Source organism: Nuphar pumila, chromosome 1 (genome assembly GCF_984573655.1).
Source record: "Nuphar pumila chromosome 1, dmNupPumi1.hap1.1, whole genome shotgun sequence".
In the NCBI taxonomy this organism is placed as follows: Eukaryota; Viridiplantae; Streptophyta; class Magnoliopsida; order Nymphaeales; family Nymphaeaceae; genus Nuphar; species Nuphar pumila.
This window is the reverse complement of record NC_143249.1, coordinates 48977935-49038882: the sequence shown is the minus strand read 5'-3', so window position 1 is coordinate 49038882 and position 60948 is coordinate 48977935. Positions and strand designations below refer to the sequence as shown.

Here is a 60948-nt window from a genome sequence, read left to right as displayed (position 1 = left end):
TGCAACAACTAGGGGTGTCAACAGGTCGGATCTGGTTGGGACTCAGGTGAGTCTGAACCCAGATCTGACTTTGATGTGCAGGTACCGTGTCTGGACTTAGGTCTGATCAGGTTTGGCATAAGAAAAACCATACCCAAATCTTATAAGGATTACATCAACCAGACCCGTCTCATACCCAGTAAAATTATAATTTTTTTATTGAAAAATCATGTGTCTTAATCGAAACTCAGGTCAGACTGGAGACTGGGTATGATATTTTACAAACCACATCCAGCTCCATATACTAAACAGACCCCTCAGATCTGAACCAGTTTCTAATTAGACCTCCTCCCTTATCACCAAACCCTGACCTTTAAAGGTATGGTATGGGCCGAATCCGTGTCAAACTCGACCCATTGACACCCCTAATAACAACCAAATCATTGGGTGCCTTTTTTGCGGTTATACTGATAAGTTAGGTGGCCTTTTGTAAACAACTCAAGAGACTAAGAATTTGGTTGCCATGCCTCCTAAAACCCCCTGTTTATTCGTCTTCTTACCCACATGCTCAGTTTAATATATCCACTATTTCCAAAAGGTCAGTTAACTCTCTCTCTCTCTCTCTCATCCAGAAGAAAGTCTAAAGCTTAGTGATGGATTGGGCTCATTTTAGAAGTTTTTGTTCCATTGCAGATTAGTGGTGAATAGGACGTTCTATCGACCTCCATAATTAGGGAGTTGGTGATGCTTCTCCAAACTTAAGGCAATGATTTTTGATAAATGCAGCAATTGGTGGCCCCCAACAATTAAGTCTTTCGTGGCCTACCTTAAAAGTGGTAGTAGCCTTAGGATCAAGCCCCATCCTTTGACGAATCATTCCGTCGATGCCCCTTAATGCATGGGCGTAACGCACGAGTCCTTACCTATTTAGTGTTGGGTTTGGGTCATGCACACATAACACAAGTACAGCGAACAGCCATCTCTGTCCTGCTCATCAAAAGTTCAATTTAGAATTGCTCTGCTGTTGCATGCTTTGGCTAAACAAGTTCTATAAGTTATTAAACAGAGTAACGAACCCAACCTAACATCCCAAACCTCTCTCTCTCTCTCTCTCTCTCTCTCTCTAACAATGCGGTTGACATATATGTGCCTCCTGACTTGTGTAACTGCACCTTGTTAAGATAATTACTTTTCATTTATCTAATCGCTATTTTTACACCTAAAATTTTGAGTCATGACTTTTTTCATGAGAATCAGGGAAACTACTCTAGGATCAGAGACCTAGCTGAGCTGACTATGCCTGCCATACTCATGGTTGTTGTCTTGACGGTGTAAACCTGTGGTGCACTCCTTGCTCTCGGAGAGTCACCTTGCTTTGGCATAAGCAAAGGGTATGATACACTCTTAATAATGCAAGTGGCAGACACCTGTGAGAATGAAACCCTGACCACCTGCCTAGCAGTCAAGGCCCTCTCCCACTATGTCAAACACCTTGAGTACGAGAACCATGACTGATCAAACCATCTCCGTGCAAAACATGGTCAAAAAGATTTTTTTTTTCGGGGTAGGGCAAGGGAAAAACCCCATCATCCTCAGCACATTGGCTGGCCTCTCTGATTCGTAAAACCCTTGAGGTCCCCCTGCCTATCGGGGAGCACCCCGATCATGCAGCAAAGGACTTGTAGGTTTCGAACTTGTGACATCCCATCAACTTGGTGACATTTACAAGTCGCCCCTACCAGATGAGGAGAGCCCTTGTGGCCATAGTGAAAAAGATCTCATTATGAGTTCTATGGGAAAAAACTGTAAAGCTTTTTTTATAAAAATATTGGGAAAATCTTGGTATCTTAAAAAAGCAAAAAAGTTATTTAAACATAAAAAGATTAAAACATAAAGAAATTTCCAAATGTTTAAATCACAACAAAAATGCAATATATTTGTATATAGGATAAATTGATCTTTGAGATTCTATCCGAATGTTCTAGCTTGTGAACTTCATCCAACAAACAAAGTTACGAGAAGTTAGATTTCTTGTCCACACTTTTGTGGCTATTGCAGAGGCCCATTCCTAAACCAGACGTACAAATTTGCGTACAACACACTGGTCTCAAACCCCAACATTCCCCACAGGCCACAAACCGTGGTCTAGAGAGACATGGAGAGGCTCCACTACAATTCTGTTTCAGTCATCCCCTATGTCATCACTATATTCATACCTATCGTGATTTCATTGATGCAAGTTGTTTTGTTCAAGTTGGATTCCATAGATGTGATCTATATCATTCATTTAGTGAAGATAAACATTTAAGTCCACGAAATCCGACTTGTGTGCGAGATTTTTGAAGGCTCAAAAATCATCGGTTGACTAAACCAAAAATTTTATGATTTAAAAAATTATAATCTTTCATTGAAAAAATACAATTCAAAAGTCGTCCATGTTGAATCCATCTATAAGGTCAGATTTGATCAAAACAACTGGCATCATAACATTAAAGGGGGGTATGAAGATGGGGGATGAGTGAGACCTGACTCGGCTCCTCTTACCTTGCTCGTGTTCAGACCAAATCAACTTGCCCTGCCAAGCCATGGTTGCTCATCCAAGGTGGATTGAGAACCAAGTTAACCCCTAACGACTCATCAGATGGAAGAAAGTGAAGCTCTCAAAAGTCCGATAACACTGTATCCCCCTTTAATCTAAAAAAAAAAAAATCTAAATAGCATCGTTTCCAACAATCCTCCTTAGTCATCACCGATTAAATGCCAACCTTATTTTTAAAGTTTGCAACTAATTTTTTCTATGCCACCAAACAAATTGACCTCCCAACCTCTATCCCACACCATATTCCTTCCAACCCAAACCTCCCAAAACAGGAGGCATTCCATGTAGGACGTGTGACTCAACCACAATGTTGAAGAAAGAGCACCAACCACATGATTTTCATCATTATTATGATCTTGGATTAAAATAGTTAAGCATGACCTTAGCAACCGACCTTAAAAGTTAATTTGTTAGACTAGGATAGTCCTACAACTGCTAGAGAAAGCTTTCCTGCTTGATTTGAAGAAAGTCCAAATCTGAGATGGGTTGAAAAAGCTTAAACTAAAAGAGCCAGGCTGAACTAGTCACCAGCCAAAGGCAGCCCAACGAGAATGTCTTTTCATGATAACTAAGAACCCTTGCCGAGAGGTGGGTCGCATAATGGCCCTGCCTCCCAGCAAGATAAGCCCTGGGTGGGGTCACCAACACCCAACCCCTTACGGAGCCCACCAGTTCAAGGCACCCACACACCCGTTGAGAGTCGAACCTGAGACAAAAAGGTGAGCATCTTCTCCCCAGTCCTGTTGCCACTCGGGGGGCCGGAGGCCAATGTGAGCCCAACGACAACGTCAGAAGGGCCACCTGCTCACAAAAAGTAAACGGCTATCCCTGATGGTCCTATGACCCCCAATCTCTCCCCTCCCCTCCAAACTCCCAAAGTTGAGTTGGTGGTTGTTCCTACTAATCGTCCAACCACACCACCCTCGGTCACCAAACCCAACCTCTTTCCCTTTTCTCTTCAAATACATAAAACGGCCAAGCTCTCTCTCTCTCTCTCTCTCTCTCTCTCTCTCTCTCTCTCTGAAGAAACAGCAAAAGAAAGCTCTGCTAACCTTTTCTAATCCCCATGGAGAGCACCAACATAGTCAGGAGATCGGTCCACCTGTTCCTTCAGCACTACCTGTTCTTTACCTCAGTAGCCACCCTTCTCTTCTTTCCTGCTTCAGCCTCCATCCTCCTCTCAGTCTCCACCTCTTCGTCAACCTTGACACGCAGCCTTCGCTCTCGCTTAGAGAGCCTTTTCGACGCTGGTGGTTTCCCTCATTCCAAATTCACTTTCCTCCTCCATCTAAAGCTCTCTCAGGCCATCGCTTCCTTTATCACCTCTATGCCTTTCACCTTATCCTTCCTCCTACTGGCGAAGGCCTGCATCATCGTCCATACACTTCATGCAGCTCCAACCGGCAAGGCACCCTTGTCTGGGCTGTTCAGCTCCCTACCTTTCCTGTGGAAGAAGCTCTTGATTACATACCTCACTTCCATCGTCTTCATCTTTTCGTCGAATGCCACGGCCTTCTCTTTCCTCTTCCTTGCCTTCAATGCCGTCGACATTCTCAGTCTCCCTTCTCCCATCGATACAGTACTTCTGTCTTCCATTGGCTTTGTTTTCTACTCAATTGTCGTCGCGAACACAGTGATCATCTGTAATCTTGCCATGATTGTTTCAGGGATGGAGAAGTGCAGCGGAATTGTGGCCATTCTCAGAGCATGTATACTGATCAAGGACAGAGCAGCTACTGCATTATCGCTGGTGCTGCCTGTAAATCTTTGCCTGGCTGCCATCGAGTGCCTCTTTCACTACAGAGTGGTGAGGACGTACAAGCTTTCACATGAGATGCCTCTGTCGGTAGTATGGGAGGGGCCATTGCTCGTTTACATGTACTCGATTGTTATTCTGATCGACACGATCATGGGCTGCATCTTTTACAAGAACAGCAAGTCTTTGTATCTATCTGACAGCAAATGCAGGGAAGAGGACGAAGTTAGCATATCAGAGTTCTCTTTACCTGCATCTTTTCCTTGAATCCAGCAAATGTACAAAAGTTTACAAGAAATTTGCGTCTACTTCTCATCATCCCCAAGTTCTTCCAGCTCCAGATTCGCGTAGATAAAACATCAACAGTGTTTTTAGCTGATAAAACTTCAAGTCGGTCTCAAAATTCTCTCCATTGGTTCGCTGAAACACTGAAAACCGCCAAACAGGTTGATCAAGCCAGCAAGAGATTTGTGATGCACATGGGAGAGGGTTTTTATTTTCTTTCTACTCTTTGGAGAAAAACAGTGATGCGCTTCCACTTTTCTCTGCTAACTGCCGGTTTAACGTGGTAATTTTGCCACTGGTGATGTATGTCAGGCCTCCAATTCTCTATTTGTAAATAGTCAATAAAAGCATAAAGCCAAACATTGGCATTGTTATCACACTCAAATTCCTCTCAGCAATTTGAATTAATTGTGTCCAAACAATCGTTCCTACTCCAACAAAAGCTTTGCCAAAAGGTTTCAAACAAATGCACTCAGAAAATAGCGTTCAAGCAAGTCCATACAAAGCCCCATGGGGGTTTGGCATAGTGTGGTGGAGCCTTGTCTGATAGCTCAGCAGTCAAGGTTCGATTCTCATAGGTGTTGCTCCTCTGTGCAAGCCAATGTGTAGCATAGGGGGCAAGGATACGCTGCCAACACGACAACCGTAGGTATGACAGGATCAGCCAGCACGACCAGTTCTTTGTGCCAGGTGTGATTTTTTTGGGTTATAAATAAAATAAAAAAAGCAAGTCCATGCAAGTCATACTTATCCCATTTTGAGCAGGGAAAAAGAAAAATCGCATAACCACTTATGGAGCCTGCAGTGCAGTAAGGAATACAAGAGCAATTCAAAATGTAAAAAGCACATATACCAAACAACTTGCATGTTACAACTTTCACATCTGGGGCAGAAAAATGGCACTAAAAATTGTTTCCTACAAATACATTGCTGTTCAAAACACAGCCATTTCACCTGCCTGCCCAGCTGTGGTCCATTGGACCCAGCCTCTCATCAACTTTTGGCAGCAAGATCAGTACAGGATCCTTAACAGAAACAGCACAGATTAAAGCCCTTGTGCAAGTTGTCAAAGAATCCACTCCTTCCAAACTAGAGAGCTCAAAATACATGCAGCTCCAGCTACAACTCTTGGGAAGCTGCTTTGTGGTTGGCTATGGTGGAAGATAATAGCTAGGATTTAGAAAACATTTCATTCTGATGCAATTCCACTGGTGTTGCTGCACCTGGATTAACATGACCAGATCCAAGGAAGAGGCCACTCCAATTTGATGACCTATGCAATGCTCTCGGCAGGACTTGGTCAGCATCTTCTCCTCCAGATGGCTCATATCCATCGCTCGTGCATCTTAAGGGCTGAACATCTTTCTGTGCATCAGCTTTGGTGAGAGCTGCAAACCCTTGCAGATCTTCAACACCAGATGAAGACACTCGAAATGAATGGAGATCAGGTGAGTCGAGACTACTCTCAGGAGAAGAAGTCATGATACCAACAGATGACATTGCTCGGCTTGTACGAAAAGCACTCCGTGCTTCTAGCTGGAGTGGAGCAAGGCTAGTTGAAGTTTCTGCAACCGAGTCATTGTCATTATTCACGGTCAGAAGGCTGTAATCAGACGTTTTATATGATATGTTTGCTATGGATTCAACTGGAAGCCTGACTCGCTTATTGTTGTGCCTCCTGTTGTCAAGCCTGCAAGCCATACGATAGCTTCCACTACCAAAGCTGCTATCTGTTTCTAATCCTGTTTGCACCTCCGGTCTCATGACAGGCTGCAGGATTTTAGACTTTTTTCTGGCCTGAGCAGCTGCCTTTGAAACCTCCTCAGCATTCAGGCGTGCCAGCATCCAAGGACTGATCTTTACAGATCGATTTTGTCTTTTAGATGGTTCAGCATAAGGCGCTCTCTTGCTTGAAGATGACATGCCAGCATCAGTTGGGACCACATCACACTGGAAGAACATAATCAACTGATCAGTTATCAATCCTAATCTGACATCAACATACAGGATCAATCAAGTACTTTGAATGACATTTTATGGAGTTTGCTGGTATGCATTGAGACACCAATCGGATAAGAAAACAGATTCTCTCATAGATCTTTGTTGAAATTATAGAAACTTATATCAAAATTATTTCCAAACTGGTGAAAAAGAAGTGTTTATTTTCAACTAAGGCTCAGTTTGGGAACATGTATTTGGTGCTGAAATGCCAAATCCTGGATTTGACAACTCCAGGATTTGGAAGCCTTGTGATTTGCCAAATCCCAAGGCTGTTTGGACCATGGTTGCGGGAGCGGGAAGCGATACGGGAAGCGGGAGCGGGAAGCGTGGCACTTTCAAAATTTTAGGAAGCGGGGAAGCGTGGGACCACTTAGGAGCGATTCGGGAAGTGTCTCGGAAGCGACCTAGGAAGCGTCTCGGAAGCGACATAGGAAGCGTCTCGGAAGCGAGGGGGAAGCGCGCTTCCCATTAAAGGGAAGCGCGTCCCCCATTAAAGGGAAGCGCGCTTCCCAAAAAAGGGGGGCGCTTCCCCCACTCTTCGCTTCCCAAGCACGCTTCGGGGAAGCACGCTTCCCCTTTTAGCTAGGCGCTTCCGGTAACCCTGGTTTGGACTCCATGTTAGGGTTTTGGTTGGAGTTGGTATCTTCCTGCCAACTACCATCTCACAGACAGTAATATAATAGGTGAAGCTACAGTATCCACAATTGGGCCTTGTTAGTGTGCTTTCTTGTGCCACATGAACCGAGTGAAATGATTGGTTCTATTGCCCCTAGTGCGACTTTACCCTACCTTAGGGAGTTGCGAGGTGGCGATCGACTCCGAGCATGGGTGATGACGACTTAGGACGTGGGGGCGAGCGTGATGTGTTGCACAAGCTGTGAAAAAGAATAGTTAGCATTTTATAAAAGAAACGAGGGAGGCAAGGCAGGCATCCAGCCCCTACCGAAAAAACCAAGGGGAGTAGAGAGACAGGGCTCCCTACCGAAGAAGCCATCGCAGGACAGGGGTTGAGCCCTCCTGTCGAAAGGAAAAGTTGAGGCAGATCAGGGGCAAGCCCCCTGCTGGAAAACTGCCACAAAGGCAGGGAAACCCAAACAGAGGCAGGGACTTCGCCCCTTGCACGAAGAATGATCTGAGCCAGAGGGTGGAGCCCCCTGCCTACCAGAAAAGACAGAGGCAGGGGCGAAACTCCCTGCCGGGTAACAGACCCGAGGCAGGGGCCACCCCCCTACCAGAAAACAAAACAGAGGCAGCAGTCTGGGCAAGAGGGTGCTACCCTTTGCCGAAAAACCCCAAAGGAGACAGAGCGCGAGAAAGGAGGGGAGGAGGAGAGAGGGGAGGGGCACGACAGAGGCCGTCGTGCCTCTGCCTGCCCGCTGACTACGCATCAGAGAGGGAGGGTGGGGCAGGGCCACTGGCCCACTGTCGCCCCTCCGGCAAACGATTATGAAGGGGGGGAAAGAGACGATAGGGGGTCGTCGGCCCCCTGCTGGCCCTCCAATCAGAACCAGGGGAACCAAGAGAGGGTTCGACAGAGCCAGCCCTCTGTCGGCTCCGACGACCCAAACGAAAGAAAACAGAGGTGGTGGCGGCGGCATCAGAAACGCAAAGGGGAGGGGTTGTGCGAGAAGAGGGGGTGAGGGAGTCAAAGCAGAGGGGGAGCAACAATGGTTGGTCGTGACGTCGGGGCTCCGACGAGCTGCGCAGGACCGAGGGTGAGAACCCAAAGAGAAGGAGGAGGGTGCAAGGAGATCGGCGACGTTGTCGCCAGATAGATCCCAAAGAGAGGGGAGCAAAGCGAGGGAACGAGAGAGGGAGAGAGATCGGGTTACCTGAGGGAGATGGCACAGTCGCGGGCAACAGCTTGTCGGAGGGGCCTCTCTGGAAGGAACCCTGGATCGATTGCGATGTCGTCGGAGCTCGCAAGGAGATGAGAGGAGCAGAGTGGCACGGGGGAAGCCACCGGCGTCGGGCTTCGGCAGGCAAACGAGGGAAGAGGGACCGAGGGGGAGATCGGCAATCGTCGGGAAACACAGCAGGGAGGTGCGTCCATCCTCCCCTCCTGCGATGCTCTTAAAGAGCTCGGAGAGGGCCGAAATTCGAGGAAACCCTCAAGGGTTTCCCCTTATCCTGTCGAGTGGGTGGAGCAGCATGGGTGGGGGGTGGGGGGTGGGGGGTGGGGGTGCGGCTTACAGGGGAGAGGGTTTGTTTTTAAACAAATTCTCCCCCTGCGTCGGGTTTTAAAACCCTAACGAGAACGGGCCCTGGTTGTTTTTTTCACGTGGGTTCTACATCCTACCCCTCTTAAAAGAATTTCGTCTGCGAAATTTCATTTAAGGATTATCCGCAAGGATCCTGTTCTTAGTTAATCGTTGTTAATGAGGATAAACCATATGTGTGAGTGATCCCAAACACGTATGCTTTTAAAGTAATCAAGACAACTCATAATGAGTTCCTGAAAAAGGTTTCAGTTGAACAAACTAAATGTGTGGTTTCCTTACGAAACTTTTGTTTCTAGAATGGGGTCTCTGTACTTTATCATAATCAAGTTGTCGTTCGTTGTCCGGAATAGCCTTAACTTATCTCCATATCTCAAGGCCTTGCACGGCCAGTTGTCCTATCATCGCTTAAGTTATCTTTCTTAGAATGTCCTCAACTTTCATAGAAGACAAAAACATATTCTCGTATCAAGATCTAGAATCAGTAAGGATCTGATTCTGTAATCTAAAACTAGTATATAATCATGCTACAACAGAAAGCCAAATTTAAATATTCATAACTGGCTATAACAATTGCTCTAAGAAGAGCATCATAACACACCATAATTCTCTATGAAATCAAAATCTACAAGTTCCACGCTGGATCACCTGGTCTGAGAAATGTACGACCTCACAAGGAATTACCGCCCTAGATGATTTACCTAGTCTTGGACAATATACTTCCTCACAGGAATTTACCGTCTTTGCAGCTACCCGATCTTGGACAGTGTACTTCCTCACAGAGATTCACCACTCTAGTCGAATTACTTGATCTTGATCATACATACCCTCATAGAAAATCCTTTGCGGACAAGGTCCTCAAAAGGTACCAAAATCAGTGATGCATGCATCAAAACAAACGACCGCTCTCATGGTCGATAGCTACCAATAATGGGCACAAGTATATATATCATCAATAAGCATCACATCACTTCATATAGTATTCATATCATAAAGTCATACCTTTCACCAATAAGGTTCCATGAACCATAGTTCACTATTGAATTAAAACATTTATCGCATGCTTTCAAAATCTCAGATCACGTGGCATTTCAATCATATCATATAAAAGCATATTATCCTATGCATCATATCATTGCCACAGAAAACATAGCATTCTTCAACTAAGACCTCAAAGCATGCGTAAATAAAGCATGAGTTCTATACCCATGAGAACACGCACATTATATAATATGAATCAACTAAACTTCAACATACGTAACTTCTACGCAGTTCGAGTTATGCACACAGGATTCAAGTTATATATGCATCTAAGACATTCAAATCATTGCATCATCTTCATAAGCATTCATAATTTATTTATTTTTTACATCAATTCACATTCGACTATATTCAGCATGAAACACACACACATACCTCCTAAGTAATTTAGTTAGCCATTCATGACTCTTCAATATACTTACTCAGACAATCACCATGCAATCCTCTGCAATACAACTACGTAGGTGTGATGTATCTTTCAAAAATTAATGTTTATAGTCGAAAGGTGTCATTCACCTAAGAATCAGAACTAATCATTTGTAGGCGTGATATGTCGTTCACCTATACGCTAACATACGCATTACAATCATAAGGGTTTAGGTTGGACAAAATTCATACGTAATTTCATTGATAAACTTTTCCTTGACAAGATTCGTACTGGAAAATAAAAAGTCTTACTCAAAATTTATTAAAGTGTCTATTCGCTAATTCTCTACCTAACCCATCGTGATGGAAATAAACACGGTTCGCTACTTTCATTGCTACTAGTGAGGCAGCTTGGGTTGTTGTTGCTGACTTTCTTTCGAGGTTCGCTTCTTCAGATCTGCTTCCTTCTTGCGACAAACTCTGGCGAAATGCCCCATCTTTCCGGAATAGAAACAACCTCTAGTGTCTCGAGGGCAAGGTTGTCCAGGATGACCAAAATTACACTTCGAACATTTTCGACTAGACGATCGATGTAACTTGATTCCTTTGCCTTGCTTTTGTTTCTTAGATGGGGTCCCTGCATTCTATCATTGGCAAGTCAGCATTTGCTAACTTTCTTACTACCCACTGACTTTTGTTCTGAATATCTTTAACTTGCTTCCCTTGCTCCAGGCCTTGTATGGCCAGTTGCCACTTATCGTACTTTCGCTTATGGCGGCATTATTTCCCTGAATGGCCCACCTTTCCGCAAAAAGAGCAAACAATAGAATCTCGGGGGTACAATCGATTCGGGAGAACTTGATAGTTACCTATTTCGCAAGCCACACTATGACTCAGGTTCTGGACCAAAAATTGGAGATGAATAACGGCGCCAGTGAAGACATTTATTGCCTCGCTCATCTCATTATATGATATCTAAATCAAAGCAAAATATTTTAATCAAGTTAAGTACAAAACAATAAAATCAACAGTACTTACTGTGCGATGCAGATTTCGGATGGTCAAGAATCACTATTTTCCCTGTCGTTCTGATACCAAGTTGTAACGCCCCAAAAATCTAAGACTTGTAACTTTTAAAATAGTTTAGAAAGCTTTGAAATCATACGATTATCAGAGTTTAAATAGTACTTCAGCAAAAAATGATATTTTTAAAACAACAAGTCAATGGACCTTGAGCGCATTACAGCGTAAACTTTCCTTTGTCGAATTCCGCACAACTATTGAAATCAAATGGTTTTAAAATGCAATTCCAATGATTGAGAATTTGTTCATGAGATTTTTACAACTCATTATGTTTGTTAAAACCAAAAAGAAGTTTACTAAAACAGTTTTAGTAACTCAAGGTTTAATTAAAAGATAAATTTTGAAATACACTTATACCAAATTTACCAACATGTCCTCAGGAACGAAACGTCAGGGAAATAGCTTTATCTTGATCTCATCACGCCATCATGCCATCGCAGGTTGTATCACCTATACATCACCTGCCCATGATATGGGTCAGTTTCATGAAAAACTGGAAGGTGCACATACAGGACGATATAGAACATGATTAAGCAGAATAATTTAATATATCCAGTAGACAGTCAATTAAATAGCACTTTAATTTCAACATATTCATAGAGCAAACTATCATGAGCACAATGCTAAAATTATTACAAGCATTTTACAGGCACAAGTAGGATGACTATTACAAACAAAGAACTGCATAAGCAATTTAACTAGCAAAATACCATACTACATCAACCACATGCACAATTCCAAAAGTATCGAAACTAGTTGCATGTTGTAACATTCATACGTGAATAACTCAATAAATTGTGTGATCAGATTTAAATTATATTTTGATATTAACTGGCCAAGTGGTTACGCACAAGGCACGACTCTAGAAACAGCCTAGACTGATCCAGGGGTTTATTATACTATGTATTTTATGATAACCCGGATATAGCTCACTGAGTCCGCACCTAAGGGGACAGTCAGTGACCAAGAGAGAAATCTCCAAAGCAGCATAAACAATGGATACATCCTGAATATGGAGGGCTACCACCTAGGATAATTATGGTAGTCCTCTTCCCCTAACTCTAATGACTGGGGAAGCCAAGTCTTTTGCTCGTAACTGTCATTAATGGCTTGTCCATCGAAGTTTTTGTACCTTCCCGTCCTCTCTCCTGACAGGAGTCAGCGGTTCGAATGAGTACACCAGGGGTAGTTAACTGAAGACCCATTCTACATACTCTGGCCTTTCAACCCAACTCGAGTATCTTGCCGGTGAAGGCGAAATTATCACCTATTTAGGTGATCTCAGCATTTTATTATTTGCACTCATCGAGGTTGCCACAACCTACTCATCCAATCATCGCAACGTAAGAAGACGTACTTGTCAAAAAGTACGGTCGTACATGTCATAAGTACGACTACGACGAAAGGGGGATGGTTTCACAAAAGAAACCCCAATAGATATTATCTGCAAAAGAAGTAATTCGACACAATTTCGCAAGATAAGTCTTGAATTCTTTTCAATAATATTTTGCATATTTCATGATATAAGGTCGTCTCGGATCTCTTATCTGATCAACAAAGTACTTAACATGTTGTCCATGTCTAAAAGTATGTTATATTGAAAAAGGGAGTGGTGTGTAGGCTTCTCAACAGGAAACCCCAACACACAACTTTATAACGATCAAAAGAATATAGAAGTGCTCATTTGGAACGATTCAGCCTTAAAAGCCGCAATGCCACGTTGAGTCATTCACACAAGGCACATCACTATCAATCTTGCATCCACAATTTATCTTAGTATCGACATGATTCGCACGACACGCGACACTAGGTTTAATAAATGAAGAATAGGTCCTTTAACAGAACCCCACTCACTCATAGGCTCATGCCCCTAATCGGGGTTATTCGAATTGGGTCGCAACTCGAATCGGGGTTATAAAATATTCCTCCCAAGTGTGTGGACTTGGGATGGCCCAAATGTGACTTCGCAATCCGACAAGACTTAAAACTTAACTTTGCAAAAGTTGTGCTTTTTGAAGAGCATTGGGTTCGAAGAAGGAAACCCTCCTTATATGCACGAGACTGTATTTATGTAGGTACATACTTAAAATGAATAGGAGCATGTGCACATTATACCAGGATGGCAAAACTCAAAGCAACTCTCGATTTGTGAAGCCGCACATCGAACAAAAAGCACATGAGTAATGCACAAAGTAGTAAACCGTACCTCAGAAAAGTAAACCATACCTCAAACAACTATAAACTGTAGGCAATACTCAAAGTACGAGATTACACCATAGCCAAATATACAAGCCAACAAGTAAGGTCATAGGTAATACACGAGGTACAAAAACGTACATCGCCCAAAGGAACGTAGAGGCAAGTATATATATGCAAGCAATTAAGGGCATAAGTATTGCAAAAAGTACGAAACAACGCCTCAACCACAAGTAAATACGCAAATTAATACTCGAAGGGTGAAACCGTACCTCGACTCATAATTATGCAGACAAGAAAATACGCAACGCAGAAGCAATATAAATCTAAGTACATCTAGCATGGACATCTTAATTATTTCAACTTAAATAGGTTCATCTATTGCCCCTAGTGCGACTTTACCCTACCTTAGGGAGTTGCGAGGTGGCGATCGACTCCGAGCGTGGGTGATGACGACTTAGGACGTGGGGGCGAGCGTGATGTGTTGCACAAGCTGTGAAAAAGAATAGTTAGCATTTTATAAAAGAAACGAGGGAGGCAAGGCAGGCATCCAGCCCCTGCCGGAACAACCAAGGGGAGTAGAGAGACAGGGCTCCCTACCGAAGAAGCCATCGCAGGACAGGGGTTGAGCCCTCCTGTCGAAAGGAAAAGTTGAGGCAGATCAGGGGCAAGCCCCCTGCTGGAAAACTGCCACAAAGGCAGGGAAACCCAAACAGAGGCAGGGAGTTCGCCCCTTGCACGAAGAATGATCTGAGCCAGGGGGTGGAGCCCCCTGCCTACCAGAAAAGACAGAGGCAGGGGCGAAACTCCCTGCCGGGTAACAGACCCGAGGCAGGGGCCACCCCCCTACCAGAAAACAAAACAGAGGCAGCAGTCTGGGCAAGAGGGTGCTACCCTTTGCCGAAAAACCCCAAAGGAGACAGAGCGGGAAAAAGGAGGAGAGAGGGGAGGGGCAAGACAGAGGCCGTCGTGCCTCTGCCTGCCCGCTGACTACGCATCAGAGAGGGAGGGTGCGGTAGGGCCACTGGCCCACTGTCGCCCCTCCGGCAAACGATTATGAAGGGGGGGAAAGAGACGATAGGGGGTCATCGGCCCCCTGCTGGCCCTCCAATCAGAACCAGGGGAACCAAGAGAGGGTTCGACAGAGCCAGCCCTCTGTCGGCTCCGACGACCCAAACGAAAGATAACAGAGGTGGTGGCAGCGGCATCAGAAACGCAAAGGGGAGGGGGTGTGCGAGAAGAGGGGGTGAGGGAGTCAAGGCAGAGAGGTAGCAATAATGGTTGGTCGCGACGTCAGGGCTCCGGCGAGCTGCGCATGACCGAGGGTGAGAACCCAAAGAGAAGGAGCAGGGGTCAGGGAGGGTGCAAGGAGATCGGCGACGCTGTCGCCAGATAGATCCCAAAGAGACGGGAGCAAAGCGAGGGAACGAGAGAGGGAGAGAGATCGGATTACCAGAGGGAGATGGCACGGTCGCCGGCAACAGCTTGACGGAGGGGAGCTCGCTGGAAGGAACCATGGATCGACTGCGATGTCGTCGGAGCTCACAAGGAGATGAGAGGAGCGAAGCGGCACGGGGGAAGCCACCGGCGTCGGGCTTCGACAGGCAAACGAGGGAAGAGGGAGCGAGAGGGAGGTCGGTGATCGTCGGGAAACACAACAGGGAGGTGTGTCCATTCTCCCCTCCTGCGATGCTCTTAAAGAGCTCGGAGAGGGCCGAAATTCGGGGAAACCCTCAAGGGTTTCCCCTTATCCTGTTGAGTGGGTGGAGCAGCACGGGTGGGGGGTGCGGCGCACACGGGAGAGGGTTTGTTTTTAAACAAATCCTCCCCCTGCATCGGGTTTTAAAACCCTAACGAGAACAGGCCCGGGTCCGATTTTTTTTTCACGTGGGTTTTACAGGAATGGAGGTAGAATGATGGAAGTAGAAGAGCAGGGGTTGTTAGGAAAATGAATGTATTAAGGAGGTAGGTGGAACAGGTGACAGGAGGGAGTCAGGGAGGGCTTCAAGATGGGTGTTGGAGGCCAGAGTTGCCAACAACATCCTCTCTGGGTAGTAGCCAGTTTTGGTAGATGGGCAGGTCAAATCCCATTCCAATCTCCCCGGATCTGATAGATATGGGACACCAAAGGGTGGTGGGTGTTTCCAATTCAGCAACTCCCATCACAACACCATAAAACACGGACTCCCAAACAGAACCTAAAAGTAAAATACATCATAAAGTGAATTTTGCCTTCAGGAATTCAATTAGACAGAAAGGTTCCCTAGGTCACTTTTGATTTAGTTGAGTAACTCTACCCCAATTAAAATACAAAAGTTAGTTGCATTACTCAGGGATTTGATCTGACAGACAGATTCCAATCAAAATAAACATACTGCGAAATTACACCCAACTCCCTGGATCACTTGCAGTCTGCAAATGCTGATTCAGGCAAACAAAATGCCAGAAAGATTTAAATCTGAAGCCAACTAACAAGTGCCTAAAGTGATATAATTTTAATCTTACACAATCTAATCAATTGATAAGCAGCAAACTAACACCCCTCAAATTGGCACTGCCTGGATCTTCAAGGTGCAGAAGTTGGATAAGGAGCAATCTTTTGCCTTCCAGATACAAGGGCAGAGTCCACAGTGTATATTACATAGCAAAGCACCCATATCTTACAGTATGACATTCATGGCCTTCTTGGCAAAAAGAGATTATCTTATCCAAACTCATAAAACAATATCTTTTGTATATAGCTCTATATCTGCACATCAAGTAAAAGTGCCAAGACATATCACTTATAGAGTTTTAAAGGCTATAAATAGTCACCAATAGTACCTGATCCTCAACAAATAGACGTGGTGGAGTACACCAAGCACTACGATGAAAAGCATTGAAGGAGCTAGTACTGCTCAATCCAGTAAGTGAACTAACTGGAGATGTCTCTGGACTCTGTTGATCCCCCAATCCCAATTGTTCCTGCTCTCTTAAAGCAACGATGTAATCATAGGTGCTGATTCCCTGTCACACATACACATTTTAGTATCAAGTCAGGAATAAAACCTGGCCATGTCATGTGACGACTGACATGAACCCAGCTAAGATGCAGGAATATTAAAAAAATAATAGAAGAATCCAATCAAAAAACATGACCACCAACATGCAAAACAATAAATTGTACAAAAATAGAAAACAGAAGGAATAATCACATTATGAAGAATGATAAGTCAAACTACTTCACCACTAGTCTCAGGACATTGCATTGCTCAGAATTATTAAGCAGGTATATGCAACAACATGGGATTATGATGATGAGAAGTACAAACCTTTTTAATAAGGAGCACATGAAAGCAAAATAGTTGTGTAAGTGGTAAAGTTGCCAGTATAGCCAGGAGAGTGCAAGAGCTCTGTAAAAGAAGACACACACTCCATGATACAGTCATGCATAAACAAGTCTTCAAAAGAAAGCAAGAAAAAAAAAACTCACCACTACAACAACAAAGGGAACCAAAGAGAAACTACTCCCCAACTTTGCAATGATATGCATGTTGAACCGCTTTCGCTCAAGGAAACAGCAAATCAGCACAGAGATCCCGGTCAACCATTGTAGAATAAGCTGCAAGCTCAAGTCCAAGGTGGACAAACAATGGATACCTGTCAATAGTCAATGAAAATGAAAAGGGCCAAGAATCAAATGCTTCCTAGATTGTTTTTTATTGCTGGAGCCGTGGATGCAGTCCTGGTAGTCAGCAAACTTAGATGCTTGGACAATTATTTTACTGTAAAAAATGCATAATGGCTCAATACGGAGTAGGTAAAGGACCGTGCAACAGAAATAGTAGGAGAAGATAGAAAAAGGTATAGATCATGGAAAATGTGCAGACAGCAGGAGTATCTGGTGCCAGTTTGTAATGCAAATGATCCTATCACTCTAAATACGAGATACAGACAGAAGCCTGTAGCTTACCAAGAGAAGAGCCGACATCATCAGTGCAAAAAACCGTTGATAATTTTTTCTGCCTATGCAGTTGTTAAGCCACTGCAACCAAAAATTGGAATGGTATGAGATAGTTTCAGAATGGGTCAGTAGCATTCCAAACAGTGGTGGTCCTTGTTTAGTACCCGGCAGTGATGATCAAAACCATCAACACACTTGTCACACACTCTACAATGCTTACTGTGTTTGAAAACCTGCATTCGATCAAGTTTATCAGAAAATGTGATACCAATACAGACACCTGGAAAAATTCACAATTGAAATCAATTGTTCAGATGTACAATATGAAAACCAAAAAATGTGTGAACTTCATAAATTGGACATGTATCCTTAAAAAAATGCAGGTCAGACAATCAAGCATGCAACAATGAAGAAATGCACATTTAATTGAAAGCAATTCAGTCAATCATTGGAGACCAAAATTGACAGACTTTTTGGATTTGAGTATGTGAATACCTTTTGAACTAGGACAAGATGCTGAGCTAGTTGCTGTTTTTTTATCGAACAATTTGGGCAGGCATATTACTAAAAAGTTTCTTTGCATACATGATAGCTGAACATTTCATAGATTCTCAACTTGAAAACCTTATTTTCTACTTGTATGCAGATCCTAACAGTAGAGAATTGTTGATTCACTTTAATATGTAAAGAGAAGAACATATTGAAATTTTTAGGCATGCTAATGTCCTACATCATAGTGTTGTAGCTCCTCCAGCCATGTGTTCATGTTTCCTTTCAGCCTCTCAATGTGGAAGGTGTTTGGTGATGGGGGTTTTTTTGGTATCTTGGTAGAAGGCTACAAACAGAAATTAGAATAAGGAACAGAATGGTTTCAACATGAGATCTACGAAGTGAATTTAATTATGAGTGATAATTTTTATACCTGTAATATGAGGTTAAAGCAAAAAATTTACTAATGTAAACACTTCACTAATGCAGCAGGAGTTTTCTGCATAATCAGCTGTCAATGTTGCAGTTTGGATTGGGAGGCAGCAACCTATCATGTGGATTTTTCACATTAAAATTTTATGGTTGTGACTAGGGCTGGTAAAAGAACAGAGCAGCTCATGACTCGGCCCGGTTCGGTTCGTCACGAACTCATTTGTGACCTGTTCATATAGTTGGCGAGCCGAGCCATGAGCAACTCGTTTAGCTTAAACGAGTCAAGCCCGAACACAAGGTGTTCAGCTCGGATCAGCTCGATAGTGCTCGTATATATATTATGGGGGGAATGAAAACCTCCCAAATGGAAATTTTTTGGTATTTTTTTTTAAATTCTGACCGTACAGATGTGTTCAACATGATTGATTTACTATAAATCGACACTTGGATCATGAATTTTGGATAGAAAAAATGGTATTTGGAGCCTCAAAAATTTATGAAAATTGTATGCCGTTGATTTTGAAACTTATAAAAATCTATCCATGCATCGGAATCAAATTCTCCAAGAACTGGTTCCTATAAAAACAAGCATATAGATCACATCTGTACGGTCGAAATTTTGAAAAAAGCAACAAAAATCCAATAAAACGTCCATTGGGGAGGTTTGGGAGGGTTTTCCATTGGGGAGGTTTTCATTTCCTTATTTTATGGATAATGTATATTTTGTGTAACATATAAAAGGAAGAATGCATAAAATATTTATAAAAAAGAAGGATGAATGAAAAATATATACATAAAATATGGACTATTAAGTGTAATTTATAAAAAAGTTATATATATTTCAAGTATAATATATAAAAATGTATATACTATGTATAAATAACATGGAATGTTTTTACATGAGCCAGCTCGTGTTCGGCTCGTCTCATTCAGGGCCGACCAAGCTCGGCTCGGCTAAACACACGAACACGAGCCGAGCCATGAGCTCAATCCACTAGTAAACGAGCAGAGCCCGAACAAGTGCAAGATGTGAGGTATAAAGAGTATCATAGAAAACAATCACAAAATTGGAAGAAAATAGCATCAAATGGTGAATCAATGATGTTGCTTGGTGCAAGTGGAGTTAGGACTTTCAACAAGCTACATTAGGGGTTGGGGCTAAGTCACAGGGATTCGGCCAACCAGGTGCCGCACCCGCGTCAACGCGATGCGACACAACGCAGGTGTGCATGCGGGTGCGGCACCCGGTGCGGTCAAACTGACCCTGGGTGCGATCAACACACTCATAGTCATTTTTGTCCAGGTTTTAGACTTAAAAAAAACATTTGCCTGATGAAAAGGGTTGCGAAGAGGAGGATTAGGGCAATTTTTTTTGCCCTAATCCTCCCTTCCTCTCCTCCTGAAGCCGAAGCCGGTCGACCTTCGCCGGACCCCGACGCTGCCACCGACCACTCCACCGGACCTCTCCTCCTCAAGTACTCTCTCTCACTCGACTCCCTCTGCTCTCCTCCTCTCCTCTCTGACTCCCTCTGCTCTCCTCCTCTCCTCTCCGTCATTTGCTAATGCTGTGATTTGATTTTTCTATGACTGATTTATGTGATTTTGTTGTTGGCTATCAGGTTGCTAACATTGATCATTAAGTAGAAAAAAAATTGTGTATATATAATATGTTTAAACGTTTTTCTTGAAATAAAATATTTTTTATTAGATTCCTGTAAGTGTTATCGTTTTCCTAGTACTTGGCATCAAACTGATTATTTGTGGAGTTCAGTTTTGACGTCCTCTAATGTTTGACCGTGATCCTATGTCCTTCCTAGTGAATGGTTTGATTTAAAAAAAAATAGTTTTTTTTGCAAATATGATTATTGTTCTTTCAATCCTGTTGAGATACATATCTAAAATTTTGTTCATCCATCCTCTGTCATCTGAATGCAATATCGAAAGTTTGTTTATTGTGAATATGCTTAGAAAATACTGCAATAGTGCATGTTTCATTCTATGTTTTTATATTATTGTTGCAGACTTGCAGTCTTGAATGTGCATTAAAAATTCAGAATGAATGTGAATTTGTCCAATTGATTCACATTTTTTTATATTAGCCCGTTTGTCCAACTAAAATTTTGGTAATGCCTGTTAAAACTGACTTTTATTGCTTTGAAGTGTGCACTCAATGTGGTTTTTACTCTTTCTCACGTATCTTTGTTTTCAGTTGTCGTATACTGATTCCGGCTTTGCACTCAATATTATAAATCTTGATTGTGTGCATAATTGATTGATTTTAATATAAGTTATAACTTTTTTTGTGTTTTCGGGACAAAAATGATGGATAAAGGTAAAGAACTTGCATCATCATCATCCCCACATATGAGTTCTGCTGCTAGCATTGCTGATAGTTGTAGTGGAAGTGGTTATGCGGGGTCACTATGGGTACATGTAGATAAGCTTGCAAAAACTAGAGGAGGAGGAGGTGGTGGAAACAAGAGATTTCGATGCAAGCTATGTGAAAGAGATTTTGTTGGGTCTTAGACAAGAGGTAATGCACATTTCTTGAAGATACCAGGACATGACATTTCAGGATGCAGAAGAGTTGAGGCAATGCGAAAACAATACAAGAAAATACAATAAAAATATGAGAAGAAGAAGACAATGAGTGATTCTTGTGCAATTAGTGTGTCATTTTTAAGCTACCAAGAATATGCTAAAAAAAAACGAAAAGTGAATGTAGGAGGTAGAGGAATAGGAATAATACAAGCATCATTCAATACATATAAAAGGGAGGAGATGGATAGAAAAGTAGCGAGGTATTTTTATTCTAGGTCACACCCATTTAATGCAGCTATAAATCCTTATTGGAAGGATTTAGTTACTTCTTTGGCAAATTGTAATTTGAGTAGCTATGTACCTCCGAGCTCAGAAAAAATATGAACCACACTTCTTGCAAAAGAGAGGGCAAATGTTGAGAGATTGCTAGAAATTAAAAAATATTCATAAGAGCAAAATGGAGTTTCCATTATTTCTGATGGGTGGACAGATATTAAAAGGCGTCCACTAATCAATTTCATTTTTTCTTCGCTTAGTGACCCAGTATTCTTGAAAGTAGTTGATGCATCGGGAGAATATAAAAATGTTGAGTATTTGAAGTTGTTTATAGAAGTAATAAAAGAAGTGGATGATAAGAAAATAGTACAAATCATCACAAACAATGCTCTAGTTTGTAAAAGTGCAGCATTGAGTTTAGAGAGTGAGTATCCTCATATTTTTTGGACTCCCTGTGTAGCACACAGTTTGAATTTGGCTCTCAAGAGCATCTGCAACCCCAAAGAAGAAGAAAATTCACCAACATATGCTCTATGTTCATGGATTGAAGAATTAGAAAAAAATGTCAAAGGCATTAGGAATTTTGTTGTCAACCATAATCATGCTAATGCTATATTTAATAGGCATTCTGACCTGAAATTGTTGAAGGTCGTTGATGTTAAAATGTATACTCAAAAACATTATTGTAAGTATAAATATATATACTTATATACATAGAGATATATATACATATATTATATGTATACGTATCTCTATACATAAGTATATATATTTATATATTTTTCCTTTTTTCTCTTTTACCCAAAAAGGGTATTCCTGTCATTTCACATTTTGCACATATTCCATTTGGAATATGCTGTATTTCTTTTTTTATTTTTTGTAATTCTTTCTTTAATTTTATTTTTATTTTTTTCCTTTTTGTAAAAGGTGCATTGGGGGTCCCCCCAATAGAGTCGTTGGGGGCTCCCCAACGACTCCTTTGGGGAGCCCCCCTTTGCACCCCTTTGCTCCCCTTTGCTCTTGTATAAATAGGGGTGTTCCCCCTTGTTGTAAAATAAGAGTTTCAAGCATTTGCTATTTTATAAAATACATGCCTTAGTGCATGTTTGCTACATTTGTCTTTTTTTGCGTATTTTGTTCAAGTGTTCTGAGAGTGCCTTCGTGCAAAGTATTTGTGCTTGTATGCGTATTGTCTCTTTGTAGACATTTTCACATGGTATCAGAGCTCGGTTGGTGATTGAGGATCATGGGATTCTCCTTTTTTTGAGTGCCTCGAAAACCGTGCCTTCGAATCTTTAAAGGTTGAAGTGGTGGATCTTGCTTCTCAAATATTTTAGAAGGATCTTATGCAAGCTAGAAGTTTGAACATTGTGTTGGTAAGCCCTTTTTCTCCTTTTTTTACTCCTTAATGGGTGAGAAAGAGTCTCACTTTGCTCTTGGCTTCAAGTTAAATGGGTCCAACTATCATATTTGGGCCGGGAACATGGAGGCTCACATAAAAGGAAAAGGATTATGGGGTTATGTGCAAGGCACAATTCCGGAACCGGAACCCAAAATAACAGTGATAGACGGAAGTGAAATCAAGATTCTTGAGGGAGAGGAAAGGATCAAAGCTCTTGAAGAATACTCCAAGAAGCACGACGAATGGGAAATGAAGAACTTCAAGATTCTTTCTTGGTTCTTCGCATCCGTTGAAACAAAGATTAATGCCAACATTGTCAAGTTCAAAAGAGCATCGGAAGCTTGGCATTATCTCGAGAAAATGTATACATCAAGAGATATATCCCATAAGTATTACCTTCAAAAGAAGGCCCTCTCTCTTACTCAAGGTGAAATGTCTATTAGAGAATATTTTGCCGACCTTTCCTCCATTTGGGATGAGCTTTCCATGCTTGAACCAAAATGAAGTGGAGAGGCAATTGAACTCCACCACAAGCAACTTGAAGAAGATCGGTTGTTCAATTTTTTGAATAGGTTAAGACCGGAATTTGAGCAAATAAGGTCATCACTTCTATCCTCGTTTACTCCTCCCTCTCTTGAAGATGTTCTCACCAAATTAAGTGGTGAGGAGACTCGTATGAGTTTATGTAAACAAGGATCAAATGTTCTTGCGGTTCCTTGTAATTATGAAGAAAACAATAAAGTCAATGTCATATCAAGACCCGAAAATAATGTAAAGACCTATCGTCCTCCTCATTTCAAATCACAAAATCAAAAAGGTGATGGTGGACAAAGAGGAAAGAGAGACTATAGCAAAATTATTTGTCATTTTTGTAAAGAACCGGGGCATATCAAGCTCATATGTCCCAAATGGAAGAAGCTTCTCGCCATGGCTACTACCGGTGTACCACAAAAGGAAGAGGCATCATCAAGTGGGTCACTCTCTTTAAATCAAATAGTGGAAGCCCTTCAACCTCTCCTCAAGGGAGCTACCTCCGGTGCCGCCGTGTCTACTTCTTCCTTTCCAAGTAAAGTCTCTTGGCTTTTGGACTCAGGTGCATCTTTTCATATGTCCCCAAACATGTTTTCGCTCAAAAAATGTTTCTCTATCCTTTGTTTTCACTGCAGACGGAACCTCTCTTGAAATTAAAGGAACAGGTAATTTTGAAACTCAAGATTTTTTCATTCCAAAAATTAGATTTATACCTAAACTAAACTTAAACCTTCTCTCTGTTTCTCAACTCTCAGACCATGGTTGCGATATTAAATTTTCGTGTGATAAATGTTTAATACAGGATCGTCGGTCCGGGAAATTGATTGGGGAAGGCTTTAGAAAAGGAGACTTATACTATATGGAATCTCTTCAAGTTACAAAATCTTTTTGTAATGTTGCCCAAAACAAAGATATAGATACGTAGCACAAAAGACTTAGTCATCCTAGTATCACCAAGTTATCTTATTTACATTTTGCGAAGGACCTATGTAAAAGTTCATTTTCTTGTAATGATTGTATTCTGGGAAAAATGCAAAGTTTACCTTTTGAGCAAAGAACTATGTTCTCATCTAAAACCTTCGAAATTGTTCATTTCGATGTTTGGGGACCCGCATCTGTTGTTTCAAAAGGAGGCTTTTCTTATTATGTCATTTTTGTGGATAATTTCTCCAGATATTCATGGATCTATTTTCTTAAGTTCAAACATGAAGTTTTTACGTGTTTTAAAACCTTTCATTCAATGATCAAGAATCAATTCAACAGTAATATAAAGATTTTTAGAAGTGATTCTGGAGGAGAATATCTCTCCAACCAATTTAAAGTATATCTTGAGGATCACGAAATTATTCACCAAAGGTCTTGTCCTAAAACCCCTCAACAGAATGGGTTGGCCGAAAGAAAACATAGGCACATCATTGAGACCACTAGGACCTGTCTTATTTCCCAAAACATTCCTAAAAATTTTTGGGCCGAAGTAGCTCTTGCTTCTGTCTATCTGATAAATCGCTTACCATCTAGGATATTAGGGAAAATATCCCCTTTTAAGATTTTATATAAGCTTGAACTTGATTATAATAGGTTACGAGTTTTTGGGTATAAGTGTTTTATACTTACGAATAAAAATGACAAGCTCTCTCCCAAAGCTATCCCCTACGCCTTTCTTGGATATTCCGAAACTCAAAAAGGGTTTCGTTGTTATGATCTTCGAGATGATAAGTTATATGTCTCTAGAAATGTAACTTTTTTAGAAAATGAAAGTGGATTTGAAAAAAATGTTTCTCAACAAGAAAATTTTGATTACTCCTTCCTTTTTGACTTATTGTCTAGTAATGATGATATATCTAGTGATGATGATGTATCATCAAACCATGATGAGGAAATTGATGGTGATGTTGAAGAACATAACTCACTCAATGAACAAGAAAACAAAATTTCAATTGATCCAATAACCTACTCCCGTAGAAATCAAGACACCTTTAGAAGTGCTATTGATCAATATAGTGAGTTTGTTCCTGCTCTCGATCACCGAAGATCTGAGAGGAATAGGAGACCTCCAACTCGTTTTGTCTCTTTTGATTCCTTTTCACCCCAATATAGGGCTTGTCTTAGTGCCATTCACTCTTATTTTGAACCAAAAATTTTGAAGAAGCTAAAAAATGTATAGAATGACAAGAAGCTATGAGAAATGAACTTAATGCTCTTAAAAGAGCTGAAACTTGGGATTTCCATACTCTACCCATAGGAAAGAAAACTATAGGTTGTCGATGCGTTTTTAAGGTTAAGTCTAAGAGCGACGGATCTTTGGAAAGGTATAAAGTTCGCTTAGTCGCAAAAGGGTATGGGCAAGAATATGGAATTGATTATGAAGAAACCTTTGCTCCTATAGCTCGAATGGTTACAGTTAGATGTCTTATTACTATTGCATCTATTAAAAATTGGAACATTTTTCAAATGGATGTGAAAAATGCTTTTTTAAATAGTGATCTTAACGAAGAAGTGTACATGGATGCCCCACCAGGCATGAAGATTCCTAAAGACAAAGTTCTTCGCCTTCGCAAGGCCCTCTATAGCTTGAAACAGGCCCCCAAAGCTTGGTATGACAGGTTTACAAGTGTAATGATGGAAAATGATTTTTCCTCATGTTATACTGATACTACTCTGTTTACTAGAAAATCTAATGCAGGAATTGTGCTTTTATTACTCTATGTTGATGACATGCTAATTACAAGTGATGATGTTCAAGGAATCAAGGGTATTAAGTTCGTCTTGACTTCAAAATTTGAGATGTCAGACTTGGGTTTTCTGACATATTTTCTTGGAATTGAGGTTGCCTATTCGCAACGTGGTTATTTTCTATCTCAGTCTAACAGATCAAGAATTTCTGATGACAAAGTATGCGAGACTCCTGAAGTCGTGGGATCAAAAATGAAGATTAACGACGGAGTTCCTCTAACTGATCATACTCCTTACAGGCAGTTGGTAGGTTATTTAATGTACCTTAGCATTACTCGACCTGATTTGTCTCATGCTATACACATCGCCAGCCAATTTCAGCACGCTCCTACAACCGTTCATATGAGTGTTGTCCTTCGCATCATCAGATATCTGAAGGGAACAATGAACAAGGGAGTATTTCTATCATCCTCCTCTGAATTAAAATTACTTGCTTATAGCCTTATACTGACTCAGATTGGGGAGGTGACCCTAGTAATCGTCACTCCACCACTGGCTTTCGTGTTTTCTTAGGTGAGTCCTTGATCTCATGGCGATATAAAAAAGCAACAGAAGGTCTCTTTGTCATCCACCGAAGCCGAATACAGAGCCATGGCATCCACTATCATGGAAATTGTATAGATTCGACGCCTTTTGGAAGATATGGGAGTGTTTATCAGAGAGCCAACAAAGCTATGCTGTGACAATAAAATTGCAATCTATATTGCCAAAAATCACACCTTTCACGAGCGAACAAAGCATATAGAGATGGACTGCCATTATGTCAGGGAAGAATACTTGAAGAATGTCATTGATTTACCATACATGACGTCTGAGTATCAACTTGCGGACTTCTTCACAAAAGCTCTTTGTTCACCCAGATTTCATTTCCTTCTTGACAAACTTGTGGTTATCGCACCGTAAGTTTGAGGGGGGATGTTAAAATGTATACTCAAAAACATTATTATAAGTATAAATATATATACTTATATACACAAAGATACATATACATATATTATATGTATACGTATCTCTATATATAAGTATATATATTTATATATTTTTCCCTTTTTCTCTTTTACCCAAAAAGGGTATTTCTGTCATTTCACATTTTGCGCATATTCCATTTGGAATATGTTGTATTTCTTTTTTTATTTTTTGTAATTCTTTCTTTAATTTTATTTTTATTTTTTTCCTTTTTGTAAAAGGTGCATTGGGGGTCCCCCCAATAGAGTCGTTGGGAGCTCCCCAACGATTCCTTTGGGGAGCCCCCCTTTGCACCCCTTTGCTCTTGTATAAATAGGGGTGTTCCCCCTTGTTGTAAAATAAGCTTGAGAGTCTCAAGCATTTGCTATTTTATGAAATACATGCCTTAGTGCATGTTTGCTACATTTGTCCTTTTTTGCGTATTTTGTTCAAGTGTTGTGAGAGTGCTTTCGTGCAAAGTATTTGTGCTTGTATGCGTATTGTCTCTTTGTAGACATTTTCACAGTTGAAACACGTTTTGCATCCATCATTGTGATGGTGAAAAAGATTAAGTGAAGAATGCTTTGGTTAGCATGATGACTAATGAGAATTGGACATTCTATCGCACTGATGATGATGTCAAGGCTCAAGAAATTAAGAAATTTATTGTTGATGATGAGTTTTGGGACATGGTCGTATATTTCCTTTAATTTACTCAACCTATTTGGGAAATGTTGAAAGAAATTGATAAGGATAAGCCCATGCTTCACAAAGTTTATGAAATGTGGAATAATATGATTGAAAAAATGCAAGTTATAGTTTTCAAGCATGAAGAAAAAATCCTGCATTGGATGATTCAGAATTTTTTAACCATATTCATTCAGTTTTAGTTAGAAGATGGGATAAGAGCAACACTCCTTTGCATTGCATGACACATTCTCTTAATCCAAAATATTATGCAAAAAAGTGGCAGAAATGTGGTATTGGTCGTGTCCCTCCAAATTTAGACTCAGAGCTATCAAGGCATAGAAATATATGTATGACAAGACTTTATCCAGAATCACATATTCTAAATCAAGTCACACAAGAGTTTAGAAAATTTGCATCTTCGAGATTATATGGACAAACATTACTCGCGAGAGAAGAGGATAATATAGATCCTATTACATGGTGATCAACATTTGGATCAGAAACACCTCTTCTCCAACGTCTTACATTGAGATTGCTATCTCAACTTGCTAGTTCATCATGTTGTGAAAGAAATTGGAGCACATATTCTCAAATCCATAACATGAAGAGAAATAAACTCACCAATTGTGACTTAGAGGGAGAGCATGATTTCAACATTACAAACATGGATTTATCTTAGCCCAGTCTTCCTTCTTACGATGCATTTGATGATGAAGAAGAAAATTATTAGGATTCATTACCTCATTGTCATATACGTTGTGTAGGATATACTTTTGGTATGTAATTATGCATTTTTTGTTTCTTTTGTTAGTATACTATATAATTTACTTATTTTCTACTTTATTTGTTTGATTGTTTTTATAATTGTGGTGTTGGTTTTTATGATGTAGAATAGAATTGTAGATTGTTAATTTGATTTATTGCATGCATGATGATGAATTGATTTGATGATATTGTGATAATTATTTTTTATTTCATTAGTGTTAATGTTGTTAACTGTTAAAACTTTAAAATTATATATATATATATATATATATATATATTGTCGCACCCCCGCACCCAAGTTTTTTGAAAGTGCCACACCCCCGCACCCATGTGACATATAGGGTTGGGGGTAGCAATGACATGTGACAATTTCCTGAATCTAACTCAACTGGGATGGAGTAAAGTGTACGGCTGTTCTAACTTCTACAGTTAGGAGGCCATAGACCTGTATTCTACTACTATACTGGATCTAGCTATGGTTTTATGAAATATAGATTTTTCTAACATACACAATAACAAGATATATAGATCCTCTCACATCTGAGTCTGCGGCCTAATCATCGTGTAGAAAACCTTTATGATCAATAAATGTTTCACTGTCTTCACAAGATTCAACCTTTCATCAAGTGTTATTTTTATACATCATAATGTGTTTTCTTGCTTTTAATAACAAATTCAAGGGACTGTAAACAAATTAACTACATAAGAAATACATAGTCAAGTGAAAGTCAGGCACTATAGAGCCCCTACGGTGTTCTTAGGCTTCCGCATTAGTTTGTCCTTCACCCTTTAATCCTTGATATATAGAGGAAGTGGTATACCATATACCTGCTTCCTTGCAGTCTTTTACCCCACTTCTTTAATATATCCGTCATATTTTTTGTTAAAACATGTCATAGTCCTCTATCAACCTCCACTCCTGAAACAAATCTGAGATACCCCAAGTCTTTTACTTAGAATTTTGTTTTAATGTATTCTTTGACCTCATTAATGTGAACCAAAGATGAACACTCTGACAACTATAACATCTACATATACAAATATGTTGTTCCCTGATGTTAACAAGGAATAATCAATTGGGCTTCTATTCATTAATTTTTTTTAAATCAAGCTCTATGCTATGTCACACAGATACTCCACTTTGACTGTCATTCTGTATCCCCTTGTATATTAGTTACACTGAAAACTTCATATAAATGGTTCTATCCCCGTATCTTCAGCTGTATCCATGTGACACAGGCTCTATGATTTGCTTCAGACCATAAAAACACTTTTGAAACCAAATACCTTTTATGGATCTTTTTCCAATAACCTAGTGGCTGCTTCATATAAACTTTTTCTTTCGGATCACATGCAGGAATTCATTCTTAAAATTCATTGATATAGGCCTCAATCATGGATTGTGACAAAGGAAAGGCTTAATCTGATTATTCCCATCTTTATAAATAGGTTGAATGTTACATCATAATCCAGCCATATTCCTCAATGTAGATTTTTTCCACTAAATGTTTCTTGAGTCTTTCAATACATCCATCTAACTTATGCTTGATTTTATGGGCCTACTTGCACATGGTAGCATTCTTATCTGTAAGTTTGTTGACTATAATCCATCTATCACATGTACGTTAAACAGTAATTTCCTCATTCACAGCTTCAACCAATCTGCAATCTTTGCATGCTTGAAGGTAGCATGTTGGCTGCCTATGAGGAATAAAGAAAATGGAGGGGTATTCTTGAAAAAGAGAAGCAAAAGTAAACAGATATAAGATCCAAATAAGAGCAATAAACTGGATCAAGAGCAATAGAATAAGAGTCCAGACCTTAGAGAGTACCTGGATGTGAAGAAGTAGCTCTAATAGGGGATGAAATATTGAGAAAAAGAAGAAGAAACAAGGCCTAGTGCATGCTAGAGAAGGAGAAATGGCCCATATCTTCGCTTGTGGGATGCCCCAAAACATCAAAATATTTAGGCTTAAACAGAGACATTGGCCATATTGTCGTTAGACAGATGGAATTTTCAACTTAATAACATTATACAAAGAATCAGAGAATTGCCAATCAGTAATTATTTCTATCTTAAAGACTCAAATAACCATGGGTCTCAACTCCTATCACATCTGCCCAAGTAAGATTGGACTCTTACCATGACAATCTCCAACAAACAACAGTAAGCCTGTGAAATTATTAGTCTTCAAAAATCATAACAGTATAAAACATGTTTTTTTTTTATGTGGTAGTGTGGATGGGGGTGTCTGAAATTCTTAACTGATGGATATCTTCCTACATTCAATTTGGCCAATAAGTTTCTATGGATTTAGATATATAAAATCCATGCATGTACTTCTATTCCTATAATGATGTAAAGCATATATGCCAACTCATAACTTGCAATGAGGAATAACTGTATCTGTATTACCACAAGGACAGCAGCATACCTCTACTTTGCAAAGGCTGCAGTAAAACATGCAATCTTCACTTGTTTGTGGTTCCGAAGACTGCTGATGTGAACAACGGAAGCTCGTAACAAGAGCCAATGGACACCATGCCAACAAGGCCAAGCACATATATAGAACATAAAAGCATGTGTTCTTTTTCTCTGTGTTGCTATAGGAATGATTGTCTGCAATATCGGTGTCCATAACTTTATTCAGTTCCTCATCGCCAACTTTAACAGTGGCAGTGTTTGCATCATTCTTTGATGAAGAAGATCCAATACCAGTCCTAGTTTCTTTGGGGCTAGACTGTTGTTTACTGTTGCAAATTTTCAAATACTTCTTTGACTTGAAAACTCCTGGATCTGCAGGATCAGTTGCAGCACACCAAATGTAGAGGGAAAAAACAAACATGACCTGCATGTCACAACAGCAATCCATAGTGCATTAGTGTCTTCTGTGTATGTATTGTATGCATGTATCTATGTATGTATACATATGTGCATGTGTGTGTGTGTGCATGTTTGTGTGTGTTTGTATGTGCAGAGTGAATACCAATGGTAAAATAGAGAGTATGAAAGTCACAGCAGTGATCCATAGTGACTTAGTGTCTGTGTGTGCATGTATCTATGTATGAATACATATGTGTGTGTAGAGTGAATACAAATGGTAAAATAGAGAAGATGCAAGAATTCCTGTATGAGATATTCCCAGTGGTCTTGTGATGCTGCTATTATTACAAAATAATGAAAATGATAAGGCATTCAAACAAAGAATACATTTAGTAATATCTCCTCAAAAGGCAAAGAATCTTATTGCCAAAATAAGAGATTTTTGCGCAAAATTAGAGAGATGGCACAGATTTGCGTTTTTTGTTTAGTCGCAGCACATAGGTAGCCATTTCTTCATGCAAGGCTTCATTGGACAAAAATAAGAGATTTTGGCACAAACTTAGAGAGATGGCATAGATTACCTTACACTAAGCTACTGAAGACTAAACAGAAAGGGGAAAGAAACAGGGAGGAAAAACTAACCAGGTTCCATGTCACAGAGACATGCTACTTTGGTGGTGCATTTTATGTATTAAAATATGAAAATAATGTTTTTTATTTATTAAAAAAAGCGGCCCCTCTCATTCTCTATATTATTATTCTCTCTCTTTTCCCTTCTCTTCTCTATCTTCTCTCCCCTTCATTCATGAGAAAGAAAGCTATATAGTCGCAACAATCTGCCCCTAAAACTCCAATATGAGTTAATGAGGGCAGGCATTTCTTCGATCTTAACCGAATTTCCAAGCAAAAAAATAGATTTTAACTGCATATTCCCGGCAGTATGAAACAACAATTCTATGATGAAATCAAGGTTCTCCAGTTGGCAATGGAACGCAGATGCAGCGATGGACAAAACCAATAGATCATTAATGTACCAAGTTACCAAAGTTACCATACGTATTGTATACAACTGAAGAAATAACACCAACAACAAACATAGATGAACAAGAACAGCGAGAAGATCTAAACAGTGAATACAGGTTGAGAGAGAGAGTAAAATTGGTTTATCTTCCCCTACTACAGAAATAAATATAAAAGAAATACAGAGAATAACAGTAAAAAGGGAAGGAAAAGTAACACACAAGAGGGGCGTAGAGGCCCATCACAACGTACTGCAACGTCTTCCCGCCAACAAATGGCACAAAGAAGACATAGAATGCAAACCCCAAAGCCAGAAAAACAGCAACAGCGACCACCTAAAGAACAGAAGGTTCTGCCCATCAGGAGAAGAAGAAAACAAGCCAAGAGGGAAAAGGAGATGGATTGGTCTTTTCCTTTTCTTTCTTTCTTTCTTTCTTTCTTTTTGGTATGATGGTGTTGGTGGTTTCACCTGAAGAGGGTGGTAAGGCAGCTGCCATCCATGTCTCCTCATCTCTTCTCCAAAATCTGAATGTGGGGAAAGGAGAAAAGAAAAAGAGGAGGAAGCAAGAGTGGTGGCTCTGTTCAGTGAGAAAATACCAGGGTTGTCAGGAGCAAGGAGAGTGCAGAGAGTGGCGAGCACCAATGACGGTTCTGCGCACTAAAAAGGGGGAAAGAGAGGTGGATGGTGACTGGTGACTGGTGACTGGTGACTGGTGAGTGATGTGGCCTATAGTTGAGGCTCTCTTTCAAAGTTTCAAGTGAAATAAGAGGTCTCTCATACATGAATAAATAAAGAAGAAAAAATTCTTAAAACTCCTCAATTGAACACTTTTAATTTGTGGAGACATGGATGCTGCAATGCATCACCTCACTTGAACACTTCGAAGTATGTTTGGTTTGATAGGAGTCATATGAATCGGAATTACAAGATGCCCCTTGAGAACGACTCATTTGCAAATGAGAGTGGATTGGCACCACTCATTTTCTGATGTTTGTTTAGTCAATGCCAATAAAGTTTGTTGTGCTATTTGCATGAGAATCCAAATCTCATATGGCGTTTGTGTGATTTTCTTTTATGAAGATTTTTGCCATTGATTATTAGGAGGGCCCAGCAAGACAAATGGATTAGTAGAGCCGCTTTTTCTTTACCGAGAGTTCACTGTTTGAATTGTTTAAGAGGTTAACACCAAGCTGGCTGCTGAATAAGAGAAATGATGATATAACAATAGACAAGGATAATGTTACTGGAAATTGAAAGCAAAACATTTTAGCTTGGCTTGGATAAGTAAGTCTTAACCAATGTTGTCTGTATTGTTGCCAATTGGCTGATTCATATTATATGGGCCAGAAATTGATCTGAAAACAAGCTGATTCTGTTTGTTTTTAATTTTTTTTAAATAATTCAAAATATTTTTAATATTTTCGTAACACGTGTCATCTGCTGGTTAAAAAATAACCTATTCAGTTCGATTCAGTTCATAATCAGAATCGGAAATTGTTTTGAAAAAACAATTCAGGGCTCTTAACTGCTAATATAAGGGCTCGTTTGTTGCAAAGGAAACTGACCTTTATCATATGGAAAGTCCACGCTGGCATGTGTGGGCCCCATCTTTTCCTTACCATGGATGAAACAAACAGTGAGACAAAAGGGAGGAAAAGGTTCACAGTGGCAGGTGTAAGCCCTAGCTTTTTCCCTTCTTTCCCATGAAAGTCCCATTCACGCTTTTCGTCCTAATGAAGGTGTTTCATGGGAAATCTAGTGTGGCATAATTTTTCAGAAGAGCATGCCTTCCATACGAAAGGAATGTCCCTTACAATGAACGGGCCAATTTAGTTTATAATTAGCCAGTGAGATTTAATTGGCATTGTGAAAAATCTGCAAATTCCAAAAATGGCTACAAAATTCAAGGAAAGGACTAGTATTGATTGTAGTATAGCATGGGTATGATAGTAGCCAATAAGTAATCACAACACACCATCATTCAATATATGGAGATTCTAGTGGCATTTTAATGCATCCTTAAAAACTCTTAATTTGAGGTTCGTAGACAAGAAAGAAAGAAAAAACCAATCATAAAAATGCCACTAAAATCTCCATATATTCTAGTGGAACCCGCCTAGGAACAGAGGACTATTAATGGACCTCTCCTCTTAGATAGTAAACCCCAAATGAATTGCATCACCGGGCTGATCCTATGGAGAATTGGTCCTGTGTAAGGCACCACCTTCCCAAAAATCCTCCCTAACCACTTGGGAACCATAAAGCATGTTTTTAACCTTGATGTTTTTAGTGCTAAAAATATCATGATCAAACGTCATTAACAAGTGGTGTTTATGCATTTCATGACTCAAACTGATCGCCGTGCTCATTCTTATTCTGAACTAAAGGAATACTAGCACCGCTCACGGGAAAGATGACCAAGAACAGCAGATTGATTTCAGAAATGTTTTTTTTATTCATAGAAAAAACAGTCTTCCTAGAATCAAACTGCTGTTCTTGGTCAAGTAAGCACGCAAGGAAACACGTTAAAAGCAGTAACATTACAAATATATTCCTCAACACATTTCCATGATGTGGCAATTATCTCCAAAGTTTACACAGAAGAATCTCTCTCTCTCTCTCTCCGCGACGCATCCAAGATCTTACCTCTGTAATTTTCAAAAGGTAACGGGTTCTTTCTTATTTTACTGATGAAGGTAAAATGCCAAAATTTGTCGCTCTTTAATATTTTGTCAGGATTCATGTAGGCTTTTTGTTTCTTTCGGACCCTTTTCGAGTGGTCCAAAACTGTCATTGTTTTTTTACAGATAGGATCAGTTTATAGGTAGGGGTGTGAATGGGTCGGGTTTGGTTCCGACTCAGGTGGAACCAGACATGGACCAGATTTTCAGGTACATTATCAGGTCCGAACCCAGGTTTAATCGAGCCCACTATAAGAAAAAACATACCCGGACCCAATAAGAACTACATGAACCAAACCTGGACCATACTTGGTAAAACCATATTTTTATCATTTTTACATTGAAAATTTGTGGGTCTTAATTGGAACTTGGGTCGGGTCAAGGTCTAGTATAAAAATTTTCAAACTATAGTTGGGTTCATGTATTAATCGAACCTTTGGGTCTGGACTCATATCTTAATTGGGTCTTCTTATTTATCACCATTCACGGACCCTATAGAGTTTGGTTCGGGTCGAGTCCGAGTAAACCAAGCCTATTGGCACCCCTAGTTATAGGCACCCCATTAGAGGTACCTTGGTTTTCAGAGCAACCCAAACACCATGATTAGATAATTTTCGGTCATTCATCTTTTAGATCAACAACATCTAAAGTGTTCTGGGGTGAGGAGGTTTTTGTTACGACAATGAAGTCGTACATGATACTTCAAGTACAAGGTTTTGATAATGAGCAAGTGAAATTAACTGCATTTCAGCTAAGGCAATGAAGACATTGAAGAATTCGATGAAGAATCTTTGAAGACTAGTGTGCAAATGTTAAATTCATTAAAAGTCTTAGATTCTTGTAAGAACCTTACTTAGAATGCATATTTAGGTTGCATTTCACATAAAAAGTCTTTAGAAAAACTTTTCTAAAAGAACCCTTCATGAAAATCTTTTTAGAAAACTCTTTTCTTAAATTTTCGTGTTTATTAGTCGACCAATAGACTCACCAGTCGACTAATCCTTTCGCGCCATATTTTCTAAAAAGTCATTTTTGTCAAATTAGTCGATCGAAGGTTTTATCAGTCGACTGGACAGAATGTCTGTTTTCTGAAAAATTTAGCAGCAGTCGATTAATGCTTTTATCAGTCGACCGGACAGAATGTATGTTTTTCAGAAGATTTTAGCAACAGTCGACTGAAAAGATTTTCAGTCTACTGATGATATTATCAGTCGACTAATTTTATCTCTAGTCGACTAAGTTTTCAAAAGTTCAGATTTTCAAACGGCTCGATAAACAGATCAGTCGACTGACGATAACTGTCAGTCTACTAATAACTAACTATTAGTCGACTAACTACTGTTCCAGTCGACTAATTTTGTCGTTTTTCCTGAAACTTAAAAAAGGTGTGTCTTTTCATTTTTCAAACATTTTGATCGTTCAAAATGGACTGTTTTGACACCCTTTCATACCCTCAACGTATGAAAACTTTTAACTATAACGATGAGTGCATTTTACACTCAAAATAACTTCAATTCAATCAATTTGAATCAATTACTCTTTGCTTTTCACTCATATTCATTTTCTCACTCACGTGATATTTTTCACTTCAGTTTTTCACTCAAATTCCTTTGAGAGATAGTGAATTCATGAGTAGAGTATTTCAACAACCTCAAAAGTCATTTGCATCTCATTTGCATTCAAAAGAAGGGCTCATAGGTTATATTGTAAGTTGTTACTTATTTTCTGTAAAAGAATGGACTCCTTGCTTTAAAAGAGTTGTTTGCTTTCAGTAAATGTGTTACTGAAAGTGAGACCGGATTTGGTCTATATGATCTTGTAGTTACAAAAGGTTGATAGTGGAAATCTCAAGCGGGTTTTGCTTGGGGACTGGATGTAGGTCGGGAAATACCGAACCAGGATAAATTATTGTGTTCTTTGTGTGTTTGCTTTGTGTATTGCAAAATCCGTCAATATTCCGCAGACAATTTTTAAAAGCACTATTCACCCCTCCTTTAGTGCTCATTGCCTCGATCCTACTGCACTTTCATTTAGTATCAGAGTAAGGTTTGCTATTATTTTGATTTGATCATCATCTAGTATGATAACTACAACATCTCAGCACAAAGAAGGATGCTCCTCTGTTCGTCCTCCTCTCTTTGACGAAATAAACTATGGATACTGGAAAGTGAGAATGACAATATTCTTGCAATTCATGGATCTCGATATTTGGAGAGTTGTTTCAGATAAATACCAAACTCCATCAACTGATTTCAGCTGATGGACCGATGAAGAAAAGAAGACTGCTTCACTTAATGTCAAGGCAATGAATGCATTGTATTGTACCGTTGACAAGGTAGAGTTTAATTGCATCTCTCAATGCTTTACAACAAATGAAATCTGGCATACTCTTCTCGTGACTCACGAAGGTACGTCAAAGGTAAAAGAATCTAAAATTGCTTCTTTAGTTCATAAATTTGAATTGTTTAAAATGAAGCAAAATAAATCTATATCGGACATGGTAACAAGAATGATCGATATAACTAACACTCTGAAATCCCTTGGAAAAGAATATTCACAAGTGGATTTAGTCAGAAAGATCCTAAGGTGTTTAACTCCTGAATGGGAGAGAAAAACTACAGCTATTGAAGAGGCAAATGATCTAAACACTCTCACTCTTGAAGATTTGGTTGGTAACCTAATGGCATATGAAGTCCAACTTCAAGACAGACAAGAAGAAGAACCCAAGAAGAAATCTCTTGCTTTTAAGGCTACTTCTGACTCTGAAAATTCAGAAAAAAAATGAAGATGAAGATATAGCCCTCATTACAAGGCAATTCAGAAGATTCATCAAAAAGGGAAGATTTCAAAGAAAGGTAAAGAAAGTGGATTCTTCCAATCCCAATGAAGTCAAGTGCTTTAACTGCAAAAAGGCAGGACATATAAAGAAAGAGTGTCCTCTTCTCAAAATCAAGCCCAAGGACCAATTCAAGAAGAAAAAGGCATTTTAAGCATGTTGGGATAATAGTGACTCCTCTTCCGATAAAGAATCAAATGAAGAAGTCGTCAACATGTGTTTTGTAGCACAAGAAGATTTGGTAAGTCAATTTGACTATGATGATTTATTAGAAGCATTCAATGATTTATATACTAAATTTAAGAGTCTAAGTTCTAAAAACAAAGAGTTAAAAACTGAAAATTTAACTCTTGACTCTCAAAACAAAGTGTTACTGCAAGAGATAGAATATTTCAAGAAGAAAAACTCTTGTCAAGCATTTGAGATAAAAGAAATTAGAACAAGAATCAATCTCTTACAAAAAGAAATAACTAGTCTAAAAGAAAAATCAAATGATCTTCTTTCTATAGTGACCAAATTCACAATTGGTCAAGAGAATCTAGAAAGACTTTTTGGTTCTCAAAGATGCTCGGTTAATAAAACCGGATTGGGATATAGCTTCTTTGATACTCAAAATAGACCAAACTATGTTGTGAAAAATCAAAGACAATATTCTCAACCATTTGTTCAAAGAACTAAATTTTTTAGTAGAAATGCATCTAATCATGAAACTTATAATGCTTATAAGCCTAGACATGATTACTCTAGAAATGCTAAATCTTTATATAGAAAGAATATTTATTATCAAAGGAAACCAAAATTCAAATGGATATGGGTTCATAAGACTAACTCTCATGGACCCAAAAATAGAAAGGGGTCAAATGCTTTGTCGTCTAATTTTGTTGTAGGTACACAAAATAAGGAGCAAATGGATATTGGACAGCGGTTGTTCCAAACATATAAATAGAAGGTCACAGTTATTTCCCAAACTTCAAAATAAGGATGGAGGAACTGTCACCTTTGGTGACAATAACAATGAAAAAGTAATAGGTATTGGTAATATTGGTAATCTAAAATTTCCCTTGATAGAAAATGTTCTTTTAGTAGATGGTTTAATGCATAATTTATTATCTATTAGTCAATTATGTGATAAAGGTTTTCATGTTTCTTTTAAAAATGATTTATGCTTAATTTCTTATTTTTAATCTAAAAATATCATTTTTAAAGGTAAAAGAAGGAACAATGTGTATGAACTATATCTAGATGAGTTACCCATTTTTAATGAAAAATATCTTATTGTTTCAAATGAAATTCAATGGTTATGGCACAAGAGACTTGGACATGTTAACTTTAAAATTATTTTCAAGTTATCTAAGAATGATCTTGTTAGAGGCCTACCTAGAATACCATATAAGAAAGATCACTAATGTGATGCCTGCCAAAGGGGTAAACAAATCAAGAGTTCTTTTAAAGCAAAAGATATAGTTTCAACAAAACATCCTCTTGAACTTTTACATTTAGATCTATTTGGACCATCTAGAATTCAAAGTTTGAATGGTAGCAAGTATGCTTTTGTTATAGTAGATGATTATTCTCGGTTTACATGGGTGATTTTTCTAAAAAGCAAAAATGATGTTTTTTCAGAATTTTCTAAACTTTGTAGAAGAATTACAAATGAAAAATCTATATCTATAATTAAAATTCGTAGTGATCATGGTGGTGAATTTGAAAATGAATCTTTTCTAAAGTATTGTGATTTACATGGTATATCTCACAACTTTGTTTTTCCTAGAGCGGCTTCACAAAATAGAGTTGTTGAAAGAAAGAATAGAACTTTACAAGAATGTGCTAGAACCATGCTTCAAGATAAAAATTTACTAAAATACTTTTGGGCTGAAGCAATAAATACAACATGTTATATTTTAAACTGTGTTCTTATTCGACCAATTTTACATAAAACATGTTTTGAATTGTATTATGATCGTATACCAAAGATCTCATATTTCAAAATTTTTGGTAGTAAATGCTTCTTGTTAAATACCAAAGATAATCTTGATAAGTTTGATTCAAAATCAGATGAATCAATATTTCTTGGATATTCTTTTAGAAGTAAAGCTTATCGTATTTTTAATAAAAGAACATCTTGCATTGAAGAATCTTTACATGTTGCATTTAATGAGAATTGTGAGCATGTTATACCTCTAAGCGAAGGAGAAGAAGTAATACTTCAAGAAGAACCCTTGATAGAGAGTACTTCTCAAGAAAATATTCATCTTCAACCAGTTTGAAAAGAAGTTTTTAATCATCCACATGAACAAGTTATTGGAGAAATAAAGAGTTGTGTCCAAACTAGAAGGCAATTAGAAAAATATATTGCAAATGTTGCTTTCATATCTAAAATAGAACCAAAGAATATCAATGAGGCTTGTGATGATGAATTTTGGTTTTGGGCCATGTCTGAAGAACTTAACCAATTTACTAGGAATAATGTTTGGGATCTAGTTGATAGACCAAAGGATCATCCAGTAATTGGAACAAGATGGGTCTTCCAAAATAAGCTGGATGAAAATGGCGAAGTCATTCGAAACAAAGCAAGGCTAGTAGCACAAGGCTATAATCAAGAAGAAGGCATAGATTTTGATGAAACCTATGCACCAGTGGCTCGATTAGAGTCAATTCGAATGATGCTTGCTTTTGCTAGTTACATGAACTTCAAGTTATATCAAATTGATGTTAAGAGTGTATTTTTAAATGGACACATCAATGAAGAAGTTTATGTAGAGCAACCTCCAGGCTTTGAAAATGAGAAATATCCAGAAAAAATCTATAAATTAAAAAGAGCTTTGTATGGACTTAAACAAGCACCAAGAGCGTGGTATGAAAGACTACGAAATTTTCTAGAACAATCTAGTTTTTCCATTGGTCGGGTAGACTCCACTTTATTTATTAAAAACCTTAATTCAAATATTCTTATTGTGCAAATTTATGTTGATGACATAATATTTGGTTCTACTAATTATTCTCTTTCTAAAGAATTTGCTAAAGCTATGCAGAAAGAGTTTGAAATGAGCTTGATGGGCGAATTAAACTACTTCCTTGGACTTCAAACAAAGCAAACTGAAGAAGGAATCTTCATCAATCAGGCTAAGTATACAAAAGAACTTCTCAAGAGATTTGGGATGGACTCATCGAAATCAAGAAGGAATCCTATGAGTACAACTACTTCTCTTGATATAGATGAAAATGGTAAAAATGTAGATACTAAGCTCTACAAAGGTATGATCGGATCTCTATTATACTTAACTGATAGTCAACCTGATATAATGTTTAGTGTTTGTATATGTGCAAGATTTCAAGCTAATCCAAAGGAATCTCATTTAACTGCAGTAAAACAAATTCTTCGTTATTTGAAAGATACTTCAGATTTCGGTTTGTTTTACCCAAAATCATCTTCCTTTGATTTAGTTTCATATAGTGATGCAGATTTTGTAGGAAGTAAATCTGATCGCAAGAGTACTAGTGGAACTTGTCATTTCTTAGGAAATTCCTTAGTCTCTTAGTTTAGTAAAAAGCAAAATTCAGTGTCACTCTCAACAACTAAAGTAGAATATATAACTGCTAGTTTAGCGTGTTCACAAGTACTATGGATGAAACAGACCTTAAAAGATTTTGATTTGAATTACTCCACAACAACCATTTATTGTGATAACACTAGTGCTATAAATCTTTCGAAAAATCATGTTCAGCACTCAAGAACTAAGCATATTGAAGTTAGACATCATTTCTTAAGAGATCATGTGTTAAAAGGAGATATTTCGTTAAATTTTATTTCCACTAAAGAACAACATGCCGATATCTTCACTAAACCACTTAAAAATGAAGATTTTATGAGAATTAGGAGAGAACTAGGCATTTGCTTATTTTTGGATTTATAAAATATTTTTTTTTGAACAAAATCTCAAAATCGCACCATATTAGTCGACCGATAAAATTTTAGTCGACTGATGCTTTTAAATCTTTATAAAGAGTCACACATTATTAGTCGACCGATAAAATTTTAGTCGACTAAATTTTTTAAAAAAAAAATTAACTGAAGGGACCCGTTACTTCAATCAAGGACTTGCTCAACTCACTTTTCTGATCTTTATTTTCTGTCTTTACTGAACTTTAATATTTTAAACTTGTATTTACATTTTACTTATGCTATTTTTGCCCTTACTTTTTTTTATTATGACAAAGGGGGAGAAAAAGATAGCATTTTGCATGAGAAATGTGAAATTAAGAGAAAAAGATAGAAATTGCATATTGCATTATGACATGAAAATTACATCATGTGAAAGTACTGAAAATTTTATTTATGAAAAAGATTTAAAAATGCATAAAGTAATGATGGAAATGCAAACCAATCAATATGTGATATATGCGCTTTGAATGGACTAACTTTTAATGTTTTGCAGCATATTGATAGGGGGAGTAAAATCTCCATCTATGCATCTAAATGCTTCATCTTTGATTAAGTTTATCATCATAAAAAAGGGAGAGATTGTTACGACAATGAAGTCGTACATGATACTTCAAGTACAAGGTTTTGATGATGAGCGAGTGAAATTAACTGCATTTCAGCTAAGGCAATAAAGACATTGAAGAATTCGATGAAGAATCTTTGAAGACTAGTGTGCAAATGTTAAATTCATTAAAAGTCTTAGATTCTTGTAAGAACATTACTTAGAATGCATATTTAGGTTGCATTTCACCTAAAAAGTCTTTAGAAAAACTTTTCTAAAAGAACCCTTCATGAAAATCTTTTTAGAAAACTCTTTTATTAAATTTTCGTGTTTATTAGTTGACCAATAGACTCACCAGTCGACTAATCCTTTCGTGCCATATTTTCTAAAAAGTCATTTTTGTCAAATTAGTCGACCGAAGGTTTTATCAGTCGACTGAACAGAATGTCTGTTTTATGGAAAATTTAGCAGCAGTCGACTAATGCTTTTATCAGTCGATCAGACAGAATGTATGTTTTTCAGAAGATTTTAGCAGCAGTCGACTGAAAAGTTTTTCAGTCTACTGATGATATTATCAGTCGACTAATTTTATCTCTAGTCGACTAAGTTTCAAAAGTTCAGATTTTCAAACGGCTCGATAAACAGATCAGTCGACCGACGATAACTGTCAGTCTACTAATAACTAACTATTAGTCGACTAACTACTGTTCCAGTCGACTAATTTTGTCGTTTTTCCTGAAACTTCAAAAAGGTGTGTCTTTTCATTTTTCAAACATTTTGATCGTTCAAAATGGACTGTTTTGACACCCTTTCATACCCTCAACGTATGAAAACTTTCAACTATAACGATGAGTGCATTTTACACTCAAAATAACTTCAATTCAATCAATTTGAATCAATTACTCTTTGCTTTTCACTCATATTCATTTTCTCACTCACGTGATATTTTTCACTTCAGTTTTTCACTCAAATTCCTTTGAGAGATAGTGAATTCATGAGTAGAGTATTTCAACAACCTCAAAAGTCATTTGCATCTCATTTGCATTCAAAAGAAGGGCTCATAGGTTATATTGTAAGTTGTTACTTATTTTCTGTAAAAGAATGGTCTCCTTGGTTTAAAAGAGTTGTTTGCTTTCAGTAAATGTGTTACTGAAAGCGAGACCGGATTTGGTCTATATGATCTTGTAGTTACACAAGGTTGATAGTGGAAATCTCAAGCGGGTTTTGCTTGGGGACTGGATGTAGGTCGGGAAATACCGAACCAGGATAAATTATTGTGTTCTTTGTGTGTTTGCTTTGTGTATTGCAAAATCCGTCAATATTCCGCAGACAATTTTTAAAAGCACTATTCACCCCTCCTTTAGTGCTCATTGCCTCGATCCTACTGCACTTTCAACTTTGTCTTGCCACATAAAACATGTGACTACTTAGAGTCTCCCAAATAGTTTTTTTCTTATGTTACCAAGAAAGTCTCTTTGTTTTGAAAACTTAGTGTGAGACCTCTATATAAAGAGGTATAAAGGGTGGTTCTAATATGTAAATTTTAGGAGAGGTTTTTTTAGGGTTCTTGTTCACAAGGGTGATGAACCACTTGTTCAAATTGCAACAAAGGAGGAGAAAAATATGATGCATATTTTAGTTTTAACTTGTAGGGTCAATGCAATCTATATTGATTGCATATTAGTGTACTTGTTCTTGAGAGTCGTGTAACATCGAACACTTATCAGTTTCAATAAATATTTCTCTTGTACTCTTCTCGTTAACGTAGGTGGTTTTGGTGAACCATGTAAATTTTGTGTCTTGTATGCTTGATTACTTTTTTATTCTTTCATTGCATCGTATTGTTTGTACGCTTTTCGTACCTTCAAACTGTTATCAAAGCAAGACCCAATTTTAGGGGTTGTTTACGATGACAATGAAAGAATCAAGCATGAAGTACGAGATTGAAAAGTTTAATGGAAAGATAAACTTTGGGTTACGGCAACATAAAGTGAAAAATCTTTTGACCCAACAAGGGCTAGTTAAAGCTCTCTATGAAAAAAGTAGGAAACCCATGGATATGCCTGATAATCATTGGGATGTTATATATGAAAGAGTAGTTAGTGTTATTCGGCTTAATCTTGTGGATGATGTCCTATAATGTTATGAACATAGACTCTGCCTCGAACCTGTGATTGAAATTATAGAGCTTATACATGACAAAATCATTGACTAATAAGCTTTATTTGAAAAAACAAATATATGCTCTTTAGATAGTAGAAGGCTCAAATTTGTAGGATCACTTGAATGTCTTCAATAGGATCCCAACTTTGTTGTTGAGTCTTAAAGTAAAGATTGAATAAGAAGATCGAGCTTTGTTACTTTTGGCTTCTCTTCCTTCATCATACAATCACCGGGTGATCACTCTCTTATTTGAGAAGGAGACTCTTGAGTTGGATGATATCGTTATAATTCTTTTATCGAATGAAATAAGGAAAAAGCCTGGCATTGACTGGCCTGAATGAGAAGAGTTTCTGGCAAGAAGTGATTTGGGTAAAAAAAGAGGTAGATTGAAGTTATGAGGCCCTAAAAATAAGAATCGGTGAAACTCGAGAGGAAAAAGAACTCTTATTTGCTATTACTACAAAAAAGATAGACACTTAAAGAGGGATTGCAAGAAGAGCAAATAGGACATTAAGAAGAAAGAGAAAAAGGGTAAGAGCTCAAAACAGGCAAGTATGGCAGCCAACATAAATGAAGGCGATGGTGCAAATCTTCTTTCAATTTCTACAAATATGAATCAATTCTCATTATTGGATTTTAGATTCTGGATGCTTATACCACATGTGCCCTCATAGAGATTGGTTCGATACCTATCAAGATTATGATGATAGTTTTGTTTATATAGGTAATGTTGTTGTGTGTAAGATCACAGGAATAAAAACAATAAAAATCAAGATGTTTGATAGGGTGATAAAAATATTGACTAATGTAAGATATGTGCTTGGAGTTAAGAAAAGTTTAATTTTTTTATGAAATTCTTAAAGTAACTAAATGAGCTTTAAGCCAAGTTGACAAGAAATTCATACAGGTTGATAAAGAACAGAGTTTCAGGTTGAGCAGGTATGACCATCAATGAAGTGGTTAGTGCAAATCAGACCACTCTTTGACATATGAGTGAAACAAGTATGATGAAACTTCATAAAGAAAATTTGTTGAGTGATGTTAAGTCATGCAAATTAGATTTATGCAAATAATGAATATTGGGAAAGCAATGCAGAGTGACTTTCAAAACTGCAAAATATACGAGGTGTGACATCTTAGACTATGTGCATACAGATGTATATGAGAGCCTGCACTGGTTTAATCTAATGGTGGGGTTGCATATTTCATTATTTTTGTAGATGACTACTCAAGGAAAGTTTGTGTCAACTCTATAAAGAATAAGGTAGAGATATTCTTGAAATTCAAGCAGTGGAAAACAGATGTAAAGCCACAGGCAGAAAAAATAATAAAATACTTGAGATCAAGAGAGTATAAGTCTAATGAGTTTATGGAGTTATGTAAAAATGAGAAAATCACTTGTCACTTTACTACACCAGAGATATCTCAACAGAATGATTTGACAGAAATGATGAACATGACTCTTCTTAAATTGGCGGGCAGTATGAGATTGAATGCAAGATTAGAGAAAATCTTATAAGATCCCAAGCACCTCTTAAAGAACAAACGCTACCATGTTGAATCTCGTGTGCTTATCCAAATAATACTCCAAGTCTACTTTATAAGAATGAACGCTTAGCCTTCATTCTTGGAAGGATAAAACCGTTCTCATTATTAAAAAATCTGAGGAAATAATTCTCTAGTTTTATCCTTGTGTAGGTACTTTTCTAAAATATAATGTGCAATCTAGAGGGGTTGGTCTTTTATATCTCTTAACAACTCTTAGATTGTTCTCAGGTGATCATGACAACATGAAGAGCATCCAAGGCAGCTCTGACTATATGGTAGTGTTTGTGTTGTCGCTCATCTCATCTCATACGGTCTATTTTTAACCCGAACATGATCTCATTTCCTTCGATAATCTTGGAAACCAACAACCAATGGGGGGCTCGGCTTGTCTGGTAGGAGCAGCAAGTGCACATAAACGCTGAAGGTTCAAAACCCAATGGTACAGTTGTATAGCTGGTAGGGGTCTACCTAACCGCAACTTGTCTTTCAAAAAATATCCTCACCAACAAACGTGTCAGGATCCCTCAAAAATGGGTGGGTCCATACCAATGTTATCAATATGGATGGGTATCGGCCAATATGTATCGTTTTCGGCAGAAAATTGATACGCTTCACCCTGAATTGGCTATTTGTAATACATAAAAATTATTTGATTAATATTATTTTAATATTTTTTAATAGTTTTAGCACATGTCTATTGACACATAATTTTTTTTATTATTTTTGGGCCGATACAGAGTGATTCAGTTGAGTATCGGTATCCCATGATACAGCTGAATCGGTAGCCAAACCATTCAGGGCTGATACCGACAACATTGGTCTAGACCCAGAATTCGAGCAAGAGGTGCTTGTATCAGGTCTGAAACAATATCTAACTAGATCCTTCATAAAAAACATACCCGAATCTGATAAGGATTACATAAATCAGACTAGGTCATTACCTCGTAAAATAATATATTTTTTAAAAGTTTTTACATCGAAAATTTGTGGACCTTATTCAGAATTTGTGTCTAACCTGGGTTTGGTATAAAATTTCATAAACTATACCTGACTCATTTAATAATTGGTCTTCACATGTCAGTCCGGAATAGTTAATGGAACCCTTTCCTTTGTTACCAAACTCTTATCCTACTGGATCGGGTCATAAAAACTGATTTGGTCAATCAATGTTTCAAAGACTCTGCATAGATAGGTTCCTAGGTCTGGGTCCACGACCACACACATGTTCCTGATCTTATTTGGATATTACCTTCTGGGTTTGCTTTGACCAGACGCTGCAGGCATTTTAGACTTTGCAGTCTTCTTCTTTTTGGATACATCTTATTGCATAAACAGGACAAGCTTGGGAATTATTACCTTGGCAGGGAACAGCCATCATTCTGCACAGGCCAGTTTGCAGATTGAAGCTATTAGCCACTGTGCTAGTTTCAAACTTTATGCAGATACAAGACACTTTACCCTTTTTACTGTTTAGTCACTAGAGGACCCTCAACATATTACATCTTTCAACACACTATATGGCTCTGTAAAACCCGTAACTTTCACAGGTGGGCCAGGTTGGTCGTAGGAGAACCCCATCCAGAGTTTTTTCTTACTTCGGCTAGGGTTCCTTTATCGTAAAAAAAAAATGCACTCTATGACGAAGGCAGATGAGGTGCAATTACATTGCACACTTTGACTGTGCCGCTGCACCTGGTCGTCCTTGGAGAGCGACCAGGTGCTGCAGCACACTCAAAGTGCGCAATGTGAACTCTATGGCCCTGTCAAAGCAAAATGGTCGTTTTATGACATGAATAAAGTTTTCATTTTTGCCTCTCTCTTTTTTTTTTCATGCCATAAAGGTCATTTATGACCTTATGTACAGCATAATAAAAGAAAATGCTTTATTCGTGACCCATTTTTGTTAGGCTTCATGTATTAGAATAGATATTTTTTATGGTCATATATATATGTGTTTTTTAAAATGATAAAAAATCAATGACTCGGTAAATTGATTGGATTTAAAACCTGTTCTTTGGTAAATAAACAATGCCCAACGCATCTAAAGGTTGAGAATCTTGAGATCCGATAAAAAAAATGCCTTCAATCAAGTTTTTTTCACTACATCCTACCTTGATTCCAAAGCCCCCAAAGCATACGTACATGTTCCTATTAAATGTCACGTCACATCATTCAGGGAATCCAACCAAAATCTGTAGCAATCCATTGTCGGATATGTATGTATCTATATAAATAAACGGTCCTGAGCTTTTTTGCGTTGCTAACTTGGCCGTTTGGCTTGTAGTTCGCATCCGGGCTTCTATTTTTGTGAGACTGGATTGTGTTTGCCTATGATCTGTGTTTTGGATGTGAACGCTTTATATATATATATAAAAGAAAACTCAAAGACTTGCGATGATTTCCCTATATTGATGATTTTTTCCCCTGCACATGAATTCCATACACAAGGTTAATGCTTGTATTATATATATGAATTTAATTTGTGGTGCAATACACTGAAACTGATTTGGTTTAGTCGGTTATGGTGGATAATCATATTTGTTTTAAGCATATATATGAACCAAGAGATCGACAATGCATGAGTGTAGTGATAAAAATAAAAAATATTAGCATGATAGTTATGTTCGTTGTATGCATGTGCATGAGTAATGCATGTATGTAATGATAAATTGTATATGAATATAATGATATATGCAACCATTTATTTGGTTTAAGAACAACTAAATGCTCAAGCCCATGGCTCATGACCTTATTTACGGTTAACTAGATTGATATATGTTGGTAGTTTAAAGTGGTGGCCGATAACATTGTGATTGGTTAATTAAAATTATATGTGCTTATGACCGGTAGAGGCTATTGATTTCGTAAATGATCGATTATTATTTAAGTATGTATGTTAAGAGGATTAATGAAATAATAAGTGTTAATTCTTTTGTGGCTTATAAGGAGAGAGTAAGCAATGCACTAGGCTATGTGGAGCATTATTAAGCACATAGTGTTGATTCCCTATCCACAAAGATAAGAGATAGCTACCACCGATGCCATGGGGTGGTAGTGAGAATGATTTATCTTAATAAAATTATGTTATATCATGTTGATGGTGTTGGTCCTGATAAGATCGTCCTTTAACCGAGGCCAGAGAAGATGTGCAAGGCCAAGGTAATAACATACAATTTAATTGAATATACCCCTGAGTCATGCTTCTAATCTCAATATTGTTTGTGTTGTACCCATAGAGTATTGTGAAAGTTTATTGTCTATGTAATGAAGCATCACATGCATCATTTAAGAAAGAAAATATAAATAAATGAATTATAAGCTACCCATGCTTAATGTGAACACTTGGCTTGCACTGGTAAGTCCTACATAAATTAATTGGCTCATACATAAGTGAGATTGGTACATATAATTTTGAATTATTGTGTGATAATTAATTATCAACATGTTTATGCAATGATAAATATTTATTTATTGTGTATGTATGAAAAGAATATTGTTTATGTATGCCTGCTTCCATACATATATGCTTAGTCATTGTATTTCTACTGGGGCTTTCAGATATCTGACCTTCTACAAAATTTCAGGTAATGAGTAGTCTATTGAAATGGATGCAGAATGTTGTGACGACATCACAGAGCCAACTATATATTTTTCTTAGGAACTAAATTTTGGATAAACTTTATTATTCATTTAAAAAAAACATTATTGTCTATTCTTGATTGATAATACTTTGTTTATTGGGATTGAAATATTTTAAATATTTAATGCTATCCATATTAAATTTAGACTTATTGTTATTAAGTGATCTGTAACCCACCTAAGGTTTTAACTAGAAGTTAAAAAGGTTTTCGCTGATGATTGCAAAAAAAATTACGTGTTTTTCTAGTTAAAAATCTTAGAGCATTACACTTGGTTCCAATTTAGAAGCTATGAATGTCTGTGAAACTCATCTTCATGCCATAAGAACTTGCCAATAGCGCTTTCTATCTGTTGAATGATGTTACCAGGAAGTCGAAAGCAACTCATCCTGTATATCAGAAAGAAAAGTAGGACCGACCTGATTAGGACTATTCTGGCTGCCATGGACAAGAACTTTCCATTCTATGTTTCCAATTTTTTCCTAAACTTTGCTAGCAATGTCTCGTGCATTGCTCTATTTAATGCTCCTTTAAATAGGAGCAAACACAAGTATGGTACTAGGAGTCTTTTGTATTGCCACCTACTCCACCAAGAGATTTGATTGATCCTTATGTGAGAGAGGTTGAAAGGGATGAAAATGGTTTTTTCTTTACACTATCAAATTTTCTTATCATTCTCAAGAAATTCTTAATGGAATTCCTACGATCTTGTAAGGAGAAAAATGCATTATTCGCATCAAAACTATGATGTCACTTGAAACCTCTCATTATGATTGTGGTTATGTGTCCTTCCATTTCTTTTACATATATTAAGCACGATAATCTTTTCATTACCATTAGAAACAGATAAGGCGACATATGGTATCATTGTCGTAGACCTCTGCTGTTTGGAAAAAGGTTGGTTGTCTCCCGATGAACAATAACTGCAAATGATGGAATTTGAATACACTGCATAATAAGTGTAATCCATTTTTCTGCAAACCCAAAAAACTTTAGAGTACTTTTCATAAAAGACCACCCTATTTTTGTCATATGCTTTTGCAAGGTCTATGAACATTACACTCTTCTTTTTTCTGATTTTCATTGAGTCAATCATCTCATTAGTTAGAAGGATGTTGACTATGCTTTAGTATTTCTAAAAAACAAAAACCAGAATCAAGGTCTGGTGCACTATCAAGGTCAAGTTGAAAAATTGATTATTTTATTCCATTCTATATTATCTCTACAATCATCATGGTGTTTTCTCCCTTTGTAACTTTTGATTATGCATACCTTTGTAGTGTTTATGAGGAAAAAGACTCTCCTTTAAACAATTTTAAGAAATATGCCACAACCACTCTTTTGATATCCTCCTTTCCCTTCACTTGTACTCCATTTTTGTAACAATGATTGAGATGTTCTCCCTCAATGTTTTTGTTTGCTAAAGCATGATAAAATTATATTTTGATCCCCTCCTTGAGCCATCTGCATATGGATTTTTGCTTCCACAAGTTCTTTTCTATTTGGTGCAAAAGTTAGAGTTCATCTCTTAGATGCAATTTTGTTAAATCACAAAATAGGCAATACAAATGTAAAACCCCAAAAATTTAAATCATATATAAAAAAATTAACATATATTCAATAAATAAATCATAAAATAGGCAATTAAAATATAAAATCTCTAAAATCTAAATCATATATGAGAAAAAAATATATTTAGCATGCATGTGATAAATAAATCATCAAATAGGTAATTAAAATATAAAACCCTTAAAATCTAAATCATATATGAAAAAATAAATAAATTTAACATGCATTCAATAAATAAATCATAAAATAGGTAATTAAAATATAAAACTCCTAAAATCTAAATTATATATAAAATATATATATTTAACATGCATTAAATAAATAAATCATAAAATAGATAATTAAAATATAAAACCCCTAAAATCTAAATCATATATGAAAAAAAATCACATTTAACATGCATTCAGTAAATAAATCACAAAATAGACAATTAAAATGTAATACCCCTAAAATCTCATTTATGAGAAAAGAAAACACATTTAGCATGCATTCAATAACTAAATCACAAAATAGGCAATTAAAATGTAAAACACCTAAAATCTAAATCATATATAAAAAAATACATTTAACATGTGTTCAATAAATAAAATATTATTTTGTCGATCAACCCAACATGAGGAAGACAAAGAGACAAGAGAGTGAGCAAGAGAAGGAGTGAGAGAGTGAGAGGGCAAGAGAGAGGCGGGGGCGGCAAAGAGGGATGAGGTGGGGGTGATAGAGAGGGGGGCAAGGGCAATAGAGAGGGGTGGGGGCGAGAGGGAAACAAAGAGAGGGTGGGAGAGAGAAAGAGTGGGGGAGGTTTTTTTCTTTTTCTTTTTAGCATCACTTTACTAGTTGAGTTTTTCTTGCACCAATAAAGAATGTTATTTCACTGGCACAATCCAAAATCATGCCAATAATAGCATTATACTGATGAGAACTAATGTCGTGCCAGTATATCATACATCTTTATTGGCATGACCATATTTTGCACTAGTAAATATGTACATTATACTGGTGCAAGCCTGTTTCACGCAAGTAAAGATGTTTACTTCACTAACATAAAATATTATTGTGCCAGTAAAGATGTTATCCTGATACAATATATGTCATGCCAATATAACATACCTCTATACTGACGTGAGCATATTTTGTTTCAGTAAAGATGTTTCATTACTAGCACTGCCTAAGAGGAGCACCCGTAAAAAAGTAATTTCTTTCAGTGAACCCTACATAACTTCAACATTCACATTTAAAGCCCCGAAAGAAACATAATATTTAAAACATACATACACACAATTATATATATTTCTTTCTTCAACCATCTATAACTCCAACATTTACATTTAAATCTTTGCAAAAAACATAATATTTAAAGCATACATATACACATGATTATACATATTTTTTCCTTCAACCCTTCATAACTCCAACACTCACATTTGAAGCCCTACAATAAACACAATATTTAAAGTATACATATGCACAACTATATATTTTTTCTTGAACCCTTCATAACTTCAACGTTCATATTTGAACTTAAAAACTTAGAATATTAGAAAAAATTTATGAATTCATATGTTAGACATTGTCAGTTAACAAAAAAAAAAACAAATTTGTTTATGATACAAACAATTTTATAATTTATGAAATAAAGAAATGATGATATCTAATAAGCTGAAGTTTTATAGTTCAAAATAACACATCAATTGTAACCACTAATAAGAAGGAATGTAAGGTGAATCTACTGGCAGGAGCTCAATGAGAGTACTATATTGCTTGAAGATCTTCCTAACCTCATACCTGAAGTTTCTTTAAGCTTTTGCATATTCTTTCAACACCCATGTTTGCATCATCTCAGAAATATCAAACATTTTCTATAATAATAATATATGTATTTTATCTATAGTTAAATGAATAAATGATAAAATTAAAAAAATTATACTATATAAAAAGCATATATATACTAGCACTAAAGTCCAAGCATCGTCCTTGTAAGAATCTAGTAATGCATGTTAGAGAAAAAATATAAAGGTGTGTGGTGAGGTTGTTGCTCGACTATTCCTATGAAGATACCTAGCATTTATGTCTTGAGCCCTATGGCTGATATTAATGTCGACCTTATGCTTTTATTCCCGCATCGATGATTCTGATGATAATATTAAGTGTATCACCTTGTAACTTTTCAAGGATACTGAGAAAGTCATATTATCTAATTTTGAACTTCATCATTTATACCTCTATCACGTAGTTGACAAATCTATTACATTAAAAATATGATCAAACATATTATTTCATGGACATAATAAAAATATGCATGAGAGAACAAAGTATTAGTTTCTTACATGGTCCCAAAACCAATATGCAAATTTGGCCTTATGAATGAGCTCAAGTTCATGCTGACCCCTTGAGTGTTGACTCTAAAGCGATATTAAGTGTTGCCTATAAGTCTAAAATTTGACTCAAACATTACAAACTTATTTAAAGAAATTACAAATAGCAATTGAATATAAAAATAATCATAATCTTACTGAAGATACGATAATACAGATTCATTATTGAATTATATATATATATATATATATATATTAAATGTTGAGGGTGAGGGATTAAACAATTTACTTGCGCCCAACATACATCCCCTTCACAACATTGAATTATTATCAACTGTAACACCATCTTCTTCATAATTTTTTTTGGCCTATTGAACCTTGTCTTCACACCATGTAAATACCTAGAGTAAAATATTAAACTTTTTTCAACCAGATATCCCTCAACGATTGAGCCTTTAGGTTGACTTTTGTTGCGCATATATGCTTTTATCTTACATAAGTACCTAAAATATATATACATCAATTATAATTATTGATAATACACGATTGGTCAAAAAATCACAATAGTATTGCATTTATAAAGTAATGTTGTTTGTACCTTTGGATAAGATACATCCATCGATATGCAACTGGCCTACCCAACCTAACCACTCATGCTAGATGGACTGGTAAATGCACCATGATATCCAAAAATGAGGGAAAAAAATATTTTCTAGATGACACAATATCAAAACAATATGTTCTTCAGTTACTGTATCTCATTCTCATCCACAACCTTTGAGCTAAAATACTTGAAAAATGTACAAAACTCAATAAACATTGCACTAATCTTCTTGGGTAACACCCTTAGACCAATAAAAGAAATTGACGCAATAACACATGTCAGTCATGACTCTTCAGGGCAAAAATCTTGCGCTCTTTCATGCATACACATTGTGACGTATTTGCTGAATAGCCATCTGAAACTTTTATATTCTTAAACACTTTACAAAATATAGTTTTCTCCCTCTTGCGCATAAAAAAATAAATAACAAATATGAACACTCTAATAGAATTAGCGCGCCTTCATGGATGAAGTGCATGTCTTATATTTATTGTCTGCAAATCGAGCCGAGCATTGAGATGATCATTTGACTTCTTATCAATGTTTAATTATGTTTCAATGATGTTATCACATATGTTCTTCTCGATATGCATGACATCCAAGTTATGACAAAGCAAATTATGCTCCCAAATAAAAAACTAAAAAAAAATACTTTTTTTCTTTCAGTTTCATGCAAAATTAAGTTCATAAGTGACTTAAATATGCTCATCAATTAGTTTTTGCAATATGTTTGTGCCTGAAAGAGGAGCTGAAGTTGTATTCATTTTAACTGTGCATCGAATATGTGTTTGTCTTGCCGATATTTATGAACTATGGGCAATAACCTCTGATGCCCTCATATAACATATTTTCTTGATATTTTTAGCCACATAAAACATGTCCTTATGGCATAACGGGCATGCTAACTTTTCTTTTGTACTTCATCTTGATAGATCTGTGGATGCAGGAAAATCGTTGGTCCACATCAAAGCTGCATGCAACTGAAAGTACTCACTATTTGCATCATCAGTGTGAACACCATCGGCCCACAATGTCTTCAACTACTCAATAAGAGGTTGCAAAAATGCATCTATATATTTCTCGAAAGATTGTGGTCTAGAAATAAGCATTGACATCTGCATAGGCAAGTTGTATGCAATGACAACAACTAACCATATGATGTAAGTGGTACTTAAAGTTCTGTAGGGATTGAAACCATTACTTGTCAATCTCAGTCTAACATTATGATTATCAGTTGCAAACGATGGATGCAAAATATCAAAAGATTTTCATATATATGAGCCCATAATATGCTTTAAACTACCATCTTTGATGCGCCCTTCATCATGACATCTCATTTTTGAAGCAGTCTTTGTTGACATAAACAACTTTGTGCAGCCCCAAAAATAAATGAACATACCACAAAGACTTCTCCAGAACATTGGTAATTTTCTTACGATGTGTCTCATCACCTTCACTCTCTCTCTATCTTCAAATTCTACAGTGCACACATTTCTCATTTTTTGTCTTTTTTTCAATATCACATGCAATTTTTAGGACATGCATCTATTTTTTCGCAACTCAATCCTAGTTTTTCAATGTTTTTCTACATATCATAATAATTCTTATGTAACTGTACACCAGTAGAAAAAGCTTCATGCCATAGCTCTAGCAACATATCAAAGGACTTATTACTCTACCCGTTAATGCATTTCAAATGGAACAAATGCACGAGAAAAGATAGTTTAGTAAACATCGAGCATTCAGGGTATAATTCATGTGCGTTATCATTTAGCAACTTGAAATACACACCATCCTCTAGACTTTCACCGGTAGGTACCTCATCTACATGATCACCAGTTGTCAGATTTTATACTCCAAATCCACCTGTTATCAATTCATCCATATCAGTTGGCAAATCACTTGCACATGGTCTCATTGGTTCACCCTAAAAATGCCAATTGACATAACTTTCTAAAAATCCAATGCACATTATATGATTGAACACATGAACACATCATGCGCTAGTTGCCACATGATATTGACACACTTTCAACATATGCACCTAAGATTTTTTCTGGCATACTACAATATTATTTTGGTCAACTTCTAAGAAATTCTTAATTCCTTTCAAATAACAATGAAGGTAGATCTTATGAAATGAAGGTTATCAATGACATGTCATCATCAACTATTGCATTCAAATACAATATTAACTTGCATATGAGGCAACTAAAAAAAATACTTAAAATTACTTTCCAGTTTGGATCCAACCTCTGTCGTCTATAATGCATGCACACTTTTTCAGATATGGGCAATTTCCAAGAGTATTGCTTAACTAGATATCATGTAAAAAAAATATTAAAGTACTATATATATAGTTATACACACATATATAGTTATATATATTATATTAAATTAATTACAAACATATAGATTAGAATGCAAAGCCTCTAATTTGTAAGTCATATATGAGATACAAAACCCCTAAAATCTGACTCATACTTAAAAAAAATAAGATTTGACATGCATTCACTAAATAAATTATAAAATTAGTAATTAAAATACAAAACCCTTAAGATCTAAATCATACTTGAAAAAAATTTGGATTAGGTATGCATTCACTAGCTAAAATTTTAAATTAGCAATTAAAATATAAAACCCCTTAAATCTAACCCATACATGAAAAAATAGGTTTAACATGCATTCACTAAATAAATTCTAAAATTAACAACTAAAATATAAAACCCTAAAATCTAAAGCATACATGAGAAAAAAATTATATTTAGCATGCATTCACTAAATAAATTATAAAATTAACAATTAAAATACAAAACCCCTAAAATCTAAATCATACTTGAAAAAATTAAATTAATCATGCATTCATTAAATAAATTTCTAAATTAACAATTAAAATACAAAACCCCTAGAATCTAAGTCATACTAAAAAAATGGATTAAGCATGTATTCATTAAATAAATTTCTAAATTAGGCAAATAAAATATAAAACCCTTAAAATCTAAATCATACTTTAAAAAAGTCAGATTTAGATTACATTCACTAAATAAATTATAAAAATAGCAATTAAAATGCAAAACCCTTAAAATCTAAATCATATTAAAAAAAGTTGGATTAAGTATGCATTTACTAAATAAATTTCTAAATTAAAAATTAAAATGCAAAACTCCTAAAATATAAAGCATACATAAGAAAAAAATCAAATTTAGCATGCATTCACTAAATAAATTATAAAATTAGTATTTAAAATATAAAATTCTTAAAATCTAAATCATACTTGAAAAAATTAGTTCTAGTCTGTATTCACTAAGTAAATTATAAAATTAGAAATTAAAATACAAAACTTCTAAAATCTAAATCATGTTTGAAAAAAAAATAGGATTTAGTATGTAGTCACTAAATAAAATTTTAAATTAGAAATTAAAATACAAAATCCCTAAAGTCTAAATCATACTTGAAGAAAAACAAATTTAGAATGCATTCACTAAATTAATTATAAAATTAGCAATTAAAATGCAAAACCCTAAAATCTAAATCATATTAAAAAAAATTTAGATTAAGCATGCATTCACTAAATAAAATTCTAAATTAAAAATTAAAATATAAAACCCTTAAAATATAAATCATACTTGAAAATAAATTAGATTTAACATGCATTCACTAAATAAATTAAAAAATTAGCAATTAAAATATAAAACCCTTAAAATCTAAATCATACTTGAAAAAAAATCTACATTCATTTACTAAATAAAATTTTAAATTAGCAATTAAAATGCGAAACCCTTAAAATTTAAAAAGAAAAAACATACCTTGGCATGGTGGTGACAGATGGTAGGGTGTTGTGCTAATAGTGAAAGGCGATAGTAGAGAGAGAGAGAGAGTCGACTAAGGATGGAAGCCAATGAACATAGAGAAAAGGAGAGAGAGAGAGAGAGAGAGAGAGGTTAGTGCCAATGGAGGTGGTCGATGGTCATCGTGCCAGTTGTGGTGGCCAGTTTTCATAGAGAGGATCACGTCGGTGGAGGTGGTCGATGATCGCCACCCCAACGATGGTGGTCGGTTTTCAGAAAGAGAGAGAGGCTTGCAAATTTAAAATATGTATTTTTAATGGCACACTTTTTTTGTGAGCTAGAAAAAAGCATAATTCTTTGTTGCGCTAAAAAATGTTTGTTCTTTTGGCATACCTTTTCCTAGTTCCAGAAAAAATTGTGTATACTGACACAGAATAGTTGTCACAATATAAGTGTCATTTTTACTAGCACTAGGGAAAATAGAGCTAGTGAAAATTACCTTTTACTGGGGCATAAAGGGGCTGCACCAGTAAAGGTATTTTTTTTCTTGTAGTGAACATGCGGGTTAGATAGTTGCCCAATATATTTGGGTGTCAACGTGTTAGATAGGTTCATATAGACCTACATCCAAACCTAACAGCAGTAGATCTGGTGATGGACAGACCTGTTGACACCACTAATTAGATCCATAATGAACATATTAACAAATAAAAAAGGAAAAATGTAGAAGGATGTTTTTGATATTTTAAAATATTTAACTTAGGTTAATTGGGTAAGGATAGGTTAGGCAAGGTCTTTATTTGACCATTGTCAGAGAAAAAGTGAAGTCCATGTTAAGAATTTCCAAAAATGTGGTACCTGACATAGCATTTTTGGGTAAAAGATGAGTCTATATAAGAAAATTACCTTTTTCTTTTCCCCTCAGATATATTTGGTAGTATCATGTTGGGACCATAGTTTCAAAGCTCAGTGTCTCATCACTCGAAGAGGGTGTTGTGTGTTCTCCTCCGAAGACGCAGGGTTTGCTACAATGCATGTTCGGGGGTCCGAATGAGTGCCATGTATATAAGCACATGGGGCTTGTATCCCCGTGTGTGTCAGCATCACTTAGCATTGAAGTCTAGTGTGGTTGCAAAGACTTAAGTATCCTTTCCCGCCATTCTCGCCATGAAATGTTGATTCGAGAAAAGGACAAAAATGTCCTCCATCCAGAAAAAGAGAGTTTTGATCTTAACTCTTCAAAAAGTCCAAACGTTCCATTTTCGCCCTAAGCAGTAAACCCCTATGCTGCCAGCGAATCACCCTTTGACAATGCACCATCTGCTGTAATAGGAGCTCCCATTGACGACACACCCTTTACTATCATCTGCTGCCACCGGAGCACCCGTTGCTATCGTCTGCAACCGCCAGATCGGTCGTCTTGAGTCTAGATTCTCGCCTTGGTTTTTAGCTTGTGTTACAACACATTGTCGCCTTCTCGTTCATGCCTTGTGTTACAAAACATTCCTGGGTTCGTTCCTACCTCGTGGAGATAACTTTAAATCGATCGACTTGTTTGATCATTGGTGGGTGTCATAGGGGCATTTGTCGGCCATCTCTTTTTACAGTCTTCTCTTCTTCTTCATTTTTGTTAGGCAGTATGAAAAAAAGCAATGATGCACAAACATTCCAACAAGTGCCATTAAGGCGTCGTGAGTACCTTTCCATGTCATCATGCTATTGTTGAAGAACATATGTCATCGTGAGTGCCATTAAGGCATTATTTTATTATTGAAGGTGGATGTTGTCTTTTCGATGATTGAAAAATTAAAGATATTTGTAAGATGCTGGGACTTGTTGACAAGAATACTTGTTTACAGATGCGAGGAAGGGCCTCTACCCCATCTGATATCATCCATTTACTCAGTATATGCAATGTAATGCAAATCGCGATTGTAGTAATATAATACCAATTTATGAGATATTGTATTATTTGTTAATATCAATTTGTAAGCTATTATACTGAATTTTCGTATCAATTTGTAATATATTATGTGATATGTATATCAATTTGTAAGATATTATGTGTTTTATAGTGTCAATTTGTAAGCTATTATACTGAATTGCCGTATCAATTTATAATATATTATGTGATATGTATATTGATTTGTAAGATATTATGTATTTTCTAGTATCGATTTGTAAGATATTTGTAGTATGATTTTAAAATGTGTGCGTGCAGAAATACATTGTTTCGTGCTTGCGGTGGTAATTTGCATATTCAAATCATTGTTCATTTAGCGATTTCTATTGAAATCGCTTCACAACGTCATAGATATAATTAAATCGTTGTCACATGAATCACTATCATCAACACACATATACGATAAATCATTTCTTTTATTGGCATGGTAAATAACAACTTGATTCATAGTATAAGCAAATAACAAATCATTGTTGCTTTTATACTGTGATTCATTCAATTGTTTCTTTGACTTGCTTAACTAATCAGTATCCATTGTTATATGCATCTTGAGTAAATCGTAGTAAACATATGCGCTGGCTAACACAAATTGATATCTTGCTTATGACAATGGTGAGCTTATCATCTGGTTGCAATGAAGATGATGTATCTCAATCATTGGAAAGTTATGGCGAAGTGAACATCTGTACTAATGATGCATTTGAAGAAGTGAACATGTGCACTAATGATGCACATGATAAGAAGGGTGCAGACATTGGATTCACTCTTGACTTGAATGTTCCAGCAGAAGAAATGCAATTCGATAATGAGGTAGAAGATCATTACAGTACACTTGATAAAGGTGCAGGCACAGGGAATGTACATGATAGTACACTTGACTATGTTTTCGTAGAAGAAATGCAGTTTAATAATGAAGAAGTTGTATATAAATTTTACAATAATTATGCCTTCAAACTTAGCTTCAGTGTTAGAAGGTATTCTTGTTCAAAAAATGCACAGGGTGTCATGGTGAGAAAGACATATGTTTGTTCTAAGGAAGGTTAGAAGAAGTCAAGTAGAAATCCAACAAGGAGCAAGCCAGATTTAAGATGTGGTTGTCCAGCGAGAATGGTGTTAAGAAGACTTTCGAATGAGAAATATGTAGTTCATACTTTAATCAGTGATCATAACCATGAATTAGTAGCTTTATTTATGACTCCTATGTTAAGGTCACATCGTGAAGTAACTGAAGCACACACTACAATT

The 60948-nt window shown here is 37.0% G+C and overlaps 2 protein-coding genes across 2 annotated transcripts; one reads left to right on the top strand and one right to left on the bottom strand.

Moving 5' to 3' along the window:
- The first annotated feature begins 3644 nt into the window (after nt 1-3644).
- Nucleotides 3645-4601, top strand: LOC149848899 (uncharacterized). Its single transcript, XM_090005710.1, has one exon. It carries the CDS (start codon nt 3645-3647, stop codon nt 4599-4601), a length of 957 nt encoding a protein of 318 aa, XP_089861836.1.
- Nucleotides 4602-5438: 837 nt separating this feature from the next.
- On the bottom strand, nt 5439-32812 carry LOC149848898 (putative protein S-acyltransferase 22). The gene is made up of 9 exons (XM_089997917.1): nt 32586-32812; nt 32338-32451; nt 30708-31121; nt 17633-17701; nt 17478-17549; nt 16998-17126; nt 16837-16917; nt 16349-16531; nt 5439-6569 (listed from the first exon to the last, which is right to left on the bottom strand). The coding sequence occupies exons 1-9, from the start codon at nt 32625-32627 to the stop codon at nt 5790-5792; spliced, it is 1884 nt and encodes a 627-aa protein (XP_089854043.1). The 5' UTR covers nt 32628-32812; the 3' UTR covers nt 5439-5789.
- Nucleotides 32813-60948: the final 28136 nt, after the last annotated feature.

Excerpts from the sequence above, each read along its gene's own strand:
- LOC149848898 (XM_089997917.1), bottom strand. The coding sequence starts at position 32,627 with ATGAGGAGACATGGATGGCAGCTGCCTTACCACCCTCTTCAG. Across the intron at positions 32,452-32,585 it reads TGCCTTACCACCCTCTTCAG|GTGGTCGCTGTTGCTGTTTT; the intron begins GTGAAACCACCA and ends TCTGTTCTTTAG. Across the intron at positions 6,570-16,348 it reads GTCTATTTGTTGAGGATCAG|TGTGATGTGGTCCCAACTGA; the intron begins GTACTATTGGTG and ends ATGTTCTTCCAG.
- LOC149848899 (XM_090005710.1), top strand. The coding sequence starts at position 3,645 with ATGGAGAGCACCAACATAGTCAGGAGATCGGTCCACCTGTTCCTTCAG.